Here is a 72,089-nt window from a genome sequence, read left to right as displayed (position 1 = left end):
AAGGTGCTAATTACGGTACCGCAAATTGTGGTACCGTAATTAGCTCCCTGGGTCCCTTTGCGGGTTGGTTTTTAACGCCTGCAAAAAGCAGGGGTTAAATCCCCCAACCTGCAAAGGGACCTCGTAGTAAGGCGGTAAGGATTTACCGGTACTGGTATTTTACCGGTACCGGTAAATCCTTACCGCCATCCGTGTAATGAGGCTGCATGTCTGTAATGCCTCAAAATTGGTTATACTAAACATAGCTTTGAGTGATACATTGACACATTGTACATTCAGGTCACATTTTCTAAAAGTCCAAGTCGCCATTAAATAGGCAACCTAATATGCTAAAATGCCTCAAAACGTTATACTAGGCATAATAGTATCTGCATCACTTTGAATGTACACCTCAATCAACCTCATATAGGCCACTAACACACAAGCCCTGTAGCCACACAAGAGTGATAACCGACTTTAAATGAGACCTAAAAGTCCATGTTGTCACAAAAAGGCAACACTAAATGCTGAAATTCCTCAAAGTGTTAGGCTAAGCATAGAAATCATTTCATTACATTTTCACACTCAACTCCATAATGCATCCAAAGCGTCACCCTTAAATGCACCTTTAACTGTTGACAACATCAATGAATTACTCTCTAAATATGTCATCTGATAAATATCAGCTTGTAAACATTCACAATGCTACTTGATGGAGCCTGCATTGCTGGCAATCGACATAACCCCACCAGGAATCATTAGCACAACTCACAAAGTTCATAGTAATTCTTATGAGTGAACACAAAACCCCAAAACCTCCCAGGGGAATTATTTCTATTGGTAAACAGCACGTCGCCCTGCCACTTCATGGAGCACATTGGAAGTACCTCTATGCTCCGATGGGTAGTCCGCCGCCAAAGTCAGCATCGCATCCACAAAAAATATAAGCGATACCATCTACGTTGAGTCATGCACGCACTCACTTTCTGGGCAGAGCAGCTCACGTTGCCCAACAATGTTCTTTCCTTGACTGCTCTTGTAGGACAGAACAGCTGCCTTATCAGAGATGAGCTGCCCTAGGCTGCGCTTCCCTACATCTCACCAACCACCAAAATCGTGACAAGAAACTCCCTCGGCAGCAGACGCGATTGCTGTTGCTCCGTTCTGGATAGTCGGAACGCGTAGTTCTCCACTTCCTGAATCTTTGACGTCTACGTGAGCATGCCGACTGAGGTGCTTTACTCTAATGCGGGCAACCACCTCTGATAACGTTTCTTCTGAGAACGTTGATGGCCCAACACTACGCCGCATCTCCATCTCCCTGTGTCTTCCTCGTGACGTCACCAGTCACAATGCAGCAGCGGAGCCTGTCTGAGCTCCACTCAAAAATAACGGTCACCTGCTGACACAGAACGCAGATTCCTTTACTTTCTTCAGGTCCAATCACAGATTCTTTTACTTTCTTCAGGTCCAATCACTGACAACACGACCCCTTTAAAATAGGATACCGACACAATCCGTGGTGCGATAACACACAGCAGCCTCAGCCACATTAAGAAATCAGATTTAGAGCCTCATTACAAGGATGGCGGTATGGGTTTACCGGTACCGGTAAATCCTTACCGCCTTACCACGAGGTCCCTTTGCGGGTTGGGGAATTTAACGCCTGCTTTTTGTAGGCGTTAAAAACCAACCCGCAAATGGACCAGGAGCTAATTACGGTGGAGTAAGCTAAACTAAATGTACTAATCTCAAACAATATGCTAATACTTACACACACAAAAAATTACTTAATTTCTTTCTTAAATCAGCCCCATATGTATGCAAATACCTAAGGTGAAACCTATAAACCCTCTGACTTTTTGAGAACATTCAATCGCTAATAAACTTTCATTCATTTGACGTAGCTGTCTGGAAATTGGCAAGAAGAAATTCGGGCTCGTACCCCCTTAAATGTAAAGAATGCCTCCAGCATTTCAAAACATATTACGCATTAAAAAAGGGGTCGTTTTTGATAGCTCCCATTCATTTTCTCGTAGGCAAAATGTGCATCATTTGAACAGACCCGTAGAGAAAATTGCTAGTTGGATTTGCGCCAAATAAGAAACAAGTTGAGCCCAAAGCAATGCAGATGTCTCTTTTGGTGGTTTGGTGTAAATCTGTCCAGTAGATATTTACAATTTGATAGAGAAGGGGATGCCCCAGTGCAAGAAAAAGTGTGTATGTCTTCCATGGTGCATTACAGCAGTGAGGCTCTTCAAAAATAACATCTACCTTTTTTGCCCAATACAAGTGGTTCTCTGCAATAAACCCCAGGAAATCGAAAAAAAACAAGCGCTCAAAATGATATTTAGAGGAAGAAAAGGGGAGATTTCACATCAGGATTGGGGAAGAGGAAAAAGGCCCCTTTGGTGAGTTTTACACTCTGGGTTGGGCTGGAGACACCTTTTTCATTCTGTTAATTTCCACTTATCATTAAATATTAAACAGGTTACTACAATACCATTGTTGTAGTGAGTGTTAAGGTTGGAGTGAGTGTTTGTACTCCGAGTTCTAAGGTGTTTCCTACCTTAATGTTCGTTATTTCTAATATTTATAGACTTTACTTTTTGTTACAGCAACATTAACTCTTTTTTAAAGTAATTTTTTATATATGCATATATACACATTTATACATAGATCACTGAGAGAAGCTTTAGTAAACAGAAAATTAAGGAGATGATTTATGGCAACAAAACCCTTGAAATTCTGCGCGAAGCAATGACCATTTTAACTCGGTTTCTCCACATAGATAACCCCCCATAATGTTATTTTCTATGTCATTATGAATCTCTTCTGCGATATCATGTGTGTGCTCATGGGATTTGAAATTGGGGTGCTGGCTAAAGATAGACATCACCTCCCAAATCCACTGAATTTCAAAGGTTTTATTGCAACAATCAGCTCACCTTAACTTTCTCTTAACTAATGCTTTTCTCAGTGCATTTCAAGGGTTTTGTAATGATATATTTTCTTCAGGGCCCACTAGCCTTGTTCTTTGGTCATGGACAGTGGCTATGGAGGCAAACATTTTAAAGAGGGAAGACCACCCTCTCCAATTACGCCCTGTGACTTTGGTTCGTGTGATGCAGTTTCTGCACGTTTTGTGACAATACCTCAGTAATCTTTTGAGATTTCCCTGGGATTTCCCTGATAAACTGAACATTTTCTACCCTTAACTGACTTCCCAGTCAACTCTCAAATCCTCCATTTCACATGTCTTCTTCCTCCTCCCCACCTTAAGCCTTATGTGACTCCTTCCTTTTTACTCCTCCATATAGCATTTTGAGCACTTTTTATGTACATCTCCCCTCGATATTCCTGTGGGAATCTCTCGCATTGAGCAAAATAAAATGGCAGCTTTCCAAAACCTCTCAACGCTTCGGCTGCAAATCACCATGGGAGATATAGAATGTTTTTGGGAACGGGGTCACCCCCTTCTCCGTCGACTATTTTAAAAATGACTGGACAGATTTACCCTAAACCAGCAAAAGAAATATAAATTGTGCCTAAGTTGTTTCTTTTTTGGTACAAATCTGTCCAGCAGTTTTCATGCTACACATGTTCAATCGATGCACTTTTTCTCTACGGGAAAATGAATGGGACTAGGCCAAAAACAGTGGGCCTCATTACGAGTTGTGCGCTATTCCAGCAGTAAAGCTGCTGGATTAATGCCCAACGGAATTACAGTTTCTGTCATTTGGTCTGGCAGATTTACTGCTGGATTACAAGTGGTGGTGTTAGTTGCCATTAATTTGGAGTCCATAGGACTCCATTGGGGATTTCGGTGCATATTTTTGGGTGGAAAGTGGGGGGATTAACCTCCAGCATGATGCTGGATGTAAATCCCCCACACCACGGATAAACCCGTAGTATGGTGGAGCTGGAAAAGTGGTGGTAATTTCGTTACTGTCACGTTTTTCACCATACTCACAATGAGGCCCACTAGTGACTGTTCATAAAAAAGAAATTCATGTTTTGACAAAGGTTTCCCAAAATGTTCCGTTTCGGAGGGGGTCTGGGACAAAGTTATTTTTGGGAAAATGTCATCCATATCCGTCCAGTGAGTCAAAAGTTATTAGTAATTGAATTTTGGGTTGGCAACCACCACCCTATGATTTATGTATATTTTTATGTTTTGTGTTATATTTTGTAGGTGATAGCACGCCTTGGCTTGTGGTTAATAGAGAAGTTTGGCAGGGTTGTGTATTGGCAACCTTGCTGTTCTCCCTCTATACAAATACATTAGAAATGGCCCTATTGGACGATCAAGCTGATGTCCCTCATTTAGGATCCAAAAGAGTCCCAGTCCTGGCAAACATAAATGATTTCTCCCTTAGTGCCAGGACTCCTGTTCTTTACAGAAACGTTTAACCAGGTATGTAAAATGTATGAACACTCTGGACCTAAAAGTAAATCCGGATAAGCTGGTGGTAGTCAGTTTTCTCCCAAATAAAAATTGTCCAACCAGGACTACATCACATATCTGGGGTTCACGTTTACCATACCTTTACAAGGCCTTGAACATATATCTACTGTCACTAGAAACATGAAACAAAGTATTGGGGCTTTTAAAACACTTTCTTCTCTTAACATATGGCAGTCATTGCCGATTATATGGACATTACGCAGCACATGCTAGTTTGATCGGGGTGTTTGGTGCTGAAGTGTGGGTCTTTCTGGAAGCTGTTAAGCCTTCCAGTATGCTCACCCAGATAGAAATTATGTATTGAATTCTAACTTCAAAGGCCTTGGCTAGTGGCCTGGTAGTGTTTTAAAATATACAGTGTGTATGGCCGAAGCATGTGCTCACTGGCCTGGGCCGAAGGTCCTGGCTAGTGGTCCCGAAAGACATGTATAGTTGGCCATGGCCACCTAGTGGGTCCAAAAGAAACACATTGGGGGAACATGTACAGTGGACACAGCCGAAGGCCTTGGCTAGTGGCCCGTAAAAAAGAAGCGATCGTATAAGAAAACACTTGAAATTCACTGAAAAAATCTTAGTTAAGGTGCAGTTAAGTCACACAGTATTAATGGAACAAAACCCTTGAAATGTAGGTTATGTGGGGCGTCATGACCAGCTCGCTCGTTGCATTCCTGCTGAAAGCCCATGAACACATACACATTATAAGAGAAGGGATTCACAATGACATACTAAATGGCATTGTGGGGGACATCAACGGGAGTTTGCCGAGTTAAGCTGGTCATGACTTTCCACATCTGCTGAATTTGAGGGTTTTGTTGCGTTAAATCTTTGCAATTTAACTGCACCTTGACTTTGTTTTTTCAGTGAATATATATTACAGGGCCTGCGGTAGCGGCCCTATAGTTATGGTTAAGTTGCTCAACCCACAGGAAGAGCACTTTTTGGGAAGCTTATAACTTCGGCCCCCCCTAGAGGAATCTTCACTAAACTTTGCAGAAACTGTATATGGCCCTGTCAGATTGATTCTATATAATTTGGTGAGGTTTTGTGCAGGAGGGTGAGGGGGCAAAGTTATAGGGGGTCCTAAAATGTTTTTTTTTCGATAGACGCAATGGAAAGAAAATGTGCTCACGCCTGCAGCCCAAACCTCTTGACGAATGTTCACCAAATTTGTGGCAGGAGCGGCGGCTTGGTCCCAAAAGTGTGCTTTTGTAAATTTGGTGTAAATCCGCCCAGTGTTTTTTTTAAAAAATAGGCAAAAAGTAAGTAAAATAAATTAGTGATATCTGGGTTCGGTCTGCTGACTCACTTCCCTGTTCGATCCATGGACGGGCCTCTGATTGGTCCAGGTGCTGGCGTGAGGTCCACAGACATCGGACGAGCCTGCTGATAGGATGGTGAAAAGCGCAAGGTGCGTCAGATTTTTGGAAACACCCACCATGTTGGATTCGCGGACAGCAGCCGATTTCACCGAACATCACAATAAAAACATATAAAAGAACACAACATTGCACTTGTCAAAATAATGAAAGAATCTATGGGGCGGTGGGGGTTGATGAGGATGGGATGGGATATGGCCATAAGAAGCCCAGAAAACAAGTGGCTTTTTAACTCTGACGTCAGTGAACAGTGCGGATGTCCGGGGCAGTCAGGAAAATAAATGCCCATTTCTGCATGACAGGGTTGGTGAAAAGCAGTTTTTGGATGGTGTATAACTTTGGTGTCACTAAATTAAACTGCATGAAAGTGTGGTATTTTATTATAGACCTGACTCTGAATGGTTCTGCAAAGTGTGGTGCTGTTTTGTCAAGAGGGTACAAAATAAGAGAGGGGTTCCAAAATATTTTAAAGGCTTATAAACGTTGTACAATTTGACGAATCTGCACAAATGTTTGCAAAAAGATTTTATACCTAGATATGAATGATTTTGTAATGTTTAGTGGGATTTTGTGAAAAGGGGGCAAAATTAGAGGGGGTTCTTAATATTTTTAGATGGCTTATAAGCTTGTTTTCAGAAAGATTATAGACCTATGCTTGAATGTTCGGACAAAGTTTGAATGGATTTTGTCAAGTGGGGGCTAAGTTATATAACTGTTTTATGTATGGAGCGGATAGAACGGAGGGAGCGGATGGAACTGAGGGAGCGGATGGAACAGAGGGAGTGGATGGAACGGATGTAGCGGATGGAACGGATGGAGCGGATCGAGTCGATGGAATGGATGGAGTGGATGAAATGGATGGAACAGATGGAGCAGATGGAGCTGATGGAACGGATGGAGTGGATGGAATGGATGGAGTGGATGGAACGGATGGAGTGGACGGAACGGATGGAGTGGATGGAACAATTGGAGTGGATGGAATGAATGGAGTGGATGGAACGGATGGAGTGGATTAACCAGATGGAGTGGATGGAGTGAATGGAGCTTATGGAGTGGATGGAACGGATGGAACCGATGGAAAGGATGGAGTGGATGGAGTAGATGAAACGTATGGAACGGATGAAACGAGTCAATGGAACAAATGGAGTGGATGGAATGAAAGGAGTGGATAGAAAGGATGGAGTGGATGGAACGGATGGTGTGGACGGAACGGTTGGTGTAGAGGGAACGGTTGGTGCGGATGGAACGGTTTGGGCAGATGGAATGATTGGGGCAGATAGAACAACTGGGGCGGATTGTACGACTGGGGCGGATGGAACGGTTGAAGTGGATGGAATGGTTGGAGCGGATGGAATGGTTGGAGTGGATGGAACGGTTGGAGTGGATGCAATGGTTGGAGCGGATGAAATGGATGGAACTGTTGGAGCAGATTAAATGGTTGGAGCGGATGAAGTGGTTTATGCGGATGGAACGGTTGATGCGGAAGAACGCCTGTTGCGGATGGAACGCTTGGTGCAGATGGAACGCTTGGTGTGGATGAAACGCCTGGGGCAGATGGAACGCTTGGGGCGGATGGAACGGTTGATGCGGATGATACGACTGGTGCAGATGGAAGAATGGATGGAGTGAATAGAACGTTTGGAATGTATCCAACGCATTTAATGGATGGAAAGGATGGAGTGACGAAGTGGACAGAACAGACAGAGTGGATGGAATGGACGGAGTGGATAGAACAGATGGAGTGGATGAAACTGACGCAGTAGATGGAACAGAAGAAGTGGATGGAACTGACGCTATATATGTATGTCGCTATGTATGTCCCCACTGTCCTAGTCACGTGCCCGGTCTCAGGCACTGGTACTGATATCCACCACTCACACCACTATTTTTACTCTCTTCTATACACCATCATTCAACTAGAACACAGCTACACCCTGATAATTGGGCGTAGCTGTTCACATACGAACACAACCCCACAAACACCTCATCACCCTAATAAAACACAGCTAGCTGAGCACATATCTGGCTATATTAGGCGTTCCTCAGGCCTAACGCAGCCAGAACCCAGTCTAGGTGTCCACCCACCAGACTGAACACATCCAACTGATTTCATCAACACCACACCTATCGCAATAAAGCAGCTATCATCCAACAATCACACCAGCTGCACACATATCCGGTGCACCCATGCACCATACGTCACTCCTTCTCTCTACTGACTTGAACTGCGGTTCCCGAGGGCGTTCAACCTACCAGCGCTTTGAAGTCATACCAACGATATATAAGCCGCTATATAAATGGCAAGTAACATAAAATAACATAATATAACATGTACATCTCGACATTTAAAAAAAAAAAACATGGTGGATTTGCAGCAAACTCGTGTAACGAGCATTGGGAAGGACCTGAAAGCATGGTTTAGCAAGTGTGTGCGTGTTTTATTTTTTGACAAGTGTCATAATGTAGGTACAAAGAATAGTAATAGATCTTTCGTGACTGAGGTATAGCTGTGGCCATGGGCAGTGGCCAGATTGTCCGGGTCATGGCCTATGGCCATGACCCAGACATTCTGGCTACTGGCAATGAACATGAGGGACCTGCAATGGGGTTAAAGTGGGCATGGCATCAGGGACTGGCTACATGGTAATGTTTTTCGAAATTGGGATAGGTTTGAATGGGAAAAACATTCTGCTTGTGGGCACAGGTTGAAGTGCTGTATGGGATTGTAGCAAATATGCACAATGAGGGTCAGCAAGAACTTCAAAGCATGGTTTTGCAAATATGTCCTGTGCTTTATTTTGTGGAAAGTGTGAAAATGTAAGTACACAACACAGTGATATAACATTGGTGTATGGGCAATAGGCCTGGCCGTCAGCAAGGAGAAATGTGTACTGTAATTTGCTTATTGGGGCATTCAGCATGGTCGAAGCAGTACTTTTGAATGGGAACAAATATTCTGATTGCGGTTAGACCTGAAGTGGTGTACTAGATTACAGCAAACCTGTGCGATGAGCATTAGAAAGGACCTGAAAGCATGCTTTTGGAAATATGTCATGTGTTTTATTTCTCTAAAGTGTAAGAATGTAAGTAGAAAAACTAATGTTATACATTTGGTTTCTGGGTAGTGGGCCTGGCCCTCGGCAAACACAAATGTGTACTCTGATTTGCTTATTGGGGAATGCGGCATGGTTGAAGCCCATGCCCCATGGATTTGGAGACTGGCCATGGCTGCAAGCCATGAGCACTGGCCATTGGTAACATTATTAGGGGATGGTGGACACTGAGCTATGATGCAGGGTAGGTTCAGTGAATAATAGGGGGCGTTGGTTGTGCTGGGGTCATGGTTGAGCCTTATGCCACAGGCAATTGAATGATGATTTGCATCCCTAGTATGCGCTGCTGATAATGACAGACATAAGTATGTGTTACAAAAAATAAGTTTCTTAAAGGAGGCTCATAGTTCTTTTATATATATGAAAAGAGGAATTATTAATAACTTATATACAGTGATGTAACACCATGAAACATTGTTATTCATAAAAACCTATTAAATTGACAGAAAAAACGTTGTTAAAGCAATGTTACGGTTAAGCTAGATCCCACCCTTGGGACTCCTCTGCTCCAGTAGTTAGCCAGTGGCTTCCCACCTTGGCATCCCTTGGCATCCCCCTCCTGGGTTCCCATGAGCACTTGTCCATCTGTTCTGCCCTTCTATTTATGCACTTCTCTCACTGCACAATGCATATTTCCATTTATAGGAGCACTGTGTACAATTATATTGTATAAATAAGGGAAATTCAGATGCAAAAGATTTGTAGAAGATTGTTAAGTGGCAGTTGGTGTGTGGAAGCGTAATATGGTCATATGGTTATATGTACAGTTTTTTTAAGTGATTGGCGGATGGATGTGTGACTGTTTGAAAGCAGGCATTGAGGGAGTGTTACAAATATAAAATTAAAAAGGGTAGAAGGGCCACTCTGTGCGATGGTGTGCATATGCCATCCAGGTATTTTAATGATCCATGGCCTGGAAAGGGGGCTGTGGAGACTGAGGATAGTTATAAAGGTTCATCGATTACGGTCCTTATTGTATGCTAGAGAAAGGTATTTGGGACGGAAAATTGTTTCTGTCCTTCTATATTTTTTTCTACTATACAATTGCTCCTTTTCTGAGCCTTACTGTATGGTATTCCCGCACACGCCGCAGAGGGAAACTGGTCGGTCCCCTTCATTCTTTCGCCTCCCCCACAAATGCACTTAGCCCACCATTGAAAGGGAGAAGGGACTGTTTCATGATGGCCATTTTATTTATTTACCTTTTTCCCCATTACTTAAAATGGCCAACAAAGAAAGGGAGAAGGTACTCCTTGTAGTCCCTGCTCCCGTTCCATGGTGGCCATTTTCGTTGTTTACTATGGCCACCACAGAAAGTGTGAACAGACTATGCTTTCCTGTCCACTGTAGCCATTTTTTTTATTTTGTTTCCCTAGCTGGGAAACGCAAGGCGTCTTGCTGCTGAAAAAAAACACCATTAGAGCCCCGGTCGAACAGGCTTGGGTACTAATGGCAATAAGCCCCTCCACTGCTGGCCATAGTGTTTAATGTAATGCTCCCAGGGTGTTTGTTAAGGCCCTCCCTTCACTTGGGCCTATAACTATGGGCCCCAGGGGCATTACCTTATGAGGTAAGGACTTGCAGTCTTGGGGCTTATTGCTTTATTATTCCCATTAGCATAACAGAAATGGCTGATGGATATTTGGAGAATCTTATTGGGTCTAACTACTTTACTGAGGAATGTAAAGTAGATGGAGTCTATAAGATTCTTTTTTTTAGTTCTATTTTTAACTGTGAAAGGTGGTTCCTAAAGGAACCTTTTTTGGTGTTTTTTTGATTATTTTTTGCAGGAGAGGTCAGAAAGTGAGGTGGGGAGGATAATGAGGGAAGAGCACCAACTACAAATATGGAGCGGCAGGTGGACAGGGGAAGACGTTGTGCGTGTGTTACATCTAAGGTAATGGGCAGTGTTTCTCATGCTCCTTGATTACAGCTTCAAAAGCACATTAAAATTGCTCCCCCCTGCAGAGTGGTGTGTTGCAGTATATACAGAGTACTGTTGTTTTCGAAAGATATGGATCAACAGTCTCTTTTATCGCTTGCAAGGATGGTGGTTGGATTTTGTTTCCCACAGAGGTAGGCTGTGTGGTTACAGTATTGGTTGAGGAAGATGAGGTGGTGGAAGACAGCATACTACTTCCTAAGAAAGGAACAACATTTCTGAGAGCATTGCAGTGGTTGGATTTGGTGTGGTGGCACATGGAGGTGGTAATGTAGGAGTACTGTCCAGGTAGTCTGCGACTGAGTACAAAGTTGCACTCAGTGCATTTCACTTTGCTAGCTTTAGCCTTTTGTACATTCCCAACAGTGGTAAAGAACTGCCACACCCATGATTCTCTCTGAGTGCTAGAGGTAGGCACTTCAACTAATTCATTTTCTTGGTCCTCTTCATTGTCTTTTGAAATACTACTAATTTTTTGTTGTGTAGGTCCTCCAGCTGGTGGTGGTGGTGTTGGCTCTTGGGGAGGAGGGATGGCAGTAGCTAATGCCATTATTAACATAAATAGCAGTTTTGCTAATATTCTTTCAAGTATGTTCTCTGTGCTAGATTGTTAATGGATAATGCGTAAGAATAGGTGTAGGAGCTGTGCAAGGGTACATTTTGACCTTCAAAGTTCCTAGATCAGCAGAATATGCAGTTCCGAACTGTTTGCGAAGCACAGACCCGTTCGCAAAGTGCAGGCGCATTTGTGAACACGTCATCATGCTGCACGTGAGCGCGTGGTCACTTGTCACTGTCCGGAAAGTCTGCGATGACGTCAGATGTTCGCGAACGTCGATGAACACAAAAACAGTGGAAAAAGTTGTAAAAAGGGGATAGAAGTGTTAAAAATGATGCTAGAAGGTGGTGAATGGCAGAGTGTTAAGGTGAAACTTTGTAATTGGACACAAATGTTGCTATACTGGGATAAGTATACATTAGTCATTTGTAGGAAATTAAGGGTGCACTGGTAACCCATAAAATTCACTGAAAACACTTTGTTAAAGGAATGTTATGGTTAAGTTGCACTACTAAAAACCTATGAAATTCAGTGAAAAAACTTTGTTAAAGGGACGTTGTGGTTCCAGGTAAAACCGAAAAACCCTTGAAATTCGCCAGTTATGTTAAGCTAAGCAACCATAACTCGCGCCACCACTGTGCACTGCTAAGACTAACACCCACAACATCAAAGATGACATCACAAATGTCATTTATGACATCACTGATGACATCACATGTGTATTTACTTTTCATGAAATGTGTGTACAAGGATCCTTATTATAATGTTGATAAAAATGTGTCAAGTATCATTGCACTAAATAACATAAGCTAATTAGTGCATTAAACAATGCATTGATATACATAGCATTCTATTATGAGGTTCTATCTAGTATACTAAGCTACTCATGGAGAAACATATCATTGTGTGCAGCATACATGATGAAGGTATAATTTTCATAATGTTGATATGTTGAATAATGAAATGATAATTGTTTTCTTATTAGAGTTTTGTGTACTGTGAAATATGTAATACGTAGCTAATAAAACCGATGTATTACATAGTTCCATCACAGAAATTCCACAACCGAGAACAACAGCAGATCTACAGACCACTCAGACACTCAGAACATACCTTACCTGAAATAGTAAGTGCACTGCATTTTACTCATATATTTGTAAACTTTCTGTATTAGATTAAAAAAAAATGATATTATGTTTTTTTTCTCACAGAAATGTCTAGTACTCTGGAGTGGCCAGAGGAGCATTTCCCACATGAGGAAATGTCAGAAGATAGTGAATCTAATGGCAGACACTTTACAATATAAACCATTTAATTATTATTATTTTATATACATTTAACACACATATATATATATATATATATATATATATATATATATATATATATATATATATATATATATATATATTTGTACAGAGCATACCAAAAAAGAAAGTACTACAGAAAAAGCTGTTATGGATAAGACTCTTCACAGCATAGAAGAAAAAATTGATCTACTGTTGGCAAATTTTAATAATATAAAAAACTTTGTGGAAGATCATTTTAAACAAAAAAACACGTACCATTGTCCCACATGTACCTGTCCCCCTCACCATATGCCAGTCAATTATCCCCAAACCCTCTCCATGAACCAAAACATTTGATGAGACTTCCATCCCTTCTTCACCTCATAAAAATCCTGTTGAAACCCCTAATTCTCCTGTTTTTGTTTGAGTTTCTGCCTCACCTTCTCTGTCATAAATTAATCATACATGTTAAATAAAGTTACATTTTTATATTGTGTTCTTATTCATTTCATGTTTTTTTTTTTTAAAACCAATTTAGGTGTCCGCCGATAGCGCGGGTGTTCGGAATGTCCGTAAAGAAACGAAAATAGAGGTGTCCTGAAGAACACTATACCTGTCCGTATTGTTTGCTAGCAAGTTGAAATTGTTCTAAGAACACACGCGGTGTCCTGTAAAGTTCGTAAATAAACAAAATGGGGGTGTTCTTGGGACGCTATGCATGTCCGTATTGTTCACAGGCAAGTTGAAACCTTTCTAAGAACACAAGCTGTCTCCTGAAATGTTCGTCAATGGACGAAATTGGAGTGTCCTGATGACGCTGTCCGTATTGTTCGTTGGCAAAATGAAAGTGTTCTTAGAACATATTATGTGTCCTGGGATGTTCGTAAATAAACAAAATGTGAGTGTCCTGAGGACGATATGCCTGTCCGTATTGTTAGCAAGCTAGTTCAAACTGTTCTAAGAACACATGATGTGTCCTGAAATGTTCGTAAATAAACGAAATAGGGGTGTCCTTAGAACATTATACCTCTCCGTAATGTTTGTATGCAAGTTGAAACTGTTCTAGGAACACACGCGGTGTCCTGAAATGTTCGTAAATAAACAAAATAGGGCTGTCCTGAGAACGGTATGCCTGTCCGTTTTGTTCGTAGGCAGGTTGAAACTGTTCTAAGAACACATCATGTGTCCTATAATGTTCATAAATAAACGAAATAGGGTTGTCCATAGAACACTATACCTCTCCGTAATGTTTGCATGCAAGTTGAAACTGTTCTAAGAACACACGCGGTGTCCTGAAATGTTCGTAAATAAACAAAATGGGGGTATCCTGAGGACGCTATGTCTGTCCGTATTGTTCGCAAGCAAGTTGAAACTGTTCTAAGAACAAACGCCTGTCCGTAACTGTTCGTTTGACGCTTGACGCACTTTTAATTACTTCAGGACCCGAACAGTGTCCGTAGAACATGAACGCGCATGCGCAAACCACTATCGGTGCATTTGGTGTCCTGCGGATAGCCGCTCCCTTCGCAGACATGTTCGCAAACCTATCATGTGACCGCACCCACGCTGATTGCGTGTTCTGAATGCGCACTGTTTGTGTCCCCGAACAATTTAAAAGTAAATTTTCAAGTAATCCACAATATTTTTCAATAACACCTCACCATAGCACAAGTCCCACATATTAATCCTGAGTTTCTACATACTTTTTGAAACTTTTTGAACCTTTTTTTGTGTTCGATCTGTCCGCGGACAGCGCGCATGTCCGCGAACCGCGTACAAGCAACACTATCAAAGACCACGCCCTAGTGCTTATTCTCATTGTGTTTCTGGCTATCCTACAGAGCACAGCAAATTTTACTGCCAACTGCAGATTTCCATTGTGAACCTGATGGCATCCATGGCTGCACTGCTGCCTCCTGTTGCTGCATCTGCCTCAGCACCACCCCCACCCCCTCCACCACCACCACCTCCCCAAGGGCCTGAAGAGGGGAACAGGAGTGATGATGCAGAGGAGGAAGAAGAGGATGACAAGGATGAGGTAGTTAAACTCCCTACTACCCGCACTCGGCGTGAGTCTTGGGTGTGGCAGTTATTTACCATTCGTGGGAATGGTCCTAAGGCTTGTGCGAACCAAGTCACCTGCAACGAGTGCAAAATGGTACACAGTCGCGGGAGGCTTCGTTCATACAGCTTTGGGACCACTACTATGAAGCGACACCTAAAGTCATTCCACACTGGGGCCATTCGCAAGGTTGTACCTTGCGAGGAGCGTAGCAGGTTGACTTCCTCTACTTCATCCTCCGTTTCTGATCCTGTCACCACAAGGAACACTCCTGTGGGACAGCGTATTCCTCAAGCTGCCTCACAGGCCACAAACAATGCAGATGGCCCTTACCTTTCGAGGGTCACAGTTGTGTGTATGTACTGCGATGCAGTACTCTGCAGGGGGGAACGTCTTCGAAGTGCTTTTGAGACTATCGTCTCAGAGCATGAGAAGATCTGCTCATTACCCAAATAAAACCTCTCTCAGCTCACCCTTTCTTATCCCCGTGGTTAGTGTCCCCTCTTACCCTCCTTTCCCCTCCTCTCCTAGTGTGTCTTGTATAAAAAACCCAAAAAAATATAAAACAACAAAAATAAAAAAAAATAAGGGTCTTTTCAGAGCCGCCTTTCAAAGTTAAAAAATAGAAGTGAAAATAAATGAAGCAGGGCCCTGTGTATTTTTTAGAAGTCTTCAGACAGTCCGCGGACATCTAAAATTTTGGGGTGCTGCCCTATCATAACCATTGCCATTTTCTCTGGGAGGAAGTGGTGGCTCTGAAAAGAGCCTTTTGGGGGTGTTTGTGTTTGAAAAATTAGAAATACTCAACATCTACTACAAAATGGATGCTGTAATTCTAAAAAAGGTCACAATGCATTTTGTACATTTCTGAGAAAAATCTGATTGCCAGCATAAGTAAGATGGACTCCATCTCTGCGAAAAATGTATGTACTACGAAACATAATATTTTCATTGTGAAAAGAGGACATGCCAAAATCTCTTCGAAAGGCTCAAACAGCCTTATTGACATTGCGCCTTGCTTTTTCCATTTGTGGACCAAATGAAGATGAACGAAGCCACATTTGTCTCTGCGCAATCCGTGAAAAAATTACTTGAGAATTTGGAAACATGTTCATGACCTTCCCAAGTCCTTCTTTCATTGCGAATTGCAAAGAAATTCCAGACACATGTCCTAAACTGTTCCCTCCACAATGAATTATAATTATATCTGGATGTTGCTCTATCTCCAAAGTAGCACAGAGAGGTAGCAAGTCCAACCACTTCATTACACGTACTCCATGCCAATGTACTTCCACATGTGGGAATTCAAGATCTACAGCTACTCCACAGCTTTCTGCATGCACCTTCAATCAATGTATCCACAAGTCTTCCAAAATCCAAACAATCTGTTTTCTGAAACACACAGCCATAGCTATCTGTTCTTCTCTCAGCAAAAAGAGTATCTGAGAAACTCTCTCCTGGCACAACACACCCACTAAACTTTCCTGACCAATCCCTTTCTCTGCTCATTCTCATTTGCATGGCTCCCCAACCCAAAATCCCCGGATGTAACACCCGCTGTCCGCGGACTACCACCATGTCCGCGGACATATCATAACATGGACAGCCCTTCTACCATTTCCACTTCACTCTCTGTGCCATTCTCTCATTGGATGTAGCTAAGAAGTCACATGACCATTCACCAATCACATAGAAGACCTCTACATCTAACTGCATCATCATAGATCAGCACTGCAAACGTACCGTTAATCTCTCTGAGTTCAAGTGTCATTTCATTGGAAAGCACCTTCTACAAGAAATACTGTACAAGTCTCCAAGATTTCTATTTGCAGCTCCATGCATATCCATATGCATGAACACAAACTACAGGTATGCATATTTTTTGTAAAGTACATGTACAATTCTTCTAGTTTCTTATAAACAGATTAACTGACTTTTAGCTTCTAAAATCAACTGTCACTTACAAACCTTTATACTATTTAATTTATTTTTACACACACATATTCAAAGCATGTTGAACTAACATATTTTAAATAGAATATATAGAGTGCATATAGTCAAACAAAATTGCATGCACACACTATGTTCAAATCTCAAACAACAATACTTGTACAATAACATGAACATTTATTTATTTATTTACCTACTTACATTTATATAGCGCAAGCAGCCCATGACATTGAGACACTGTTACTTGCAAGAGCTTAGTTACAGGAATAGTGGTATTCAGTGGTACATTATGAAGTCCACAAGGCATAGTAAAGATATTTTGTTTGCTACAGTTAGTCATTGCAATACAGTTTATTCATTAAGAACATATGATATGTATTCAACTGGTGCGACGTATCTTATATGAATAAGATAGTTTTCATGGTTTTGAGGAAAGCGCTGAGGATGTCAATTAAAAAAATCAATGTCTAAATTAAAAACAGTGCTATATACAAACAAAATTACTAATTTGTTTCCTTTACAATTGCAGTGAAGACCATTCTCCTGAAAAGAAGCAGCCAAATTTGAAGTACAACAAACAACTAAGAAGAAACCTGCTCATTTTAGAAAAAAAGTAAGTTGAATACCACCATAATATTTGTATTATTATTCAAACACACTGTAAGGTTAATTCATGCTATTTCTGTGCCTAAAAATAGAGATTGCGCACCATTCTGTCCAAAAATCCCCATTTCTTAAACAGCTATTTACATCCAGAATGGTCCACAAATTCCTATTTTTCGATACACAAATGACTCAACTCAGCCGCTAGAAATGTGATACTATAGAACAAACAACTGTTTTAATTGTATAGCATTAGATTTACTATTTGTACTTCTCCACACCACCAGCTTACTTTTTTCTGTCATCTGAACCCCAGTTTAGTAGCACATAAATTCAGGAATACCCATCTCTACTAGTTGTAGTTGCCCAATGCACAATCACACACCATTACATGCATCTTTATCATCTTACTCAAACACTCAAGCACACAGCACACATGCATTGCAGAACACCCCAACCCATACCTCCTTTATTTTTTTCAACAGACCCTAAAGAATGCCTACCAAAAATCAAGTCTGTAGAAAGCAACGCAGAAGTAGAGCAAATTAAAATAAAAGTGTCCAACATAAGCATCCATCTCTAGAAGAATTTGTAAAAAAAAGTTCAAACAAAACATCTAATACAGTCATTTAGTGAAACAAAAGAAGTTTCAAGTACAGAAACTTTGCCTCCTCTATCAAAATGTAAAACGAACCAGAAAACAATTAACAAAAAATCAGCTATCACTACAGATAAAACTGCTTCTATAAATCTTGATATAGTGCAAAGTAAGCATACCAAAAAAAGTATTTTAGCCAAAATGTTCCATCACAGAGTCCTTCAAAATCTTATAAAAACAGGAGAGAAACCAGGTTCAACCCTTAAAACCTATCGTAGGAAATTAATCTTAGAAGCGTTGATAGACAGAGCAATTCTTCTCGAAAGAAAGTTATTTATTTTAGTGTTAAAGGAATGGTTCGCCCAAAATTTTTTATTTCAAAAATAGATAGGCAATATAAAAAAACGATTGCCATTTTTTTTTCGAAGTCCCTATGTAAAATTTTGAGCAATTCAAGCTCAAAGATAGCACATGGGGGCATCCATTTTGTGAAATGGATGCCCTCCGCTGTGCTCGCTTTGGCTTTTGCGGCACTAATGAAGGAAAAGCCAGCCAGCTGTAGTAAACAAAAGCTACCACTGGGTGGCTTTTCCTTCTTTGGTGCTGTACGCAGAGGATGGGGACCGGAGACTACAGGCAGAAAAGCTGCAGCTGCATCTCGTTAAGTACTATTTTTTTAATAAAAATAAACACTAGCTGCGTTTTTATGTCTAAGTTTTCCGTGCTGCAGGAGCCCGGAAAACTTAGAAATAAAACCGCAGCTTTAAAAACATATTTATGTTTGCGGTAGCTTTTGAAGCGACCGCAAACATAAATACAACGTTATTGTGTTTGAAAATGCTGCGGTTTTTCTTTCTAAGTTTCTCAGGCTCCTCCGGCTCGGAGGAGCCTGAGAAACTCAGAAAGAAAAACCGCAGCATTTTCAAACACAACCGTGTTGTGTTTCTGCCTGCCGTGGCTATCACTTTGGGTCTCCGGTGCCATGGCAGGCAGAAACACAACGCGGTTGTGTTTACATGCCGCAGTGTTTCTGCCTAAATCTGATTTCCCATTTGGGGCTCTCGGGCTCCCCACGGGGGGCCCCGAGAGCCCCAAATGGGAAATGCTAAATGCTGCAGTGTTTCTGCCTAAATCTGCTTTCCCATTTGGGCTCTAGGGCTGCCTGAGAAACACAGAAAGAAAAACCACAGCATTTTCAAACACAACCGCATTGTGTTTCTGCCTGCCGTGGCTATCACTTTGGGTCTCCGGTGCTCCCCCAGGAGTGCACCGGAGACCCAAAGTGAAAGCAAAGGCAGGCAGAAACACAACACAGTTGTGTTTACATGCCGCAGTATTTCTGCCTAAATCTGCTTTCCCATTTGGGGCTTGGGAAAGCAGATTTAGGCAGAGCCCCAAATGGGAAAGCAGATTTAGGCAGAAACACAACGCGGTTGTGTTTGAAAATGCTGCGGTTTTTCTTTCTAAGTTTCTCAGGCTCGGAGGAGCCTGAGAAACTTAGAAAGAAAAACTGCAGCGTTTTCAAACACAATAACGTTGTATTTATGTTTGCGGTCGCTTCAAAAGCGACCGCAAACATAAATACAACGTTTTTAAAGCTGCGTTTTTATTTCTAAGTTTTCCGGGCTCCTCCAGCCTGGAAAACTTAGAAATAAAAACGCAGCTAGTGCTTATTTTTAAAAAAAAATAAATAGCACTTACCGAGATGCAGCTGCAGCTTTTCTGCCTGTAGTCTCCGGTCTGCGTCCTCCGAGTCCCGGCACCAATGAAGGAAAAGCCACCCAGTGGTAGCTTTCGTTTACTACAGCTGGCTGGCTTTTCCTTCAATAGTGCTGCAAAAGCAAAAGCCAGCACAGGCGGGCATCCATTTCACAAAATGGATGCGCCCATGTGCTTGCTTTTTCAATTTTTGAGCTTGAATTGCTCAAAATTGTACATAGGGACTTAAAAATAAATGCCAATAGTTTTTCTTTTTATATTGCCTATCTATTTTTTAAATAACATTTTTTGGCCGAACCATTCCTTTAAACAAAGTGAAACCAGTAACAAAACTAATGACTAAATAACAAAAAAGACTTCTCAATAAACGAAATGTCAACGGAAAGAACTTCTTAAATATCTGCAGAGGTGAATGGAGTCACACTACAAGCACAGAACCATACTTTAATGAAGAAGCATACAAACAAAAGCAACCAATACAATTGCCATACATAGCAGCGGTCGAGGTTATGAAAAAGTTAATAATAACATAATGGAACAAGAAATACTGCTTACAAAAATATGCCCTGAAAACTTAGAATGACCTCTCCATTCAACTGAATCAGAACGTCTAGTATACAAATGGCCATGCACGTCAATGTGTAACATTCCCAACTTCATGTTACAGAGTTGCACACACATTAAAATCAGGATCTCACTTTCAAAATATGTCAGCTACACAATTATTACAAAAAGTGCAACAAAAAGATGAGGTTTTACAATCAAATATTACAAATCTATTAGCAAATATGCATGCTACTAAAGAGTACTGGTTTCGACGTCATGGAGATGTATGTTGTATGATCAGAAACCTTGGCCCACCCACTTGGTTTGTTACGTTAAGTTGTGCAGAATATACATGGGAAGATTTACATGATTTCCTACGCATATCGAACAAAAGCAAAACAATCATAGATATACTAACACCTGGAGAACTTTGTTCTCTGGATCCTGTTAATGTTTCAAGATATTTTCACCATCGCTTCATTGCTATGCTACACTTTATTTGCAATAAAACTGTTCCTCCCCTTGGAGAAGTGCAACACTTCTTTTGGAGAAAAGAATACCAAGCCAGAGGAGCACCACATATCCACATGCTTTTATGGATTAAAGATGCTCCTAAATTTGGTCAAGACAGTGATGCCACTGTTTTACAGTTTATTGAAAAATATGTCACTTGTGAAATTCCATTGGAAGCCACAAATAGTGATCTTCATGCACACATTTTACAATTTCAAAGACACAAATGTGGCAAATATTGTTGTTGCAAATACAAAAACAAAGGGAAATACTACACCAAATTCTGCTTTGGTTTCCCTAGACCGGTTACAAATACAGTTAAAGTGAACAACCACATGTCTTCAGTTAGACATAGTGTTGAATGTAAGTCACCATAAAAATACATATTACATAAAAAGAACAGAAGAAGAAAAATATGTCAATGATTACAATGCAATCATTGCCCACTTATGGAATGCAAACATAGATGTGCAGTACATTGCAGACAATTCCACTGCAGTTGCACAATATGTTACAGCATACTTAACCAAAGCACAAAAAACAGAGCTCCAAGACCTCTGGAATGACCTGTCATCAGACAAAACAGTGTCTCAGAAATTATACTGCTTGGGCATAAAAATGCTCTCCCATAGAGAATGTGGATCCTATGAAGCAGCAGATCGTTTAACTGGTACTGCATTGTATGCTAAATCTGAAATATAGTATGGCTAAGTCTTGGTCCTGCTAAATCTAGAAAAAAAGTTATAAAATCATACGAAGATATAGAAACAATAGCCAAACATGATCCCAACAGCCAAGACATTTTAAAAAACAATTTATTGGACACATACTACCCAAACAGAAGTAATACTTTGGAAACCATGTGTCTATACCACATAGCCCACAACTTCACATACAAAAATAATATAAAACCCAATGAAAAAAAAAAGGTAAATACAGAGTAACAAACTGTGAAGGCAGCTTAGTAAAACTCAGCAAACCAAATTTAATTAATCAAATCAAATTGTCATTAAAGACTCCTCAACATAAAGAACTATATTACATGTCCCTGCTACAAATCTTTAAACCATGGAGAAAAGAAGAAGAAATACTAGATAACTATTACTCATATGAAGACGCTTTCAAAGGAAATGAAAGCACTATAATGGATGTAAACTTTACACAGTACAAAACAATGTTGCACAATGAACAGCAACACGAAGAAGAACTCCAGGCCTAACTAGATAAAGACACTCCTGACAGTAGTCAACCTTCTCTAACAGGAAGCCAAGAACCACTGGGAGAACCACTAATAACAAATGAGGCAGAATTATCTATGACAGAAGTAGAAAACACCATGTGTCAGTATGAAGATAAAGAAGACTTAACTATACTACAATCAAAACTAAACAATGAGCAACGTAGCATTTTTCAAGAAGTAACTAAAGAAATTGCACATGGTGTACATGAAAACAAAGAATGCACCTGCCAAAATTACAAACCTATACTACTGTACGTCAGTGGTGAAGCTGGTTCTGGCAAAACATTCCTAATCAAAATCATCAGTAAGTTCCTTCAACAATTGACAAACAACAAACTGTCAACTGTTGTCACTGCCCCCACAGGTTTAGCTGCCTACAACATAGGCGGTGTCACTTTACACTGATTACTACTCCTGCCAGTAGAACACCAAAACAAATTAGACTATTACAAACTTTCTACAGAAGCTGCAATGGAACTACGCAGAGTATTAAAACAAATGAAAATGCTACTAATAGATGAAGTGAGCATGGTGTCCAACCTATTGTTGGCTTTGATTCACCTCAGATTACAAGAAGTACTCAAAACAAACTACGACGAGCTCTTTGCAGGAAAACACATTATTGTTTTCGGAGATCTTCTCCAATTGACACCAGTAAAAGGTGAGCCTATTTTTAACACATTAGGACACAAACTCTGCGGTAAAACTGTTGGCAGCATTGGAAATGTCAACCTTTGGCAACATTTCCAATACAGAGAATTAACAGAAAACATGCGGCAATCTGCAGATCTCACTTATGCCAACATCTTAAAAAGTATTAGAGTTGGTATACTATCTAAAGAAGCACAAGAAATATTGATAATCTGGCACATTCATGCACCTTATGGTGATAATGCATGTGCCACAGATGTTATGGAACAATTAGCCCACAAAAATGTCAATTGTATGGTCTTGATGCCAACTCTTGCAAGCTGTTTCAAATTCAATGGAATAATGTTAAATAAAGAAATGCAACCAATAATGGAAATTAGCGCCACAGACAAACTAGATGTACATGGTATGACACTACCCATGTGTGAGCAAGTCACAACAAGACTAAACAGTTTAGAAAATTCAATCTCCAACACAGCTGGGTTGGAAAAGATATTAAAATTCTCCTTAAATTGCAGAGTAACGCTTAAACGTAACCTTGACGTGGACCAAGGACTATTTAATGGAGCACTGGGTACAGTTGTTGGCTTTCAAACATACCCACGTGACAACAAAATTCAGTTTGTCAATATTCTCTTTGACAAACTTTCAGAAGTAAAAAGGATAGGACGCTCAACAGCTCGATTCCTTCTCTTCAAAGACATGTATGTACGCAGAGAACAATTTTCTCTAACTCTTACATACGCAGTCACCATTCACAAATCACAAGGTCTTACCCTAGACAAAGCAATGATAGACATTGGTAACACAGTCTTTAAAGAAGGCATGAGCTACGTAGCACTATCACGCTTATGTACACTTGATGGTCTATTTCTAATCAACTTTAATGCATGTAAAGTAAACGCTGATATTCCTTGCATTTTAGAATACAATAGACTTTGTTCACTATACACCCCCCATCTAAACACATATTCTGTTCCATAAAAAGTAAAACGTTGTAAAAGAAAACTAAATTAAACAGAAATGCAACAGGATGTCACTGAAAATCCTCCAAAGAGAGTGAAAGAAACTAAAACTTCATCAAGTACCACAAGCATAAAAGAACCAATTAGGGAAAGTAAACCATGTACTTATTCAAAGAAGGAAGACAAACTAAAACAAATCACTAAGATACAGAACTACCTGGTCCATTTAAACTCTCAAATATAGTTGGTGTAAGTTGCTACGCAATGTAGTAATGAATATTCTATTTCAATTACCACCAATTGTTGACAACATTTACTTACACAGTACAGACCAATTGTGTTTGCAAATGTTAGTACTTCATAGAAACGCAACAAACAATCCTGACAACACGTATAGTGTTTATGGAATAAGACAACAATTGGACTACTGTGCTGGAATGGTGAAATTCACTATAAACGCACAGGAAGATCCACAAGAATGTCTAATGTACTTACTACGAGTACTGGAAAACAAAAGCATACCTATAAATGAAATCTTCCAGATTTCATACATGTGGAAACATACATGCACTCTCTGCAACAATGTGACACAAGAACAAATCCCCAATGAACACTTCGTATATATAACAATACCTAATTGTGAATCCATTCCATTTCAGCAACTTGTACAAAATGCAAACCATGGTAGATTATGTTCTACCTGCAATTTGGATGATCGCTCCACCTTACTAATACAAACACATAGTAAATACGTAATACTAATGCTTCTATGTTACAATGCAGATGGTACCAAAAACAACTGCACGCTGACTGGATTCATACATGGTCAAGTATCCTTGGTAAGAAAACCTTCACAACAATAGGTATAATCTACCACGCAGGAGCCACAACCAATTCAGGTCACTACACTGCATATATAAAAAAGAAATGTGGATGGTTTGAATGTAATGATAGTACTATTACTCTAAAGCAGAGATTACCAGCAAATCTTTCAAACGCTTATTTAATGTTCTTAAAATCAAAATTTATGAACTAAACTGTACTTAAACCTTAACTAAACTTGTAGTAAAAAAATATAAACTGTTAGAATAATCCAACAGGTATCTAACTGCCCGAGGATTCTACAACAACTAATCAGATAAATGAATACCACTAAATTATATTAAAAAAAATAGACAGAATACTCCAACTGGTATCTAACTGTCCCAAAATTGTACAATATAAAAACTGATAAGTCAATACCACTAAATTATATAAAAAAAATAGACAGTTAGAATACGCCAACTGGTATCTAACTACTCCAAAATTTTACAATATCCAAACAGATAAATCAATACCACTAAATTACATCAAAAATTAAACAGTTAGAATACGCCAACTGGTATCTAACTGCTCCAAAATTTTACAATATGCAAACAAGTGAAAACAAACAAACAAATAGACTGTAGCATAACAAAAAAGGTTTTTTTTTAAATCCAACATGGATTTTTTTTCTCCCACAGACCCAATGATTTTAGCAACAAACACAGACACTGAGCAAATTGCACAGTGCACTGGTTTGTAATCTACTAAATATGAGGGTAAAAAAAAATGTTGATTATTCAATGTTATAAGTCGTTACAAAATACCAATACTAACATGATCTTTTCTTTTATCACAGAAATGAACAAGAAATACATGTACTCCAGTTACTAAACCAAACAGTAAGTATATTATAATAAGTACAACCATTGCAACATATCACACCCATAGTGGCTTTTAACTTTGTTCCTTATAAATTTGTTCTTGAATCCCAAACTTATAAGCCACTATGAGTGTGATGTACTGCGGTGGTTGTGGCCAGGGCATAGAGTCTTGGGTGCATGGCCATATGGCAGCACATCACACCCATAGAGTCAAACATTTTAACTATGCCTTATGGGAACTTTTAATGTCCGCGGACATGAAGAGTGTTCTTAGAACACTTTCAACTTGCCAGCGAACAATACAGCCAGCGGCCTCAGGACACCCGCATTTTGTTTATTTACGAACATTTCAGGACACAGCGAGTGTTCTTAGAACACTTTCAACTTGCCAGCGAACAATAAGGACAGCGTCCTCAGGACACCCCCATTTTGTTTATTTACGAACATTTCAGGACACCGCGAGTTTTCTTAGAACACTTTCAACTTGCCAGCGAACAATACAGACATCGTCCTCAGGACACCCCCATTTTGTTTATTTACGAACATTTCAGGACACCGCGAGTGTTCTTAGAACACTTTCAACTTGCCAGCGAACAATACGGAGAGAGTCCTCAGGACACCCCCATTTTGTTTATTTACGAACATTTCAGGACACCGCGAGTGTTCTTAGAACACTTTGAACTTGCCAGCGAACAATACGGACAGCGTCTTCAGGACACCCCCTACGAACATTTCAGGACAACGCGACAGTTCTTAGAATACTTTCAACTTGACAACGAACAATACGGACAGTGTCCTCAGAACACCCGCGCACAGCGATTCATGGAAGTCTGTGCGCATGAAAATCCATGGATATGCCCTGAAATCCTGCTCGGCGCACGCTGGCGCACCCGCCTTCAAACAGCGTGCGCTAAGTGCACAACGAAAGCGCACATGGCGCGGCGCACACAACAAAAGTAGGCGTAACACGGGGCGTGACAAGCGGAATGGGGAACAACGCGTGAAAATGTGGGCATCACGGGGGATGTACAGGAGGCAAGTGCGCGGAACGCCCACACGCTCGCCTACAACGCGTATTCATGGAATCGAATAGGGCAAACCAGCGCATGGGCAAAGACGCGCACAGGCCTAAACACGTCCGCCACACAAAGGCAGGCGGTAGCGTCCCTGTGCATGAAAAAAATGTGCGCTAAGAAAAAGCACGTACATACAGCTATGATGAATGTCCCATACTGTGTCCCTCTAGGACAAATGATGTGCAAAGGGGTACGCGACAAACATGGACACCCGCTGTGTGAAAAATAGCATGTGCGTGTATTTCGGGGGTGCGCAGGAAGTTCACATGCGATAGGCCTTGGGCGAGCGGGGTACTTGTATAACTGGGGTTCGCTTGAAGTCTCACACGCGATTGGATCCAGGTACGTGTATTTCTGGGGTTCGCATGAAGTATCACACGTGATTGGCCCTGTGCGAGTGGGGAACGTGTATTTCTGGGGTTCGCGTGAAGTTTCACACGCGATAGGCCATGGGCGAGCGGGGTACTTGTATAACTGGGGTTTGCGTGAAGTCTCACACGTGATTGGATCTGGGTACGTGTATTTCTAGGGTTTACGTCAAGTTTCACACGCGATTGGCCCTGTGCGAGTGGGGGACGTGTATTTCTGGGGTTCGCGTGAAGTTTCACACGCGATAGGCCTTGGGCGAGTGGGGTATGTGTATAACTGGGGTTCATGTGGAGTTTCATACGCGATTGGATCCGGGTACGTGTATTTCTGGGGTGCGCGGGAAGTTTCACACACGAAAGGGCCTGGGTGAGTGGGGTACGTGTATTTCTGGGGTGCACGGGCAGTTTCACACGCGAAAGGGCCTGTGCGAGTGGGGTACGTGTATTTCTGGGGTACGCATGGAGTTTCACACGTGATAGGCCCTGTGCGAGTGGGGGACGTGTATAACTGGGGTTTGCGTGGAGTTTCATACGCGATTGGCCCTGTGCGAGTGGGGTACGTGTATTCATGGGGTTCGCGGGAAGTCTCACATGCGATTTCAGCAGGATATGTGTATTTCGGTGGTGCCGGGGAGTCCTACACGTGAATTGGCAGTGCGGGTCCTCCCAGGTGTTCCCTCTAAACCCTCCACGGCCCCTGCAGGCAGCCCACACCACAGGGGACTACCCTGTACCCCTGGTCATGTCCCGCAGGCAGCCCATCCACCATGGGCATGCCCCCCAGCCAGCCACATGTCACCTTGCACTACTGATCACCAACGCATGACCCCCTGCACCCCCACCCACCAGCAGTCAGGGGCACCTGCCAGCAGGCGCCCACACATGTCCCCCTGCACCCCCACCCCTCAGCAGTGCAGGGCACCTGCCAGCAGGCCCCCACACATGTCCCCCTGCTGCCCCACCCCCCAGCAGTCAGGGGTACCTGCCAGCAGGCCCCCGCACATGTCCCCCTGCACCCCCACCCCCCAGCATTCAGGGGCACCTGCCAGAAGGCCCCCACACATGTCCCCCAGCACCCCCACCCCCCAGCAGTGCAGGGCACCTGCCAGCAGGCCCCCACACATGTCCCCCGGCACCCGCACCCCCCAGCAGTGCAGGGCACCTGCCAGCAGGCCCCCACTCATGTCCCACTCATGTCCCCCAGCACCCCCACTACCCAGCAGTCAGGGGCACCTGCCAGCAGGCCCCCACACATGTCCCCCTGCACCCCCACCCCACAGCATTCAGGGGCACCTGCCAGCAGGCCCCCACACATGTCCCCCCCGACAGGTCATCACACTCCAGACCCATGCCCCTCATGGCCACCCAAATCCCACCCCAGTCCAAACACCCCACATTGAATTCCCAAAGTCATGATAGAAAATACATTACCAGCATGGCCATGAATCAATGTCCCTCAGACCCATGCAATGGTGACACATGGCTGTGAAAAGATCAACATTGTGACATGCACAAAACAAATGATATAAGACCACATCAGTAAAGTGTATAATAAATGTGTATTCAATAATTAACCAAATGAATAAAACAAAATCACACAATAATGGAAATAATGAAAAAAAAGCTGCATGTCCAAAATATTTTTAAAAAAATGTGTGAAAGCAGAATCCAAATCAATCCAAAAGCAAATGGGTCCAAATAGTCTGTCCGTCCAACCAAATCCAAAGTGTAAAAATAAGACTCATCCGTTGATCCATGGTAAAAAAGAAACTTAAATGAAGTGAAATCCAGTGTTGAACTATATACAAAGTACACATCCAGGGTCCATGAGCCCAACCATTGAAAGGAAACCTACAAAAACCCTACCTAATGAACAACTATATACAAAAAGGTGGGGCATTGTCCAAGCGCCCGAAATGAAATGAAAACCAAAAGGAAACCTAACACTAATTAACTATATACAATGGCAGCGGGCTAGTCTGACGGCTCACTTCCTGATTTCCCGGGCCAGGGCATCAACAAACTCCTGCTCGATGTCCCAGAGGCGGTCCTCTTCCATGGCCCCGAGGGTTCGCAGGGACGATGACATCTGGGTCTCCAGGTCCCTGCGAATTGCCTCGAGGCACTCAGCCTGCCTCAGAGCCCTTTGAATGGAATTCTCCGCCCTGACCATCGTGAGCTGTGCCTCTTCCGCCCGCTGCCGCTCTGCATCTATACCATGGCCTAACCGCTGCCACACGGAAGACACTTCCCGTCCTCCTGCCCTCCGGCCGATGCCTGCCCCTCCGATGTCGAAGGCCCAGAGCCATCATGGCTCCCACCTTGTTGCTGCTGCTGCTGCGCCTGTGCCCGTGCCTTGGCTCCTACTGCCTGCACATCCTCCTCCGGCTGGGGTGCAGTTGTCGAGGTGGCCACCCCTGCTGGACATCCGACTCCCGACTGTGGCAGGGATGTGTCCTCCACCAGCCTGGCCGCACGGTTAGAGGCAGCTCCAAAGGGTACCCAGGTGATACATGGGTGGGAAGATGGCACAGAGGACGACTGGCGCATAGGGGGTTCAGGTGAGGAGGGGGTCGAAGCAAGGTTCAGCAAACGGAGGAATCCGGCCTGGGTGACCTGTCCCAGTAGGATGACGTGGTCAACGAGCCATTCAAGATGACGTGCAGTCTGCCCATTAAAAGACTGCAGGTCACCTCGCATGGCCTGTTGGTGCAACGCCACCCCACCCATGACAGGCTCAACCCGGTCCCGGATAGCCACGTCTGCAGGGAGAGGAAGGCCAGTTGTTGTAAGCGGATCCCCTCCCTGAAAACGGGTCTGGACTTTAGGCATCCCTGCTGGTGCGGGATGATGCAGTCACAGGATCGGGGACAGGATTACACACAGGCACCTCCGCTGTGGCCTGTGCTGCCTCCTGTCCCTGCCCCTGCGCTGCACCACTGGCACCAGTGGAATCCCAACCTCCAGACCCCGTCTCTGTCCCTTACGCGGCCTCCTCCTCCACCAAACCCCCCACCAACCTGGATGACTCCGTGCCATCTTCCTTCATCGGACCCTGTGGGGTCTCAGCTGCCCCTTCTGCGGCTGAGGAGTTGAACTCCGACCTCCGCCTCTTGGACCTACCCTCGTCAGCAGCAGCCTGGGACGCGGCACCGGACCCCACACTCCCTGACGAGATCACAACCAGGGAGGGGAGCCGGGCCTTGCGTCTCTGGCTGGTGGTGTGATCCCTGCCTCTGTGCTCCACAGCACCCTCTCTGCCCTCTTCATCAGTTGACGCTGCAGACAGGGAGAGATAGGAGACAGGCATCAGTACACTGTACAATGGACTGATACACACATGCCAGTTGCACATGAGTGGCAGTTTCAAACTTCAGACATGGCATCACAATCCCCAACACACATGGCATGTCAACTCACACACATGAGCAATTCCACAGCCATATGGCAACAGCCAGCACCATCCAGACACATACAACAGCATGAGCAGCTAAAGGTGAGTCAGACATCACATGAAACACAGGGAGTGCACTAGACATGCACACAAGCCACCACACTTACATGCATGTGTACACCTCCACCAACTGTCACAGTGATGATATCGGCATCCATAAAACATCTGGCAATCAGTCTTCTACATATCAGTGTCCCAAGCATCCATGTTGCATCACTGTTGCAACCTTGTGAAATACACACACATGCACATGTACATGGTACAGATACATGCAGCTGGAACCGACATCCATGTGTGACACCACAACCATGCCAACTTACATTGTGTGTGAACCCCAACGCCTGGAAAACACATGCATCGCACCCCACGAAAAGCACGTACAGAGCAATGCAAATCCACGTTGGATATTCAAGCCCTGCCAGGGCAACGCCCATGCGCGATACGTCACAGACGCGCTTACTCGCTAAGGGCCTTTTTTCCAATGGAATCGCGTGCGTGTGCTGACGCACTTACGCGCTAAGGCCCTTTCCTTGAATTACACGTTGACGTGCAATTTTTTCACGTGCCAAATCACTCCGTATCAAGCTGGCCACATGAAAACACACGGAAGACCACGCTCCTGCCCTGAAGGCCATTTTCCTGCCCCCAAGAGCCCCGAGCACGCTCTCACCTGCCATCTGCTGCTGCCTGCCTGCCTGCTGCCCACGTGCCCTGCTATTTGGTGCCTGCACATCAACCATCTGCAGGGGTCCAGTTGCTGTGTCCACCCTGCTGGAACAGAATACTCCCGACTGGGATACCATCGCTCCACAGCCCAGCCCCAGGACACAGTTGCCCACCCATGCCTGCCTTGGGGGTCGCCATGTCAGGGCAAACACCATCTGAGATCACTGGCGACCCCCAGCCAGTTGGGCAGAGGGCCACCAGCTTCAGTCAGAAGGAAGTTGGTGTCCTGGTGGAGCATGTCCTGGGGCATTATGATGCCCTCTTCGGAACATCACGCGCCAACAAGGAAGGACGGGATAGGATCTGGGACGACTTTGTGGTTGCCATCATTGCGGAGGGGTGGGCAACCCGCAACATCAAGCAAGTCAAGAAGCGCTGGGAGGACTTGAGGCCCAGGACCCTCATAAAGGCCCGGCGCCTCGTGGAGGGGGGCCGGGGCAGCATGAGTACCAACCAGATGAGGGTCCTGGAACGCATAGGCTCAGCTCTCCACGCCCAGATCCTTCAGAGGCAGACCCGTCTGGAGATGAGCGGTAAGTGGCCAAGCATTGCTGTTTGAGACAGGGCATGTTGCAGGGTGCTGGTTGTCTGATACTTGCCTGTACGTGTGACATAGGCCATGTACGTATGTGTGTGTGCAGGGACATCATGGTCATGCATGTGAGACCAGTAATGTGTGAACTACATGGTTGGTGCATGTGTCACAATGCAACATGCGGAGCAGCATGCGGAAAGCACACATTAATGCATGCCTTTCTCTGTTATTGGACATGGATGGGGTGTGAGAGATGGGTGCTGCTGTCATAGATATGTCTGGTGTCCATGTCTGTGTGTCTGACTTGCGTGTCTGTGACTTGTAAATGCCATGGATGCATGACACATGTCTGTGACAATGATCAGATTCACTGATGCAGCCTACTCATCCTTGTATCCACTGTGTCTGGGGTGTACGAGGCCAGATGGATGAAACTACGGTGAAGTGTGTGCATGTGATAGGCATGGCCCATGATGCATGTGAGTTTCAAACCAGCATTGTATGTTTCAAGAGTCCCTTGGGCATGTATGCTAATGTTCATAGCATGCGCCATGCCTGTTACTGCATGTGCTTTGCCTGCACTGACCCATGTGTTGTGGAGGGACATGATGGAAGTGATGTTTGACAGTGTCACTCATCTGCTATTGCTTCCTGTCTAGGGGACCATTGTACAGTACCCTGATGCTTGTGTTCTATGTCTCCCTCTACACAGCGGCAAGTGATGAAGAGGGCGGAGACGGTGCTGTGGAGCAAAGCGGTGGGGATGCCCCCACTGGCTGGCGACGCAAGGCCCAGTCACCCTCCCAGAAATAACAATCGTCCGGGAGTGAGGGGACTGGTGCTGCGTCTGCCCCTACGGCTGCAGCAGAAGGGGTGGGTGAGCCCCCACAGGGGCTTGCAATGGCGGAAGACGGTCTGGAGCCATCCAGGTTGGTGGTTTCCACAGAGGAGGAGGAGGCCGCTACTGAGCCGCACATGGGGCCTGGTGGGGGTGGTACCACTGGTGCAAGTGGTGCAGTCCAGGGACAGAAGCAGGAGGCAGCACAGGTTGCCGTGGAGGGGCCTGTGCATGTCACTGTCCCTGACACTGTGACTGCACCACCATGCACCAGCAGGGATGCCCCATCCCAGGCCCGTCCACAGGTAGGGGGGATGTCCATGTCATCTGACACTCCTCTACCTGCGGACGAGGGGACCCCTGGCTGTATGGAGAAGGTCCTGATTGGTGTCGCGTTGCGCACGCGTGACATTTGTGATGACGTGCGTGCTTCCCGGGGGGAGCACGCACGTTATCACAAAGAGCAGCGTGCCAACGTGGCCCAGTTGGGAGTGTCCATGGTCGGGGGTTTTGTACATGTGGCGGCCACTCTGGCGGCCCTCTCCTCCTCTGTGGAGACTATGCGCCAGTCATTATCCATGCCGTCTTCCTGCCCAGATGCCACCAGGGCCACCTGTGGACCTGCCCTGACCAACGCAGCCAGCTCGGTGGGGATCCCATCCCTGCCACAGTCGGGAGTCGGAGGTCCAGCAGGGGTGGGCACCCCAGCAACTGGACCCCAGCAGATGGAGGATGTGCCGGCATCATTGGGCAGGGCACGTGCACGACGGCGTCGGTGGATTCCATCAGCCTGGATGCCGTCGTGCTGGCAGAGGCAGTTGCGTGGAAGGCAGCGGCAGGCTCAACGTGGGAGGCATCATGGCTCGGGGCCATCTACATCAGAGGGGCAGGCATCGGCCGGAGGGCAGGAGGACCCTGGAATGGGAGTGTCTTCCGTGTGGCAGCGTTTGGGCCAGCAGATAGGTGCGGAGCGGCGACGGGCGGAGGAGGCACGACTCACAATGGTCAGGGTGGAGAACTCCATACGCAGGGCGCTGAGGCGGGCTGAGTGCCTCGAGGGAATTCACAGGGAGTTGGAGGTGGACATGGCGTTATCCCTGCGAGACCTTGGGGCCAGAGAACAGGCCCGCCTCCAAGACATTGAACAGGAGTTCGATGATGCCCTGGCCCATGACATCAACAAGTGAGCCGTTGGACTTGCCCACCGCCATTGTATATAGTTCATTAGTGTTAAGTTTCATTTCTTTTTTCTTTCATTTGGGGCGCATGGACTATGCCCCACATTTTTGTATTTAGTTAGTAATTAGGTAGGTTTCATTGTAGGTTTCATTTATGTCATTGGCTCATGGACCCTGGATTTGCTATTTGTGCATAGTTTTACAGTGGATTTTTCTCCTTCGTTTTTTTTTGTTCACCATGGACAATGGATATTACGCTTTTCTTTCCCTTTGGATTTGCTTTGTTGGACGGTGACTTTGGACACATTTTCATTTGGATTAATTTGGATTCTCATTTTATTTATTTCTCATTTTTTGGGACATGCTGCATTTTGATTATTATTGGCATTATTGTGTGTTTTGATTTCATTCCCTTCATTTTGACTTGAATACATTTTTGTTTCTTACTTCAATGTGTGGTCTTCTCTCATTAGTTTCTTGCATGTCACAATGTGGGTTTTCTCAGTCATGTGTTGCCATTGTGTGGGTCTGACAGACTTGTACTCATGCACATACTGCTTATTTGTGATCTATCATGTAATGGGGATTGGTTGGGTGTTTGGACTGGGGTGGCGTGGGGTGGGATTTGGGTGGCCATAAGAACCAGGGATATGGATTGTGATGACGTGTTGGCTGGGGGAAATGAGTGGGGGCCTGCTGGCAGGTGCCCCTGACTGCTGGGGGGTGGGGGGGCTGGGGGGGCTGGGGGACATGAGTGGGGGCCTGCTGGCAGGTGCCCCTGACTGCTGGGGGTGGGGTGCAGGGGGAAATGTGTGGGACATGAGTGGGGGCCTGCTGGCAGGTGCCCCTGACTGCTGGGGGGTGGGGGTGCAGGGGGACATGTGTGGGACATGAGTGGGGGCCTGCTGGCAGGTGCCCCTGACTGCTGGGGGGTGGGGGTGCTGCGGGACATGTGTGGGGGCCTGCTGGCAGGTGCCCCTGACTGCTGGGGGGTAGGGGTGCAGGGGGACATGTGTGGGGGCCTGTTGGCAGGTGCCCCTGAATGCTGGGGGGTGGGGGTACAGGGGGACATGTGTGGGGGCCTGCTGGCAGGTGCCCCTAACTGCTGGGGGGTGGGGGTGCAGGGGGACATGTGTGGGGGCCTGCTGGCAGCTGCCCCTGACTGCTGGGGGGTGGGGGTGCAGGGGGACATGTGTGGGGGCCTGCTGGCACGTGCCCCCGACTGATGGGGGGTGGAGGTGCAGGGGGACATGTGTGGGGGCCTGCTGGCAGGTGCCCCCGACTGCTAGGGGGTGGGGGTGCAGGGGGACATGTGTGGGGGCCTGCTGGCAGGTGCCCCCGACTGCTGGGGGGTGGGGGTGCAGGGGGACATGTGTGGGGGCCTGCTGGCAGGTGCCCCTGACTGCTGGGGGGTGGGGGTGCTGGGGGACATGTGTGGGTGCCTGCTGGCAGCTCCCCCTGGCTGCTGGGGGGGTGGGGGTGCAGGGGGACATGTGTGGGGCCCTGCTGGCAGGTGCCCCCGACTGCTGGGGGGTGGAGGTGCAGGGGGACATGTGTGGGGGCCTGCTGGCAGGTGCCCCCGACTGCTGGGGGGTAGGGGTGCAGGGGGACATGTGTGGGGGCCTGCTGGCAGGTGCCCCCGACTGCTGGGGGGTGGGGGTGCAGGGGGACATGTATGGGGGCCTGCTGGCAGGTTCCCCCGACTGCTGGGGGGTGGGGGTGCAGGGGGACATGTGTGGGACATGAATGGGGGCCTGCTGGCAGGTGCCCCTGACTGATGGGGGGTGGGGGCCTGCTGGCAGGTGCCCCTGACTGCTGGGGGGTGAGGGTGCAGGGGGACATGTGTGGGACATGAGTGGGGGCCTGCTGGCAGGTGCCCCTGACTGCTGGGGTGTGGGGGTGCAGGGGGACATGTGTGGGGGCCTGCTGGCAGGTGCCCCTGACTGCTGGGGGGTGGGGGTAGAGGGGGACAAGTGTGGGGCCTGCTGGCAGGTGCCCCAAACTGCTGGGGGGTGGGGGTGCAAGGGGACATGTGTAGGGGGGCCTGCTGGAAGCTGCCCCTGACTGCTGGTGGGTGGGGGTGCAGGGGGACATGTGTTGGACATGAGTGGGGGCCTGCTGGCAGGTGCCCCTGACTGCTGGGGGGTGGGGGTGCTGGGGGACATGTGTGGGACATGGTTGGGGGCCTGCTGGCAGGTGCCCCTGACTGCTGGGGGGTGGGGGCCTGCTGGCAGGTGCCCCTGACTGTTGGGGGGTGGGAGTGCAGGGGGCACATGAGTGGGGGCCTGCTGGCAGGTGCCCCTGACTGCTAGGGGGTGGGGGTGCAGGGGGACATGTGTGGGGGCCTGCTGGCAGGTGCCCCTGACTGCTGGGGGGTGGGGGTGCTGGGGGACATGTGTGGGACATGGTTGGGGGCCTGCTGGCAGGTGCCCCTGACTGCTGGGGGGTGGGGGCCTGCTGGCAGGTGCCCCTGACTGTTGGGGGGTGGGAGTGCAGGGGGCACATGAGTGGGGGCCTGCTGGCAGGTGCCCCTGACTGCTAGGGGGTGGGGGTGCAGGGGGACATGTGTGGGGGCCTGCTGGCAGGTGCCCCTGACTGCTGGGGGCTGGGGGTGCAGTTGAACATGTGTGGGGGCCTGCTGGCAGGTGCCCCTAACTGCTGGGGGGTGGGGGTGCAGGGGGACATGTGTGGGGGCCTGCTGGAAGCTGCCCCTGACTGCTGGGGGGTGGGGGTGCAGGGGGACATGCGTGGGACATGAGTGGGGGCCTGCTGGCAGGTGCCCTTGACTGCTGGGGGGTGGGGGTGCTGGGGGGCAAGTGTGGGGGCCTGCTGGCAGGTGCCCCTGACTGCTGGGGGGTGGGGGTGCAGGGGGACATGTGTGGGGGCCTGCTGGCAGGTGCCCCTAACTGCTGGGGGGTGGGGGTGCAGGGGGACATGTGTGGGGGCCTGCTGGAAGCTGCCCCTGACTGCTGGGGGTGCAGGGGGACATGTGTGGGACATGAGTGGGGGCCTGCTGGCAGCTGCCCCTGACTGCTGGGGGGTGGGGGTGCAGGGGGGCATGTGTGGGACATGAGTGGGGGCTTGCTGGCAGGTGCCCCTGACTGCTGGGGGGTGGGGGTGCAGGGGGACATGTGTGGGGGCCTGCTGGCAGGTGCCCCTGACTGCTGCTGTTGGGGGTGTAGGGGGACATGTGTGGGGGCCTGCTGGCAGGTGCCCCTGACTGCTGGGGGGTGGGGGTGCAGGTGGACATGTGTGGGACATGAGAGGGGGCCTGCTGGCAGGTGCCCCTGACTGCTGGGGGGTGGGGGTGCTGGGTGACATGTGTGGGGGCCTGCTGGCAGGTGTCCCTGACTGCTGGGGGTGGGGGTGCTGGGGGACATGTGTGGGACATGAGTGGGGGCCTGCTGGCAGGTGCCCCTCACTGCTGGGGGGTGGGGGTGCTGGGAGACATGTGTGGGACATGAGTGGGGGCCTGCTGGCAGGTGCCCCTCACTGCTGGGGGGTGGGGGTGCTGGGAGACATGAGTTGGTGATCATATTGCAACGTGACATGTGGCTTGGCTGGGGGGGCATGCCCATGGTGGATGGGCTGCCTGCGGGACACGACCAGGGGTGCATGGTAGTCCCCTGTGGTGTGGGCTGCCTCCAGGGGCCATGGAGGGGGTAGAGGGGACACCTGGGAGGACCTGCCAATTCACGTGTAGGACTCCCCGCGCACCCCCGAAATACGCGTTCCCCGCTCTGACAGCAAAAATCGCGTGTGAAACTTCATGCGCAGCCCAGTAATACACGTACCCTACTCCAATCGCAGGTGAAACTTCCAACGCACCTCTGAAATACACGTTCCCAGTCCAATCGCGTGTGAAAATTCCCGTGCACCTCTGAAATACACGTACCCAGCCCAATCGTGTGTGAAACTTCCCGCGCAACCCTGAAGCACACGTACCCATGCCAATCGCATGTGAAACTTCCCGTGCACCCCCGAAATACACGTACCCAGGCCAATCGTGTGTGAAACTTCCCGCGCACCCTTGAAATACACGTACCCAGGCCAATCGCGTGTTAAACTTCCCGCGTACCCCTGAAATACACGTACCCAGCCCAATCGCATGTGAAACTTCCTGCGCACCCCTGAAATACACGTACCCAGGCCAATCGCGTGAAACTTCCCGCTCACCCTGACATACACGTACCCAGGATAATCACGTGTGAAACTACCCGCGCACCGCTGAAATACACGCACCCAGCCCAATCGTGGGTGAAACTTCCCACGCACCCCTGAAATACACGTACCCAGGCCAATCGCGTGTGAAACTTCCCGCGCACCCCTGAAATACACATGCCCAGCCCAATCGCGTGTGAAACTTCCTGCGCACCCCTGAAATACACATACCCAGGCCAAATGCGTGTGAAACTTCCCGCGCACCCCTGAAATACACATTCCCAGCCCAATCACGTGCGAAACTTCCCGTTCACCCCTGAAATACACGTACCCAGCCCAATCGCGTGTGAAACTTCCCGCGTACCCCTGAAATACACGTACCCAGGCAATTGCGTGTGAAACTTCCCGTGCACCCCGTAATACACGTACCCCACTCGCACAGGCCCTTTCGCGTGTGAAAGTTCCCACGAACCCGTAATACACGTACCCTGCTGAAATCGCGTGTGAAACTTCCCATGAACCCCAGTAATACACGTACCCCACTCGAACAGGCCCTTTCGCGAAACTTCACGCGCACCCCAGTAATACACGTTCCCCACTTGGCATTTGCTGTTTGACAGCCCTGTAAACTGGTCCAGGGTTAGCGCAGCCCTTTGCGCTGAATTGGGAATTTTGATGGCTTTTCCTTGCGCGAGGGCGTTCTTGGGGGCGTAACTGGCGCTGCTGCAGAGTCGCTGCGCCACTCTGCACCACGGCTGGTTTTGGAGGCTAAAATCCATGAATACGCTGTGCGCGGAAATTGATTTTAGCGCACGCGGCTGGTGCAGACATACGTACGCACACACTGTGCGCCAGCCGCGTGCGCCACTTTTGTGCGAAATTCTATGAATTACCCTGTAAAAGTTTCCATAGGCCATAGTTGATATATTTGACTCTATGGGTGTGATATGCTACGGTGGTTGTGGCCAGGGCATAGAGTGTTGGGTGCATGGCCATTTGGCCATGCACTACGGTGGTTGTGGCCAGGGCATAGAGTGTTGGGTGCATGGCCATTTGGCCATGCACCCAACACTCTATGCCCTGGCCACAACCACCGCAGCATATCACACTTATAGTTGCTTATAACTTTTGGGTCAAAAACAAATTTATAAGGAACAAAGTTATAAGATACCATGGGTGTGATATGCTGCAATGGTTGTGGCCAGGGCATAGAGTGTATAATATACTTACTGTTTGGTTTAGTAACTTGAGTACATGTATTTCTTGTTCATTTCTGTGATAAAAGAAAACAGCATGTTAGTATTAGTATTTTGTAATGACTTATTACATTGTATAATCAACATTTTTTTTTACCCTCATATTTAGTAGATTACAAACCAGAGTACTGTACAATTTGCTCAGTTTCTGTGTTTGTTGCTAAAATCATTGGGTCTGTGGGAGAAAAAGAAATCCATGTTGGATTAAAAAAAAAACTTTTTCTGTTATGCTACGGTTTATTTGTTTGTTTGTTTTCAGTGTTCACTTGTTGTTTCTGGCTAATGCTTTATACATTGGCTTGTTCCATTTTTTGGAGCAACAATATGTGTTTTCCTGCAAAGAGCTCTTCATAGTTTGTTTTGAGTACTTCCTGTAATCTGAGGTGAATCAAAGCCAACATTAGGTTGGAGACCATGCTCACTTCATCTATTAGTAGCATTTTCATTTGTTTCAATACTCTAGGTAGTTCCATTGCAGCTTCTGCAGAAAGTTTGTAATAGTCTAATTTGTTTTGGTGTTCTACTGGCAATAGTAGTAATCGGTGTAAAGTGACACCACATATGTTGTAGGCAGCTAAACCAGTGGGGGCAGTGACAACAGCTGACAGTTTGTTGTTTGTCAATTGTTGAAGGAACTTACTCATGATTTTGATTAGGAATGTTTTCCCAGAACCAGCTTCACCACTGACGTACAGTAGTATAGGTTTATAATTATGGCAGGAACATTCTTTATTTTCATGTTGTACACCATGTGCAATTTGTTTTGTTACTTCTCGAAAAATGCTACGTTGCTCATTGTTTAGTTTTGATTGTAGTATAGTTAAGTCTTCTTTATCGTCATACTGACACATGGTGTTTTCTACTTCTATCATAGCTAATTCTGCCTCATTTATTATTAGTGGTTCTCCCAGTGGTTCCTGGCTTCCTGTTACAGAAGGTTGACTACTGTCAGGAGTTTCTTTATCTAGTTGGGCCTGGAGTTCTTCTTCGTGTTGCTGTTCATTGTACAACATTATTTTGTACTGTGTAAAGTTTACATCAGGTATAGTGCTTTCATTTGCTTTGAAAGCATCTTTAATGAGTCATAGTTATCTAGTATTTCTTCTTCTTTTCTCCATGGTTTAAAGAGTTGTAGCAGGGACATGTAATATATTTCTTTATGTTGAGGAGTCTTTAATGACAATTTGATATGATTAATTAAATTTGGTTTGGTGAGTTTAACTAAGCTGCCTTCACATTCTGTCAATCTGTATTTACCTTTTTGCATCAGATTTTATATTATTTTTGTATGTGTAGTTTTTGGCTATGTGGTATAGACACATGGTTTCCAAAGTATTACTTCTGTTTGGGTAGTATGTGTCCAATACATTGTTTTTTAAAATGTCTTGGCTGTTGGGATCACGTTTGGCTATTGTTTCTATATCTTCGTATGATTTTTGAACTCTTTTTCTAGATTCAGCTGGACCAAGACTTAGCCATACTATATTTTCAGATTTACCATACAATGCAGTACCAGTTAAACGATCAGCTGCTTCATATGATCCACATTCTCTATGGGAGAGCATTTTCATGCCCAAGCTGTATAATTTCTGAGACACTGTTTTATCTGATGACAGGTCATTCCAGAGGTCTTGGAGCTCTGTCTTTTCTGCTTTGGTTAAGTATGCTGTGACATATCGTGTAACTGCAGTAGAATTGTCTGCAATGTGCTGCACATCTATGTTTGCATTCCATAAGTGGGCAATGATTGCATTATAATCATTGATATATTTTTCTTCTTCTTTTCTTTTTATGTAATATGTATTTTTAGGTGACTTACCTTTAACACTATGTCTAACTGAAGACATGAGGTTGTTCACTTGACCTGTATTTGTAACTGGTCTAGTGAAACCAAATCGGCATTTGGTGTAGTATTTCCCTTTGTTTTTGTATTTGCGACGACAATATTTTCCACATTTGTGTCTTTGAAATTGTAAAATTTGTGCATGAAGATCACTATTTGTTGCTTCCAATGGAATTTCACAAGTGACATATTTTCAATAAACAGTAAAACAGTGGCATCACTGTCTTGACCAAATTTAGGAGCATCTTTAATCTATAAAAGCATGTGGATATGTGGTGCTCCTCTGGCTTGGTATTCTTTTCTCCAAAAGAAGTGTTGCACTTCTCCAAGGGGAGGAACAGTTTTATTACAAATAAAAGGTAGCATAGCAACGAAGCGATGATGAAAATATCTTGAAACATTAACAGGATCCAAAGAACAAAGTTCTCCAGGTGTTAGTATATCTATGTTTGTTTTGTTTTTGTTTGATATGCGTATGAAATCATGTAAATCTTCCCATGCATATTCTGCACAACTTAATGTAACAAACTAAGTGGGTGGGCCAAGGTTTCTGATCATACAACGTACATCTCCATGACGTCAAAACCAGTACTCTTTAGTACCACGCATATTTGCTAATAGATTTGTAATATTTGATTGTAAAACCTCATTCTTTTGTTGCACTTTTTGTAATAATTTTGTAGCTGTCATATTTTGAAAGTGTGATCCTGATTTTAATATGTATGCAACTCCGTAACATAAAGTTGCTAGTTCACTTTCAAAGAGTAGGTGGAATATGTATTCCACATTTTGTCTAAATCTGGGATCTTCAGAATGCATCCGTAATGAGCGGTATTCTGATGCTGATATTTGAATAGGTCTATCATCGTACCTTCCTCCTTTGCCAGTAGGAAAGATAAGAGGAAAAGCACATGCTTCTATACTTTTTTCCCATATGCTGATTGGTGATCCTTTTGTTTGACGCATTTGGTATGTTTCCAGTGCATCTTCTATGGTGTCATTAGAGTGCAAACCATGAATTGTATAATGGTCTAAAGTATTTGATATTGTAGCAGGATCTAGGGGCTCAAATTGACCAGTTTCTTGTGTTTCTTGAATTATTTCAGTTGTATCCTTCAAGTTTTCTTCAATATTAATTTCTTTGTAATATTCATTATTCTCTTTAAAATATTGCAAGGCTTGTCTAACTTTATGTAAATCTACCAGCTGTTGCCATATTTTTTTGTCTTTTGTAGGTACTCCATTTACTAAGATAATTAAAGATTGCTGGATTGGACGTTGCACTCCTAGAGTATGCACATTTTCTTTTAGATCTAATGGTAAATAAACTACTTTTCCACAAATGCCTTTTACCAATTCAGAGGGAGGTAATTTTGCTGTTTTTGGTTGAAGGCATAAATTATTGCTTGAAATGGGTGCACTGTTTGAATTATGATGCTCTCATATAAAATAAGTTGTTGTAGGGGTTTTGGTAGTGGGTATAATTCCAAATTATTTGTGATAGCACGTGAAGGAGTTTGGTTGTTGTCAAGTTTTGTAGTGCAGTAACTGCAAAGTATTAAGGGGTCAGTTATTTCGTATTTGTTTTCTGCTACAGGGTAGAGAGCTAATTCAAACCATTTAGAATCTTCACTGTTTTCTATTTTGTATGATATGTCTACAGCTTTTGTGTGAATTTTATTAAAAGTTCTGCAGCAACATACACACACATGGTTTGGTACTTCAGCTGATGTACTTTTAAATTGTATTATTTCTTTTTTGTATGTGTTTAGTAAAAGGTTGCCATGTGTAGAATTGTTGGTAATTTGGTTTAAAGCAATTTCATTCTGTAAGTGGCTTTCACTTCCAAAATATTTTTCTGGATACAGTCAATTTCTGCAAGTAGGTCTTTTGCTGTACCATGTAGAAGAATGTTATTTAAATTTGCTAATGCTAAAGCAGGACTTTTAGCATAGTACAGTTTATAGACTAGATTTCTTATAGTTGAATGATGTGTTGATATCCTTTTGATATCATGGAAGGTGGTTTTACAAGTAGGTCCTGTAATGCAGGACAATAAATGTCCTTGTAGTCCTGTGTACTTGCGCACTGGACAGGTATCCATATTTTGCAGTAGTTTAATTTTGATTTTGACTTTGCTTTTTACATATTGATTGAGGAATTGGCGTAAAGACTTGAAAAATTGTTTGGGAATGTTACACATTGACGTGCATGGCCATTTGTACACTAGATGTTCTGATTCAGTTGAATGGAGGGGTAATTCTGTTTTCAGGGCATATTTTTATAAGGAGTGCTTCTTGTTCCATTATGGTATTATTCACTTTTTCATAACCTCGACCACAGCTATGTATGGCAATTGTATTTGTTTGCTTTTGTTTGTACGCTTCTTCATTAAAGTATGGTTCTGTGCTCGTAGTGTGAATCCATTCACCTCCGCAGATACTTAAGAAGTTCTTTCTGTTGACATTTTGTTCATTGAGAAGTCTTTTTTGTAATTTAGTTATTAGTTTTGTTGGTGGTTTCATTTTGTTTAACACTAACATAACTAACTTTCTTTTGAGAAGAATTGCACTGTTTATCAATGCTTCTAAGATTAATTTCCTACGATAGGTTTTAAACATTGAACCTGATTTCTCTCCTATTTTTATAAGATTTTGAAGGACTTTGTGACTTTACATTTTGGCTAAAATACTTTTTGGTATGCTTACTTTGCACTATATCAAAATTTAAAGAAGCAGTTTTATATGTAGTGATAGCTGATTTTCTGTTAATTGTTTTATGGGTTGTTTTACATTTTGATAGAAGAGGCAAAGTTTTTGTACTTGAAACTTCTTGTGTTTCACTAAATGACTATATTAGCTGTTTTGTTTCAACTTTTTTTTTTTAATTCTGCTAGAGATGGATGCTTATGTTGGACACTTCTATTTTCATTTGCTCTACTTCTGCGTTGCTTTCTACGGATTTGACTTTTGGTAGGCATTCTTTAGGGTCTGTTGAAAAAAATAGAGAAGGTATGGTTTGGGGTGTTCTGCAATGTATGTGTGCTGTGTGCATGAGTGTTTGAGTAAGATGATAAAGATGTATGTAATGGTGTGTGATTGTGCATTGGGAACTACAACTAGTAGGGATGGGTATTCTTGAATTTATGTGCTACTAAACTGGGGTTCAGATGACAGAAAAAAGTAAGCTAGTGGTTTGGAGAAGTACAAATAGTAAATCTAATATATACAATTAAAACAGTTGTTTGTTCTATAATATCAAAATTCTAGTGGTTGAGTTGGGTAATTTGTTTGTCCAAAAATAGGAATTTGTGGGCCATTCTGGCTGTAAATTGATGTTTAAGACATGGGAATTTTTGACAGAATGGTGCAGAGTCTCTATTTTTAGGCACAGAAATAGCATGAATTAACTTTACAGTATGTTTGAGTAATAATACAAATATTATGGTGATATTCTACTTACTTTTTTTCTAAAATGAACAGGTTACTTGTTAGTTCTTCTTTGTTCTTCAAATTCGGCTGCTTCTTTTCAGGAGAATGGTCTTCACTGCAATTGTAAAAGAAACAAATTAGTAATTTTGTTTGTGTATACCACTGTTTTTCATTTAGACATTGATTTTCTTTAGTTGTAATCCTCAGCGCCTTCCTCAAAACCATTAAAACTATCTTATTTACATAAGATACGCCGCACCAGTTCAATACATATGATATTTTCTTAATGAACAAATTGTATTGCAATGACTAACTGTAGCAAACAAAATATCTTTACTATGTCTTGTGAAATTCATAATGTACCACTGAATACCACTATTTCTGTAACTAAGCTCTTCCAGGTAATAGTTCCTCAATGTCATGCTTAAATTAAAGTAATTAAAAAAATAACGAAATAAAAATAATATGTAATTGTATAAGTATTATTTTTTGAGATTTGAACATAGAGTGTGCATGCATGCAATTTTGTTTCAATATATGTAGTCTATATATTTCATTTCGAAAATGTTAGTTTAACATGATTTGAGTGTGTGCGTGTATAAAGAAAGTAAATAGTATAAAGGTTTATAAGTGACAGTTGATTTTAGGGGATTGAAAAAAGACAGTAGATTCATTATACAGATTACACAAGCTAAAAGTCAGTTTGAAAATGTGTTCATGTACTGTACGAAAATATGCATACCTTGTAGTTTGTGTTCATGCATATGGATATTCATGGAGCTGCAAGTAGAAATCTTGGAGACTTGTACAGTATTTCTTGCAGATGGTGCTTGCCAATGATATGACACTTGTACTCAGAGAGATTCACAGTACATTTGCAGTGCTGATCTATGATGATGCAGTTAGATGTAGAGGTCTTCTATGTGATTGGTGGATGGTCATGCGACTTCTTAGCTACATCCGATGAGGGAATGGCACAGAGAGTGAAGTGGAAATGGTAGAAGGTCTGTTCATGTTACGATATGTCCGCGGACATGGCGGTAGTTCACAGCCGTCGGGTGTTACATCCGGGGATTTTTGGGTTCAGAAGTCATGCAAATGAGAATGAGCACTGAAAGGGATTGGTCAGGAAAGTGGGTGTGTTGTGCCAGGAGAGAGTTTCTCAGATACTCTTTTTGCTGAGAGAACAACAGATAGCTATGGCTGTGTGTTTCAGAAAACAGATTGTTTGGATTTTGGGAGATTCGTGGATACATTGGTTGAAGGTGCATGCAGAAAGCTGTGGAGTAGCTGTAGATCTTGGATTTCCACATGTGGAAGTACACTGGCATGGAGTACGTGGAATGAAGTGGTTGGACTTGCTACCTCTCTGTGCTACTTTGGAGACAGAGCAACATCCAGACATAATTGTAATTCATTGTGGAGCGAACAGTTTAGTACATGTGTCTGGAATTTCTTTGCAATTTGCTATGAAAGAAGATGTCCGTGGACTGTCTGCGGACTTCTAAAAAATACAAAGGGCCCTGCTTCATTTATTTTCACTTCTATTTTTTATTTTTTAACTGTGAAAGGCGGCTCTGAAAAGAGCCTTATTATTTTTTTTTTGTTATTTTGTATTTTTTTGGTTTTTTATACACGACTCAATAGGAGAGGAGGGCAATGAAGGTAAAGGGGGGGGGCACCAACCACAGGGATAAGAAAAGGCAAGCTGAGAGAGGAAGATGTAGAGTGGGTTTTATTTGGGTAGTGAGCAGGTCTTCTCAAGTACATACATACAACTGTGACCCTCGAAAGGTAAGGGTCATCAGAATTCTGTATGGCCTGTGAGGCAGCTTGAGGAAGACGCTGTCCCACAGAGGTGGTCCTTGTGGTGACAGGATCAGAAACGGAGGATGAAGTAGAGGAAATCAACCTACTACGCTCCTCGGAAGGTACAACCTTGCGAATGGCCCCAGAGTGAAATGACCTTAGGTTTCGCTTCATGGTACTGGTCCCAAAGCTGTACGAACCATGCCTCCCATGACTGAGTACCATTTTGCACTCATTGCAGGTGACACGGTTCGCACGAGCCTTAGGACCATTCCCGTGAATGGTAAACAACCGCCACACCCAAGACTCACGCCTAGTGCGGGTAGTAGGGATTTCCTCTACCTCATTCTCATCATCCTCTTCTTCCTCCTCTGCATCCTCACTCCTGTTCCCCTCTTCAGGCCCTTGGGAAGGTGGTGGTGGTGGAGGGGGTGGGGGTGGTGCTGAAGCAGGTGCAGCACCAGGTGGCAGTAGTGCAGCCATGGATGCCATCTCGATGATGGTGTAATCTGCAAGTTGAAGGAAAAATAGCTGTGCTCTGAAGAATAGCCAGAAACACAATGAGAATAAGCTCTAGGGCGTGGTCTTTTATAGGGGTGCTTGTCCGCGGACAGATCGAACACAAAAAAAGGTTCAAGAACTTTCAAAAAGTATGTAGAAACTCAGGATTAGTATGTGGGACTTGTGCTATGGTGAGTTTTTATTGAGAAATATTGTGGATTACTTGAAAATGTACTTTTAAATTGTTCGGGGACACGAACAGTGTCCGCATTTAGAACACGCGATCAGCATGGGTGCGGTCACATGATCGCGTTGCAAACATGTTCGCGAAGGAAGCGGCTGTCCGCAGGACACCAAATGCACAGACATTGGTTTGCGCATGCGCGTTGATGTTCTACCGACACTGTTCGGGTCCTGTAGTAATTAAAAGTGCGTCACACGTCAAACAAACATTTCTGGACACTGCATGTGTTCTAGAACGGTTTGAAGTTGGTAGTGAACAGTACGGACAGGTAGAGTGTTCTTCAGGACACCTCCATTTTCATTTATTTATGAACATTTCAGGACACTACTTGTGTTCTTAGAACAGTTTCAACTTGGTAGCGAACAGTACGGACAGGTATAGTGTTCTTCAGGACACCTCCATTTTCGTTTATTTACGAACATTTCAAGACACCAATTGTGTTCTTAAAACAGTTTCAATTTGCTAGCGAACACTACGGACAGGTATAGTGTTCTTCAGGACACATCCATTTCCGTTCATTTACGAACATTTGAGGACACCGATTGTGTTCTTAGAACAGTTTCAAATTGCTAGCGAACAGTACGGACAGGTATTGTGTTCTTCAGGACACCTCCATTTTTGTTTATTTATGAACATTTCAGGACATCAATTGTGTTCTTAGAACAGTTTCAACTTGCTAGCGAACACTACGGACAGGTATAGTGTTCTTCAGGACACTTTAATTTGTGTTTCTTTACGAACATTTCAGGACACTGCGTGTGTTCTTAGAACAGTTTCAACTTGCTAGCGAACAGTACGGACAGGTATAGTGTTCTTCAGGACACCTCCATTTTCGTTTATTTACGAACATTTCAGAACACCTGCGCTGTCCGCGGACACCTACATTGTTTTTTTTTTTAAACGGAAACTAATTACAACACAATATAAACATGTAACTTTATTTAACATATATTAATAATTTCTGATAGAGAAGGTGATGCAGAAACGGAAACAAAAACAGGAGAATTAGGAGTTTCAACATGATTAGTATCAGGTGAAGAAGGGATGGAAGTCTCATCAAAACTTTTTGGGTTATGGAGAGGGTTTGGGGATAATTGACTGGGATGTGGTGAGGGGGGACAAGTACATGTGGGATAATGGTATGAGGTTTTTGTTTTAAAATGATCTTCAACAAACGTTTTCAAATTATTAAAATTGGTCAACAATAAATCCATGTTTTCTTTTATGCTGTCAAGAGTGTTATCCATAACAGTTTCTTCAGAGGTATTTTCTATTTTGGTATGCTCTGTACAAATATATATATATATGTTAAATGTATATAAAATAATAATAATTAAATGGTTTATATTGTAAAGTGTTTACCATTAGTTTCACTATCTTCTGATATTTCCTCATGTGGGAAATGCTCCTCTAGCCATCCAGAGTACTAGACATTTCTGTTAGAAAAAAAAAGATAATATTTTTTTTTAATCTAATACAGAAAGTTTATAAATATATGAGTAAAATGAAGTACACTTACTATTTCAGGTAAGATATGTTCTAAGTACTCTGTAGGTCTGGTCTTGCTCTTAGTTCTGTAGTGTCTGTGAGGTAATTATGTTGGAAGCCAATTTATCTTCTTTTTGTATATACCATCTTAGAACATATTGTATTTAAATCAATGGTTAGTGTGTTATATATATGGGTTACATTTCTTATGTATTACTACATATAATGTGTATGTGTGCTGCTTTTTAAATTTGTTAAATGTTCCTATGTTATGATATAACAATCAAACATACCCCCCAGAGCTTTTAGGTAGTGGTACTGTTCTCCGAACATGTCTGCAGACATTAAAAGAGTTCGCGGACATCAAGTTCAGTAGAAGGGGTTCCGTATGTTCCATATTACATGTACATAAAGTCAAAGTTATTATTGTTAAGTTGCGCTACTAAAAACCTATGAAATTCAGTGAAAAAACTTTGTTAAAGGGATGTTATGGTTAAGTTGCGCTACTAAAAACCTATGAAATTCAGTAAAAAAAACTTTGTTAAAGGGACATTATGGTTAAGCTGCGCTACTAAAAACCTATGAAATTCATTAAAAAAACTTTGTTAAAGGTACGTTATGGTTCCAAGTAAAACCGAAAAACCCTTGAAATTCGCCAGTTATGGTAAGCTAAGCAACCATAACTTGCGCCACCACCGTGCACTGCTAAGCCTAACACCCAGGACATCAAAGATGACATCACAAATGTCATTGATGACATCACTGATGACATCACATGTGCATTTACCTTTCATGAAAAGTCTGTAAAAGGTATTCTTAGTGTAATGTTAATAAAAACAGTGTCAAGGATTATTGGAATAAATATCAAGTGCTAATCAGTGCATTAAGCTATGCATTGATATAAATAGCATTCTATTATTAATTTCAATCCAGTATACTAAGATACTCATGTAGAAACATAGGCAGTGTGTGCAGCATACATGATGGAGATGCAATATTCATAAACGTGCCATGTTGAATAGTGAAATGATAACTGGTTTCATATTAGAGTGAAACTTGTGATAAGTAGGTAATAAAACCCACTTACTACATAATTGCATTATTATAGACAAATTACAAAGAGACAACACCACATACAAATATGAATATATACAAGGGTATTGAAGTAAGAAAAAAAAACAGCAATAGTAGCAGAAAGTGTTCATAACCTAACTGATTACCTTTATGCAGAGAAATGATTGCTCTGTTTCAAAGCTGTTACTTACCCTATCTATATATATATCACATGATGTGTTTGGACCCTAAGGAAAATAGTGTGAGTACAACATATACAAAAATGAGCATATACAGGGAAAGTACAGTAATAAAAAACCATCAAAACTATCAGAAAGTGCTGAGAAATCTACTGATAATTTTAATGCACAAAAAGGATTGCTGTCTTTCAAGGTTGTGTCTTCCCCTATGTATATGTTTCATATGATATGACTGGACCATAAGGGAATTATTGTAAGAAGATACTTGAAGGATAAGGCTACGAATATAGTACATTTACAATTTTTAGTTCCTGACTGTTACTGAAGAAAATCATGTGGCCTGGATATGTCAGGAAAGGAAAAAAGGGAGAGTCAGACATGTGATGTCATCAGTGATGTCATCAATGACATTTGTGATGTCATCTTTGATGTCCTGGGTGTTAGATTTAGCAGTGCACGGTGGTGGCACGAGTTACGGTTGCTTATCTTACCATAACTGGCGAATTTCAAGGGTTTTTCGGTTTTACTTGGAACCATAACGTCCCTTTAACAAAGTTTTTTCACTGAATTTCATAAGTTTTTAGTAGTGCAACTTAACCATAACGTCCCTTTAACAAAGTTGTTTTACTGAATATATATATATACACATATATATATATGTTATACTTTCGCGCTAACACAAAGCATAGTTGAGGTTAAGTCGAAGGGCCTCATCAGGAGTCCGCTGTGATACCTCCAGCACATATAGCGTTACCACTGCTCAGTCTGGCGCTATTAGTACCAGATCACGAGTAGCGATACAGCAGTAAGTTCCCATTGGGGGCGCTATTACTGCCGGCTGTAATTGCGCCACCAGTAAAAGCATTGAAAACGACTGAAAACAGGCAGTAAAGGGACATTCCCCACTTACCACCCAACTCATGATTGGGCCAACCCTTACATACAACGGTAATAGCGTTACGGTCGCATTTAAGGTCTAAGGCCCAACTCATGATGAGGCCCCAAGTCGCTATGGAGTTTCAGAAAGTAACTTTTCTCAGTAACCTTTGAACCCTTGCTTGAAAAAAATCTGAAAATATTTGTCAGTTACATTTCAAGGCAGCCGCCTATGCATGCACATTTCCGTATTGTACCTTAACGGATTCATAGTTTAGTTTACAAAATGTTTACTTGGATCGCATTTTGAACAGCTTTTAAAATGGGGTTTCCCATAGGAAAAATACAATTTTGTCCAAATATCTCAAAATGTGTGACTTCAAATTTTGCAACTTTTTGGCATGCGCCTTGATTTTATCTGGGATTGGTGTACTGAAAAAATATTTAAAAATGGACTTGTTCAATTTTGAGGTATTAACGTTTTAAACATATCTATATATCGCGGATACCCAGAAGGAACTTGCATTTTTCCTCCACACTGTGCCAAGAACTTATAAGTTTCACAGTTCATACATTTCGCCATTGCATCTTCTGAAAACTTATGATCGTCTGAGCTGAGTTTCTTGTCAATTTGAAGATGTAATTGCGTAATGTATTAACTGTTAAACTCTTACGTTTTAGCACAGTTCGTATGCAAGATTCAGTTTGTACTTGAATTAATGTGCACAACCAAACTTAATCTTGCATACGAACTGTGCTAAAACGTATGAGTTTCACAGTTCATACATTACACCATTACATATGGCTCCCATGCCGCATGAAACAGGAACAGAGAAGCAAACAGAGCTTTCTGGTTTCTGCTCACGTGTAGTGGAGCTCTATGCCCCAGGAGTGCCCTCTACCCACAGTCAGGCTCACAGCACCCCAGCCTGCATTCGCAATGTGCCATGGAAGGCTGGGGAAGAGAAATGTCCCTGGCCTTTCATGGCCCATTGGACTTGTGTGCTGGGGTACTGAAAACTGTAAAAGGGATACCACATCTCCCTTTAACAATTAAAGCCAGCCCTGGAGTGCCCCTGAGCTGCTTGGTGTAGCTAAGGGACCACTCAGTGTTTTTACTTGGATGATTTAGCTTGCCCGTAATTTGTGGTGGCACGGTGCCCCATCACCCATTATGGACAACTAGCACAATGGTTATTTCTTATTTGTAGAGTGGTCACCTACCATTATTATGGCCTTGATAAGGTGTGTAATGTCTGTGAGTGTGTTACTGCATATCTCTGGGTTTTCTGACATGGCATAATGAAAGACAACACATAATTTCTATTGCAGAAAAATAAGGGGCTGGTCCCAAGCACATAACATTCTAAGAAGGAAGGTTTAACAACATTGCATTGACCAAGAACTGTTGATTAACTACAACTGCAAGTGTTTGGCATGCAACAGTATATGCCAGATTGTGATGTGGTGTGAGGTTGGCTATGTCCATAGCTAGTGTTCAGTATGTGATGACTTGAAAAAGTGTGTAACCCAATAGAGGGCCTGATTCATGGAATGTTTTCCTATGGGATTGTGCCAAAATTAAAAATACTTCCATGAATCAGGCCCAGAGTCCTTTGACGATACTGCGGGACAGAGTGGAGCACCTTATGCAGTTGAATATTCCATTCAAGAATCCTATTGAAGTTGGATGCAGTTGCACATTTTTCTTTTAGACAATACTTGACATATTAAATGCGTAAATAACTAAGGGGGATTGAATTGTTGGGTAACCCTACACAGGATAAGTAGCATTACCCTGTCTCACATTGCAGATCATTCACTGTGAGCTGTTCAATGGGTCTGTATTTTGCTATTGAGAAAAATCAATAGGAATGCATTATGGCTAACCCCAAATTATATGTGATAGGTTTCCCCGAAAAGCGTCACTTGGTCATACAACATATCAAATGCATTGATGACTGTTCAATTTGCTTTAAAATTGAGTCCATGGCATGAAACATGTAGAACATTGTGATGTGCAGGTTTTGTTGTGGAGCATGAATGGCTTTGTAGCTGGTAGCATTGTGCACGAATAGCTATGTCAGTAGTAGTAGGTAGCTCACTTAGCTGGAGTCGGAATAACAAATGAGCTTGGCATAGAGGTGGAAGGGGAGCAGTGGTATGGGGAAGAAGTTAGTCAGTCAGCCATGCTGTAGTGTAGGGCAGGTTGAGTCGGGCCCAGGGGAATTTGTGTATTGGGAAGTGTGCCTAGGGGTGTAAACAATAGAAGGGAGGGGGGCTCCTTTCATTTTAGCTACAGTTGAATGATGCTATAAGGCCCAAGAGTACCAGTAGATCTGTTGAATGTCTTAGTATAACTATTGCTTTGTGTTAAGCAAGGATTAGTGGATGGGCGAAATACAGTCAGTCAAGTTGGGACATCAACTCTGTACCACCTTCTCTGCCTTTTGGACAATACATTAAAGCCCTTATTGAACACATGACGTTACCACTTATGCATACAAAATACCCACCTGTGTTCAATGCATATGATTAGACCAATTGAATTTAAAACGTTTAAGTTTGTCGTATTTAGAAATGGAAAGAGGAAGTTCCAGTACCCGCCAGTAGGACAGGCAAACAATGCCCTGGAGTAAGTTATACAAATAGCCTGGCACGAATCTGTGAGAAATTCTCTCCCCCACCATCACTACTAAACCTATGTACATATAATATTATATATTGAGGAGAGCAGTGTCCACAAGGTAGCATATGCTCACCTAGCGACACTGCTTGTCACTCTTCAGTGCACACTTCATTACTGTACCCCACACTGTCACGTTCTCCTCTGCTACTTTTATTTTATCGTTTAAAGCGTGACCTAGCTCAAGAGCAGCATAGCACTGTACAGGGTGTGGGTAGCCGGTGTTTGGGTTGTCATCTTTTAACAGGGGCATAGTACTGTGAGTTGATGTTTGTATGCCTAGAGACTCAAGCTACTCCTCACTGATGAGGCCAACACATGTTTGGGGATGCGTGTGGTCTCGTGCAGAAGGGATGTGACCTAGCAGTTCGGGCTGGACTGCCCCTTTGGGGGTGGGGCCAAGCCTGATTTGCATATGGTCTTTCCCCTTCATGTAATGGCTTGGAAGGCGAAGAAGGATTTGCCTGGAGGGTTGCCCAGCGCAATGCCAGAGGTTAAGATTTATTCTAAACCTTCCAGCCATCACCTCTTTTGTTTTGCTGTTGCCGGTATGTGCATCCATTGGGACTAGTGCTTGGTCAGGTGTTGTTGAAAAAGCCACTTTTTGAGATATTTTCGAAAATGGAAAATTGTGGGGGCATTTCCGAGCTGATACTGGGATTGAGTTCCAGAAGGTGGGTGCTCGACAAGATGATTGTTTGTGGGTCCTCTGTTTGTGGAAGGATTGTGATTTGCTACGGTTGGTCGATTTTCTGCGTGAGCAGTGTGTACCACCAGATATGTGGAGCTTAGCCACGAGGTAAATTGATGTTTTACTCAGGACTGCTTTATAGATGATACATACAGTCTTGAACAGTATCCAGGCCTGGACAGGAAGTCAATGTAGTTCACATAGGACTGGGGTCAATTTTCCACCCACTCGTAATGAGACGTGCTGCAGCACAGTGGACTGGGTTTAGTGGAGCCAAGTGAGTAGCTGGGAGACTCTTCAGGAGAGCATTTTCCCCATCCATGTCCGAGTCTACAAGTGACCTTTCCTCTGCCTTTGAAATGGTCAATCATGCCATCCTTATAAATCAGCTTTGTGATACCCTTGGCATCACAGACCTGGCTTTGGACCAGTTGACCTCCTTCCTCTCTGACCGACCTTCCCAGGTTCAACTGGGCCCTTTTCTCTCCTCCACCTCACTCTCCACCTGTGGTGTCCCTCAGGGCTCTAACCTCTCACCGTGGCTTTTCAATATCTACCGTTCCCCTCTAGCCCACTTGATCTCCACCTTCTCTCCTAACTTCCAGTGTTATGCGGATGATATGCAGCTCTCCTTCAAGCTTCTGCCCTCTGCCTCCTCCTCTTCCTCTCTCATTCCTGACTGTCTGTCTGCTTTTCAGGCATGGTGCACTGCTAACGATCTCTGCCAGTAAGACTGAGATCCTACTCATTGGGACCCCAACACCCTCTTTCGGTGCTACACTCTGGTTGCCCTCCATGGGCCCCCTCCCCTCACACTCCTGTGAGGCAAAACACCTTGGTGGCATCTTCGATTCCTCTCTCTCCTTCTCTCCTCACATCACAGACCTTGCCAAGAAGGCCCACTTTCAGCTGCAGCTCCTCAGAGGCATTTTCCTTTTCCTCACGTTCCCCCAGAAACTCAATGTTTCCAGAGTTCTGGTCCTCTTCAGCTGGACTACTGCAACAACCTCTTCATTAATCTGACTTTCTCCTCCCTTCCCCCTTTCAACTAATCCAGAATAGGACTGCAAGACTTATCCTCAGCCTCAAGCCCAGGATCACATCTCTGCAGCCCTAAAATCTCTCCACTTGCTCCCGGTTGCTGCATCATCCGCAAGGCTTTTTGGGGCTTGGGACCCTGCTACACCCAGATCTCTCACTAAATACCTCCCTGCTAGAGTGCTTGGGTCTTCTAGCTCCAGCTCTCTGCAGATCAGATGCTTTTCCAAGCAGAGAGTGGCGGGTAGAACCCTCTCCTCCACTGGTCCTCCCTCTGGAATGGCATCCCTGCTACTCTTAGACTTGAGATGGATCGCCTTAAGTTCTGGTAGCTTCTCAAGACCCTCCTTTTCTCTTCTTCCTTCCCTCTCCCCATCCCCGGCTGAAGTCCCCATTGCTTTTTTTGACGGGCTGCCTGGTTCCTTCATATTCTCCAGGGCAGCAAGCCCTCCTTGACCAGTCTATCCCTTCATTTGCCCTTCTGGGCTCCCTCCCCCTGCACAAGCCTGGCTGGGCCTGAACCCCTTGTGCTCTTCCAGCCCTGTCTCTCGCACTTAGCATGTGGACCTTCTTCCCCTGCATTCTCTGCATTCCCCTGGCACTTGTCCACCTGGCCTCCCCTGGCACTCGCTTAACCCATGGGCCCTTTCACCCTGACCGGCACTCCCCACTTCTCTCTCCGGCACACTTAGTGTTACTGCACTTGCACAATCCAAGTGACACATGTTTTTCTTCACCCCCCCCCTTGTCTTGTTGCATCTTGAAATGCTTTGCTGTATAGGCGCATTATAAATACCCAATAAATACAAAATATAAAATAAAAAAATACACTACGGTCTGGAAGTACCGTGGTGGGATAGATGGTTTGATTTTGCAAAGGGTGGAGATTTGGAGCCAGGCCATTTGGGACTTCTTGGCTATGTGTTTCCTGAAGGGCAGGAAGCTGTAAATGGGGAAACCTAAGGATTTTGCTGAATCTGAGAGTTGCAGATCCACTCCTTCTAGGTGCATATCATTGAGAAATGTTTGGACTAATTGTTGTTTAACAGGAGAGTGATGAGGACAAAGTTAGTCTTGGTTAGGTTAGCTTTGAGGTAGGCAATAGACATACAGGACAGGATGATGGATAGGTAAGTTGACTGACGTCCTGTGGACTTTTTATTGTCATGTAAAATTGAGTATAATCCTCTTATCGTTGGATGGCTACATCAGGGTTTTTGAGGAGAGTGGCCAGAGGCTCCACGCAAAGGTTAAAAAGGATTGGTGAGGGGATTTTTTTATTTTTTATTTATTGAATATTTGTATAGCACCTATACAGCAGAACATGTTTCCAGGTGCCACAAGAATAAGGTGGCAGGGGGAACAGAGGATGACAAAACAACAATAAACGGTCCTACTAGGCATTGTGACATTCGGATTGTGCACGTGCAGCAAACAGGAAGTGCAGGAGGGTGGAGGGTTAAGTCAGAGAGAGGGGAAGGTGAGGTGAGGGTAAGGGGAGGGGCTGGGAGATATGATATGATATGATTGGTTATTTATAACGCACTTAATACCCAGAGGTTTCTAAGCGCAGACCCAGGGATTGAACCTGTGTTACCCCATGTTGTCTTGCTTCCAAGGCAAGCACGTTGCCCCTTAGCTATCCTCCCATGTCAAGAGGGAAGGTGCCCCAAGGGGCTGGGTAAGTGTTAGGGGGCCTGGAGGGCAAGTGCGCTGGGAAATGGGATAAGGGTCAAGTAGTGCAAGGAGGGGGGTGAACCAGACTCAGTAGTCTGAGCAGGGAAGGGTGCCCGAAGGCTAGTGCTGGTAGTGGGGGTGCTGAGGCAGATGGGTCTAGGGAGGGCCTAGCCCGGGCCTAGCCCCTGTATGAGTCAAGAGGGACCAGGCAGCCAGTCACATCAGTAGGGGATTATTGGTAAGGAAGGGGGAGAGGGAAGGAGGGGGAGAAACTGAAGGTCCTGCGAAGCTTTCGGAATTTATGGAGATCCAGCTGAAGTCTGAGAGGGGTGGGGGGGCCATTCCAGAGGGAAGCTCCTGCCGAAGAAAGAGATTTACCCCCTACTCTCTGCTTGGAGAAACGTCTGACCTGCAGAGAGTTAGAGCTGGAGGACTGATGGACTCCAGCAGGGCGGTATTTAGTGAGAGAAAGTTGAATGTTGTGCTGTCCCAGGCCCCAGAAATCCTTGTGGATGATGCAGAGGGTCTATAATTTATTTGATCCTTGAATTCACTGGGAGCCAGTGAAGAGCTTTAAGGGCTGGAAAGATGTGGTCCCTGAGCTTAAGGCCAAGGATAAGTCTTGCAGACTGTTAGGCAGAAACCTGTGCAGTTCCCTCTGGGACCACTGCAAAAGATTCAAGACTACAGGTGGTTGGCAGTAAACCCAATTGGTAGCAGTCTATACCACCCAGATTTACCTGGTAGCTGTGGCTGAGCAGTCGAACTTCTCTCAAGAAGAGTTAGGCAGTATACAGAGTATTCACAATAGGTCAAAAGAACACAGTAGAACAAGCAAACACTGACCAGAGCTTGGTGTAAAAGAGATATAATTATTTATTTAAAAACACATCTAGTAAAACACACTGGCACTAATATCAAGCAGTTCAAAAACACGGTCACTAAAAGATATACACTCCCTGCAGCGATTAGTTAGACAAGTCTTAAGTAAAGCAACACTTATTTTCAGACAGCGGCGAGCGCTAAACGAAGCTGGCACTCTAATCAATCACTTTAAAAGGGAGAGAAAGGCAGAGCAAAGATAGAAACAGATCCCAACACTTTTGAAAGAACACAGTAGGAGAAGAAGGCAGGTTAAAACCGTAAAGTCAAAGTTAACAAGGGCGGACCCACTTTAAGAGGCTCCGGTCGAAATGTGTCCAAGGTCACACGGTTCAAAGTGCCCAAAAGTCTCGCAATAAGTTCAGAAAGAGTTGGACCAAAAATAAAGGGAACAGTTAGATGGTCAAGGCGGCCAGCCCAGTCCAGAAGGTTAAGGGATTATTGCTACCTTGTAGCAATCTTTAGACAGGGAGGCCTGGCGGACACGGTACCTTAAAATGGTGAGAACGCTCCAGCGGGGGCAGTTGTTCCTGGCAGCGGGTGCAAGTCGGTGCTTCGTCCGGAGGAAGAGAGGATCTCGTCGGGAGGAAAGCAGGAGTCTGTTGCACTTCCAGGGAAGAAACCAGCCGCGGAGTTCTCAATTAAAAGGAGCGGTCCTTTTATTTGCGGTCCAGTGGTAAGTGGCTATCAGGTTGCTGGGGTGCTTGGCACGGGCAATTCGACCACAAGCCATCCTGGGATGCAAGAAAGAAAGGTAAACTGGTTGTGCCCACCAGTCAGGGGAAGAAGACTCTCCAGCCGGGAGATCACCTCTGTCGTTGGGAAGTGGTGAGTCGGTTCAGCAGGGCTCCACCGGTGGTGTCGTCGGAGCAGGCCGGCTCAGCTTCTCCCTCGTCGGATTTTCAGGCCCTGTGGCGACTTCTGAAGTTCCAGTCCCAAAAGCCCTGCTTTTATGCAACACACCCCCATTCACTCAGCCTAGCTGTCAATCAAACATGCTAAGTGGTTAGCCGGCCGGCTCACCACTTGGGCCAATCACACAAGAGTGCGACTTGAGTTACCAAGGTACCTCAGTCCAGGGTGCCTAAACCCCCTCGTGCACCCCCTGTGGTACCCAGACAGAGTGGCACCACTTTTGGAGGCTTCTGTGGAGAAGCCCGCCAAAAAGTGGAACAAAGGGCTCGACCTTTGGTTTGGAGTTACTGAGGCGAACACAAACGCCATTTTAAAACCCAGTTCTGGCAGAAAATACCAACCGGTGAATTAATATGAAATAAATAAACCGGCGGTATGTTAGAGGCTATGTAACAAAAGTATTAGCCTCGAACAATGGGAAAATCCCTTAGAGATATATTTGCGGTTGAATATAAAAAGTAGTATCCACTGCCACCAGCCAAAACTCGACGAGGGGGGACGGGACAGTGCCCCCTCAAATAACAGACCGAAGGGCAATCAAATTGCCCCTAACAGTACGTCCACAATATGATGGTTTGTACTGGTTCTGTTAGTAATTTGGGACGTAAAGCCAATGGTGACTTTACATGCCCTGGGAGACAGTAGTCAGTCCCAGGGTATGGAGTATATGGTGGGGGGCCACTATGACACCCCGGTGTTACTGCACGGAGGGTACTGTGTAACACACATACAAAAACATATGAGACCCTACGGAGTAAACGACCCCATAGCCCATGAAACACATTAACATTCAAAGGGACACCATAAATCATGTCCAAGAGTGGGAAAAAAAGAGTCTCACTCTTGGCAGGAGAAAAAAACAAACTCCAGAAATCCAGCAAAGCTGCTGGGGGACTCACTAGGTTAGGAAATTCAGCCTAAACAGAGAATTCTCCCGAACACAGACCTATTCTGGATTAGATGAAGATGGCGAAGGGAGAAAAGAGGTAGATTAAGGAAGAGGCTCCTACAGTAGTTGAGCCTGGAGAGAACCAGAACTTTAGAGATATCTGGGGGAAGGTGAGGAAAGGGAGAATGCCTCTGAGGAGGTGAAGCTGAAAGTGAGCCTTCTTGGCAAGGTCAGTGTTACGCTCACCTGGCCTCTGCGGGGACGTAGGGGCACAGTTGCAGCCCTCCCTGGAAGTGAATCCCTCTGGTCAGGCTTCTTCCCCTGTTAATATGCTGTGGTCTGTGACAATTGTTGACACTGCTCCTGTGTGAATATGAGAGATTGTGAGAATGCTGCTACATGACTGCTGTCTCTCTCGAACCCAAAATGTGGTGAGCATGCGCCGACCCATATAGTCTCATCTGTCGATATATGATGATGAGCTCTCCATCCTGCTTCTCACTGCAGAGGCGCTTCTTGATGGACCGAGTTCCTTCTCTGGTCCATAAAGCGTGGCAGCCCAGACCTGCTGCGGCTTAACCACTCCTGAAGGTAAGTGCTTATGGCTTCAAAATATTGTTATGTTGATTTCCTGATTATTGTCCGTATCCTTTAATAACATATTTTCCTCTGTTTTCTCCCAACAGGTGAAATGCGGTCCTACGGCAGTTGCGGTGCGAGCAGCGGGGCCAAATGGGAAGAGAATGGAGTCCGTGATGCTCTGACAAAAGCTGAGTGTTGGTTTAAGGTCAGTGTGAGGATTTGTCAAAAGCGCAACCTTAAACGTAATGTCTTTTTTGAATTCTAACCTTGTTTTTCTCTTTTTTCTTACAGGTTCCGTCTTCCGATGCTTTGCTCGTGGTGGAACAATAACGGCGTGAACGCTGCTTTCCAGAGGTCTGCAGGCAGATGAAGAATGCCTGAGTCTACGATGATGCAGGCCGTAAACTGATTGCCGGGTAAGTGCTGTGGCTGGTAGCTGGAAACAGGTAAAATGCACTCAGGCTGGTAGCTGATAACTGGTAAGGATGCGCTCAGGCGGGTAGCTGGTAACAGGTAAGGATGCGCCCAGGTGGGTAGCTGTTACGCTCACCTGGTATCCACGGGGGCACCACACAATACTGGATGGATGTCTAAGCGCTATACCGGACTCCTCTCTTCTTGGTTACGTGCCAGACCTTGGGTAGTACTTATAACAGGAGAATGGAGGGTTAGGATACTGGTTCTGTGATGGGTGGAGTCCCACCTCCCTCTGGTCCAAATCCCCTCCCTTGGGGTTATTGTTCACCTTAGGTTTTTGTGCGTTGAACTCTCCGTCCTGCATATCTGTGCAGGGGTGCGTGGGTGATGCGGGCGTTCCGTGGACCTAGTTGCTTCACTGGTCCGTATGCCCTTATGTCGGGTCCAGACTGGCTGTGACTCCGACTCTGCTTGCTGTGTTTCAGGTGAATTATAATCTCTTTTCAGTCTTTATTCTGTCTCTTCCTTTCCCTTCATTTTCTCTATCTTCTTAGCGTCTTTGCTCCACTACGCTGTTCCCTAACAATGTCCCTTTTTGTTTTCACAGGGATGATTGCGATTTTTGGAGTTGCCGCGCCGGATGGCAAAAACCACAGTGAGTTATTGATGCGCGGAGCACTGCGCTGTTTGTTAGTGTTAATTGCTAACCTGTGTTCTCTTCCCTTCTTTGTACAGATTGCAGCAATGTTTCGGAGTGATGAGTGATCAAAGCACTGCTTGCTCACGTAAAAATTGTTAATGCTGTCCTTGTTCTTTTACCTTTGCAGGCGGCAGTGAAATCCGGAAATGGGCGAGGTAAGCGAAGCGCAGGATGGTTTCAGGACCGGTTACTCACAGGTAAGTGTTCTTGCTCGCTAATGCTGTTCTTGTTCTTCCAGGTTAGAAATGGAATCCGGATCGAGGACTCAAGATCAGGCCGCTGGAGAAGCAGATGAGCAGGAGCTGAACACGGTAAGTGTTACACTGCAGGAGTGCAAAATAACGTTAACTGTGTTCTGCTGTTTGGGTGTGGTTTAAATTACCCAGGTAAAGTAGTTCCAGGCCAAGTAGTTCCAGGCCCTGCCACACCCAAAACACTAGACCGCATGGCTTGGTTCTAAAGAACTGAGCTGTGTAATAGGCCTCCATGTTGGATTAAGGTCCAAAACTGGTGTAACTTTATTCCTGATAATGAGCCTTGTGCCAAAGGCGCCAGGACTGACTGCATGTATGTTTCAGATGGAGTTTTAAGGCCCTTGAGGCCAGTGTGAAGGGCATTAGCCCCACTGCTGCCAGGGGGATATTATACCTTAGGGTGTCAGGGGCATGGATCATGACAGCACTCTCCCCTAAGGCCCCTCTCAAGGTATTTCCTCCGTCTGGACCTGGTTTGGTCAGATGGTTCTGATGAAATCGTCTTACCAGGAGTGGTGCATGGACGTGCTCGCTAGGCTCCCATGTCCTGTCCTGAGGCCCGTATCCCTTCCAGTCCACTAAGTAATATAACCTGGACCTGGTGAGTTTAGAATCTAAGATGTCCTTGACTTCAAATTCGGGTTTTCCGTTAACCAGTACCGGATTTGGTGGTGTTTTGACCCGAGTTCCAGGCTGAACAGGTTTTAAGAGTGACAAGTAGAATACGGGATGGATCTGCATATTTGGTGGTAAAGCTAGTTTTACTTATATAGGATTTATAATAGCCTTGATGGTATAGGGCCCTAGATATCTGGGACGAAACGTTCATGTTCGTCTTATGGGCACGTGCCAAGACGCCAACCAGACTCCATTTCCGATTTGGTAGTCTGGGGCTTTTCTTCGGTGTTGATCAGAGAATCTTTTCTGTCTTTATTTGGCTTGGATCAAGTGTTCTGCTGCCCTTTTGAAGGCTGGAGTGATAGTCGTATGTAAAGTCTTCACCACAGGCATTTCCAAGGCCATGGGGGTATCTAATTCGGAAGTAGGTGGGTGCCTTCCATATACGGTATAGAATGGACGCTGTCCAGTACTGGTGTGTAGCGAGTTGTTGTAGGCATATTTGGCTATCCAGAGCACATCCTTCCAGCTTTCTTCCAATTGATGTAACATGCACCTTAGGTATTGCTCTAGTGTCTGATTTGTCCACTCCATTTGGCCATCAGCTTGGGGATGGTGTCTAGTGGACAGACGAATATTAATTTGGTCAATTGCACAACACTTCCCCCAGAAGTTAGACACCAACTGACTAACTCGGTCAGAAATCAGGACGGAGGGGAAACCATGTAATTGTACGATTTGCTCTAAAAACACCTTTGCCAGACTAGATGTGTTTGGTAGACCCTTAAGCGGAATGAAATGTGCCATTTTAGAGAATAGGTCAACAACCACTAGGATAGTGGTGAACCCTTGACAAGGAGGCAGATCTGTGATGAAATCGAGGGAGAGTGTGTGCCAAGGTGCAGGTGGAATTTCCAGGGGTTGAAGAAGGCCCACAGGTCTTTGTTTCTGGGATTTATTCTGTGCACAAATGCCACATGACAGAATAAACTGCGTAATGTCCTTTCGCCAGGTCGGCCACCAATAATTTCTTTTCACCTGGGTTATGGTCTTGGCAATTCCTGGATGTCCTTCTATCAGGGGGTCATGATAACCAGAAATGACTTGTTCTTGTAGTACCCTATTCGGTAGATATAAACGCCCTCTGAAATATGGGAGTTGGTTCTTTGTTGTGTAATGTTCACCTTGAGTGGTCCAGTCTTGTAGAGCCTCGGTGTTCATTAGGAGCTGAATTTCCTTTTGGAGCTCGCCCAGAGATAACGTTGTTGTAAGTCATAGTAGTTTGTCACCTGGAATAATGGCCACCGGGTCTGGGGTTGAATATGCATTCTCATCAATACCCATGCGGGACAGAGCGTCAGCTTTTCCGTTCTGGACTCCAGGTCGGTACGTGATTATGTAATCATATTCTGTGAAGAATAAAGCCCATCGGAGTTGACGGGATGATTGAGCCTTCGCCGTCTTGAGGTATTGTAGGTTGCGATGGTCAGTGATTACTGTGATGGTATGTCTGGCGCCTAGGAGGTAATGCCGCCAAGACTTAAAGGCTGCCTTGATCGCTAGGAGTTCCTTGTCTGTTATTGCATAGTTAAGTTCAGGTGTAGTAGATTTTCACGACCAAAAGGCCAAATAATGTAACTGGCCTGTTTTGGTATCCTTTTGGGAAAGAACAGCCCCCATTGCCATGCTGGAGGCATCTGTTTCCACTACATATGGGAGATCTGGGGGGGGGGTGTTGTAGCACTGGGGCTGAGGTAAATCTTTTCTTGAGTTCCTGGAAGGCCTTTTCCGCCTCTTCTGTCCATTGGAACAGTTTGTTGTTTTTTCGTAATAAAGAAGTGATCAGGTGCACAATCTGGGAGAAACCCAGGATGAATCGGCGATAGAAGTTCGCAAAGCTGAGCATACTTTGGACACCTTTGACTGAAGACAGTGATGGCCAGCTAAGGATGGCGTCTGCTTTGTGCATATCCATCCGGACGGCTCTGGGAGTGAGGACAAAACCAAGGAGTTTTTCAGGGACGGAGCGAACGTGCCTGACATGGTCCTGTTTAGAAGAGGAGTACACCAAGATGTCGTTCATGTAAACGAGGGCACATACGTCGATCAATTCCCGTAGTACATTGTTCATGCAGTACTGGAACGCGGCGGGAGCATTGCAAAGCCCAAAGGGCATTACCTGATATTCGTACAGCCCATACTTAGTATGAAAGGCGATCTTCCATTTGTCTCCTTTCTTTACACGCACAAGATGGTATGCACCCCTGAGGTCCAATTTGGTGTAAATTAGGGCATCCTTGACTTGGTCCAGCAGTTCTGGGATAAGGGGTAGAGGATAATGGTTTTTAACAGTTACCTGGTTTAGTGCGCAGTAGTCAATGCACATTCTCAAGTCCCCCTCCTTCCTGGGTACGAAGAATAGGGGCAAGGCTGCCGGGGATTTGGACGGGCAGATGAAACCCTCTGCCAGGTATTTGTCCAAATATGATTTCAAATGGAGATTTTCAGGTTCCGTGAGTGGGTAAATTTGACTACATGGGATTTGTGCACCAGGTATGAGGTGAATCTGAGAGTCATATGCCCTATAAGGGGGTAAGGTATTAGCCTGTTCTTTTTGGAAAACATCTTGGGAATCGTGGTATTCACTTGGTAGTGTACTTGTTACACCCAGTACCAGCGACTTTTTATCTTGGACAGGTGTCTTTGTGTCAGATAATGGCATTTTCACTTGGTAGCACACATGAGCACACTCATTGGAGAAGGCCAATTGTTTGCTCGCCAGTCGATGTTAGGATTGTGAGCCACCAACCATGGCATCCCTAGAATCACCCGAAAATGAGGGGCCTTGATAAGGTCGAAGGCAATGGCTTCCCAATGTCCGTCTTGGCACAGAAGGGTCAATTCTGCTGTGCGTAGGGTTGCTGGACCAGAAGCTATCTCTGTGCCGTCGACAGTGATGACCTTCTCAGTTGTCATTTTCTGACAAAGGGGAAGTCCCATCCTTGTTGCCAGGCCAGTTACCAAAGGCTCTGCTGTCTATGTATGCCTCCACAGCATGCATCCGAGAAGGTTTTTGGTGACTAATTAAAATCACAGGCACGCAAGCTGTGAGGTCTGTGGCTCTTTTCCTTTGCTCGACAAACAGACCTCTATGCTTGCCGGGCCTGGAAGATTTCCGACTCTTGTTCTCCTCCTTCTTTCTCTGTGGCTCCAACAGTTCTCCTAGGGGGCTTTTCTGGGCATTCTCTCAGGAAGTGACCTGATTTCCCGCAATACAGGCATAATTGCTGTTGCCTCCTTTTGTCTCTTTCGGCCTTGGTTAATGGGCTCCGTACCCCCCCAATTTGCATAGGTTCCGAAGTGTTTTCTGATGAACGTGGAATATTCTCCCTTGAGCGAACATACACAGTCCGATTATCCTTTCTGGCTCGATCTGTCCTTCGATCTTGCAGCCTGTGGTGTAGCTGCACCACTAGGTTGATGAATTCTGCACAATCTTTTGGCAGGTTTACCACCTGGGCTAAGACATCATTCAATTCCTGCCGCAATCCTCTGAACAACGTTGTTCATTTCTCCTTAGGCCACCCAGTTTCAACGACAAGTCTGTTGAAAGTGGAGATATATGTTAACAAATCTTGGCTGCCTTGGCGGAGAGACAGAAGTTGTTATCCAGAGCTTGACCCAGGGTGTGTTGGGAGAACAATTTCTCCATCTCCTGTTGAAACCCTCAGAAATCCTGCAGTAGTGGGTGACCTGATTTCCCGCAGTACAGGACTAATTGCTGTTGCCTCCTTTTGTCTCTTTCGGCCTTGGTTAATGGGCTCCGTGCCCCCCCAATTTCTAATTTCCATAGGTTCGGAAGTGTTTTCGGAGAATATTCTCCCTTGAGCGTACATACACAGTCCGATTATCTGTTCTGGCTCGATCTGTCCTTCGATCTTGCAGCCTGTGGTCTAGCTGCACTACTAGGTTGATGAACTCTGCACAATCTTTTGGCGGGTTTACCACCTGGGCTAAGACGTCTTTCAATTCCTCCCATAATCCTCGATGGAACAACTTTGTTCGTTTCTCCTCAGGCCACCCAGTTTCAGCGACAAGTCTGTTGAAAGTGGCGATATATGCTAACAAATCTTGGCTGCCTTGGTGGAGGAACAGAAGTTCGTTATTCAGATAATAGTAGTAGTATTCGTAGCAACTACTTTGTAAGTGAAATGCAGGATAGCGGGCCAGGCCTTTGGCCTTTTTGTTCATCTTTCCTTTGTTGAGGACGCCAGAGATGAGGACGCCTCTGGAAGACTACTGAAATAGGTGGAGCATGGAGCAAGTGAGTGGCGGTGACTAGCAGCCTACTGAAGGCTGTCTATCTGGAGCTGGCCTGAGTCCTTAAGTAGAGGCTTGGCAGGCGCGAACACTGATGGTGGGTGGAGAAATTGTTTGGCGGGGCCCGGCAGCCTACTCAATGCTGCTATGCCATGATCACCCTATCAACCCTTTCATTCTTGTCCCCCTCATCTCTGCATAGACCAACTGCCTTCCATTGTCTTTATATTGTGAGTGAACCCCACCCCTCAAAAAAGGTATGTGACTCGTGAAATATTGCAGTACACTTTTATGGGAATGACCCAACTACTGCCACCTCCTCAAAGCACCTGCATAACCCCCCTCCCACTACTGGAACTAATTTATGGCTTCCCTCCATCCTCTACATCACCACAAGACGTGTAAAACTACTTTTATTTATTTCCAGCTCAGTTCCACTGGACTGTGGCGTCCTGCGAGACCTCAGTATGGCACTAGGGAATGTTTCGTTGCCCTGTTGTGGGTGGCAGGCTCCATGACATTGATATTAACCACTGTTTCTGTAGATTCGAAAGGGGGACCTGCTGGCATCCTTCCCTGGCCTCAAGCATGCATCTCACAAACATACGAGACTGGATGCCAGATCGCGGTTCCAACACACCTTTATTCTATCACGATAATCATGGAACTGAACTCCCTTCCCGCCAGCCGCTCCACCCCTTCCTGTGTCCCCATGTCCCCTGTCACGTGACATGAGTGTCTGACGACACCACAGTTTCAACCTGAACTTTTCCGGATGCATCTACGGAAAAAGTTTTTAACACTGCTACCTGTTTCGCAAATCTTTGCATAATTGAAATGAGCCTGCTGTAGACGAGTTGGTCCACAAAGAAGCACATGACGTGGTTCAGAGTAAAGCATGGTCGCTTCTTTCCACTGGGAGGTCAAAGGCCACAGTCACTCTTGCCCAGGGCTTTAAGTGGGGTAAGAAATCGAGGGGGGGGCCCTCATTTGGGGGAGTGGCTTGTGGGAGGGGCCTAAAAAGTACGCAAATCGTAGGGTATACACACAAATATATATAAATGTTAAATATTTGTGTGCGTACCATACTATGGTTTATGTACTATGCAAGCCATCTTTTCTAAACATAGAGATATGTAACATATTTCTACGTTTATAAAAGATAACATTTATATATATTTGTGTGCATACCCTACGGTTTGCCTAGTTTTCAGGCCATCTTTTTTTTTTAAAGATTTCGGGTTTATAAAAGATGGCTTTGAAAGTACACAATTCAAGCCATCTTTTATAAAGCTTTGACTACGGACAAAATTGTCCGTCGACAAAGCTTTATAAAAGATGGCTTGAAATGTGTACTTTCAAAGCCATCTTTTATAAACGTCGAGGAATCCCCAGGTTCGCCGAGGGTTAAAGACACCTCGGCGACCTGGGGAAACAAAGGGACAGTAACTGCCTCTGGTGACCTCTCGCGCTAGGGGTCACCAAAGGCAGTTACTATGACTGACAGAAGTGGTAGCCAGTCACAGCGTCGCTGACTTCATGGCAGGCGCATCGGGATAATGCGTTCCGCCAATGTTGCGGTTGGACGGGGGCCCCGGCAGGGCCCCGGCTCAGTCCCACTTTTTGGAGACAGTCGGAGCCCGGCCCCGGCAGGCCCCGGCCCATTTTAAGCACTGCTCTTGCCTGTTGTTAACTCTACAATGGCAGGACGTCGGACACTACAGCTGAAGCAAGAGAGTACATTGAACAGCATATTCCGCATATCCCTTCATAACTTGCGAAAGCAGAGCCCTTGCTTGTCTAGATTGCAATTCTTTTTTGAGCTGTTCAGTCTGGTAGGTGTTAGGATGCCAACACATCTGCGATGCTTTTCCTGTGCTTTTCCAGAAATGGATTCATTTGTATTCATCTGTTTTAAGGCAGGATGCTATGAGCAAATACTGTCTGCATAAGTCGGCCATTAATGCCATATTGTATAAACACCAAGACTCAGAACTGTGTTTTCTTTACGATGCGGCCCTTTTTTTTTACTGAGATAAGTTTTATGATGAAACACAGGCATTCTGAGACACTTCATCAATCATGACGCTTCTGAAAATAAGCGCGACTCTTTGCAGACGTCTAGGCCAAATAGTACTAATAACTCTGCACATATATATCGATCACTATCCTTATTTTAGATGAACCAACTTCCAAAAGATGTCCACTAACGCTGGCAAATGACATGCACCACTGCCGAGAAATACACCACACACAATAGTAACACATAGAAGCGGTGCCAATTCCGCACTGGTCACAACAATCGGAATTCGAACATGTGTTTCCCTTGTGCCCCAACGTATTGACTGGAGACATGTTTCTTGTTCGTTAATCACAACATCAACCCGCCCCGAATGAAGGGACACTTTGCTAAGTTACGCTAATGCCTGCATTTACAGCCCAGCACTTCTGCCATGAACATATTGTGGGCTGGAATGAAAGGCAAGCGCAGGACGCGATCCTAGTACAGAAGGGTTAGTTGTGAAAGCTGCTTTTGGGCCTTACTGCCCAAAACAGGTTGTGCAGTAAGTGGACGAAAGGATGGTAATGGTATTATTGTCTGTGTTTTCATTTCACCTAATTATAAGTTATTAAATCCATAAAAAGGTAATACCGTCAGCAAATGAATGGACTTATTGTTGCCACCGGGAAAACTACTGTATTATCACTGGCGCTGTTTCCGCTGGCAGTATTACCGTTCAGTCTCACCCAACCCTCACATGTCACGTGGCCCCATCAATTACGTAACAGGGACAGTTCCGTGCCACAAGAAGAGAATTTACAAAGGGGGAACGTCGATATTTTTGTAGTGATTTGCAATGTTGAACATTAACATGAATGTATAATACACATGATTATATGGTATCCGTACATATGATCCCCTCCAAAAATATCACCGTACATATGGTCGTTTGTCTCGCCATAGGTGAAGTTTTTGGGGGGGATAATTTGTGGGAGCATGGGTTGCGGGGGTGTCCACCACACATTTAAAAATAATGGAGGGGTTCCGGGGGTGTCCCCCGCAGGGTCCATGGCTCAATATCGATGCAAAAATATAGTGATTTTTTTAATCGCAATATTTTTGTGGGGATATTAACATATGGAACCGATTACATAAGGGAAATATCTGACTGTTGGATATACATTGGTCCTCATCCTAAATAGCAAAATGCCAGCTGTATGTTTGTCTATGCAGTCATGCAGAGGAGAGACTGCCCGCTTCGCCTGTTGTAACCGCTAGAAGAAGCTGTTGTCTTAGGATATATAGTGGTCCTACTCTGTGAATGAAAACCTACTGTATCTTAGAGACTGCAGGCTTGACTGTTGTCACCGCTAGAGGGAGCTGTTGCCTTAGGATATATAGTGGTTGTACTGTGTTAATGAAAACCTTAACAATATTTTGTTCCTATTAACATGGATTACAATCAATTACAATCAAATATACCACATAATATATTAACACTCTGAAAATGTCTTTCCTTAAACACTGTCCCGTGTACACTGGCTTTCACACCAGGACATCTATAATGCATGAAAGTAATTGATCGGAAAACATTTGAGGGTTGGGTGACCTATTACTGTCTGAGATTATACGGTCTTTCCCCTGAATTGCAGTAGTTCTCCTTTCTTTAGATAAAATACAGGGGTGACCCATTTCGAGATATATAGTATTAGCACTCCTCTACTCCCCAGTGAAGTCCCATGGCACTTCAGAATGAAGAGTAACCAAAATGCATAATAGGAAAGAGATTCACCGGTTACCATCAGCGGGAAAGTGAGCTTATCGAGCGTCCCTGGGTGCACAAACGCACATAAGCATGAAATAGGTGCAATTGTGGAAGTCTAGGAAAGAATATTGCACAAACGCTCAGTGGAACACCCGGCATTTTCCAGGAAAGATGAGTGAAGCAAACCTTGCCAGTGTTCAGCCCTGGACGTTCAGCGGAAGACAAATGGGGTGAAGATTTGACACTAAGGATTACAATTTTCCTCTCAGGTGATTTGCTAGACCGCATTTACATTGCTTAAATACATCAGTGTGCATTCAGGTGTGCTTGATTTCTGCTCATTTCACCCTCATGAAATCCTTATTGGGGCAATGAATGCTATGATCTGTGTTTTACTGACTGCAGGAATGATGGTTATGTGCATACACAGCCATTCAGGGTACATTTTGAGTCTGAGCACTGGGTGTAAACACTATCATAACTAATTTATCTGCCTCACCAACTGTGTGATGATAACAAACTTGGTTTGTCTTCCAACGTGTACCAGGAGTGCTTATGGCATCTTACATGAAATATGGATGCTGATATAAATGTGGTTATATAGATGTTGATCACTTTACCTTAGTGTCAGATTGTGCTCTTTCTCATTGAAGTAGAACCATGGACAGCACGCGGCTGCTGAAACTCGCTGCATTGCTGATTTCTGTTAGGTTAGTAATTGCCAAATCACTCTTCTACCCTTGCCCACTCTATTTTGCACGCTCAAACTCCTTGACATTTGAGGTCACACGCTGCCTTGCTGTGCGCTTGGCTGTGATGTTCTCGCACATATTAATTAACTGATCTTCACATTCTTAGTCATTCACCAATCCTCTAACAAATGCATCCATCGCTATGGGCCTCATTACAAGTCAGCCAGTCTGCCACCACCGTTCTTTCCAGACCGGCTGATTAAGAGTCCTGCAGGGGGGAGGTGTCACTCCCGCCAGGTCTGACCTGGCGGTTTTAACACCACCCGCCTGCAGACGGACATGTAAACACCGGCACCATTACAGCATGGTGCTGGTGTTTCCACTTCCCCATTCCCATGGAGTCTTATGACTCCATGGGAATGGGGATTAACAGAATTCCGCCTCTGGAATTACCGCGTCAACGGGGTTGTAATGCCCCGGTGATTCCGGCAATCACGGAGGTGGAATGGTAATACGAGTCCGGTGGTAACCTGCCGGTATTTCCGGCATGGTTACCGCCGGACACGTAATGAGGCCCTATATGCTGATTCAATAAAACATGAATCCATATCACACATAAGCATTCATCTGACCATACACACCCACACTATTATGTGTCCCCAAGCTTTCATTCATTCCCCTTCAGCAACATAGCCTTACCCATTAATTCAAACATCCTCTTTTCTCCCAATCATTTGTCAACCATCACATTTATATTTGCTCATCTTTCCTTCCTACACACATTATCCATTCTATGCCTTCTTTCCCCCTCAACAAATGTCTCATCTGTCTAAGTGTGTCTGTGTGCATGAACTCAGAACAGCTTTCTCACCAGACAACACCCCAAACTATTTCCTTTGTCAATGCTTGTTTTAGAGTGACAGTCCCCATTACAGTGACTGAGGGCAGTGAAGATAGAAATGAAGGAGATGAAGAGAGGAAAACAAGATAAGTGATGATAAATTTCAATATAAACACATAATTGGATCCCCTGTACCTGCTGCAGTCATGTGCTGGAGTCATGTGGCGGTGTTTCAGAAGTGGTGGTGTCTGGTTCAGCTGAAGAAATGTGTTGGTGGGGTTTGAGACAACATTCGCCAAGTATGAAGCACACAACGTCTGAGGGCCACCACCCATGTTTCAGCATCTTTTGCTCTTGAGCTCCCACTAGGGGTCCAATGTGCACTGTATATTTATTTAAGGCAATCTTTATTCACAGATGTATTAGTGGTCTGTTCTGTTGCCTAAAGAGCTAATCTTGTCGGACATAACAATTTAAACTTTGTCAAGGGAGAGTGGGTTAATCACAATTAATGTTCATTTGTACCGAGGGAATCTCTAAAGAAGAGAAGGGATGTGGAAATAAAGACCTATCTGTGAACCAGGTATGGAGGCTATGATGGCAGAGTTGGGAGCTGTAAAGCCCTTTTATGGAAATCTCAAATTGTAATCTCCAACAACTAGACAACAGATGGGCCTCCTTTGAAGCTCGAATGGGTGAGTTGGAAACAAGGATTAGTGGAGTTGAAGATGTAGTACAATGGGTTACCCTTCTTGAAAAGGCAGTTAGCAACCTCCAAAAGCAAAATGATGAATGGGGACTTATACTTTCCACCACCTGATATCC

This window comes from Ambystoma mexicanum, chromosome 2q, assembly GCF_040938575.1.
Source record: "Ambystoma mexicanum isolate Mex_15411 chromosome 2q, UKY_AmexF1_1, whole genome shotgun sequence".
Classification (NCBI taxonomy): domain Eukaryota; kingdom Metazoa; phylum Chordata; class Amphibia; order Caudata; family Ambystomatidae; genus Ambystoma; species Ambystoma mexicanum.
The sequence above is the reverse complement of the archived record's forward strand: the minus strand, read 5'-3'. Positions refer to the sequence as shown.